This window comes from Rhopalosiphum padi, chromosome 2 (assembly GCF_020882245.1).
Source record: "Rhopalosiphum padi isolate XX-2018 chromosome 2, ASM2088224v1, whole genome shotgun sequence".
Lineage (NCBI taxonomy): Eukaryota > Metazoa > Arthropoda > Insecta > Hemiptera > Aphididae > Rhopalosiphum > Rhopalosiphum padi.
Genome location: NC_083598.1, coordinates 43,152,869 through 43,224,957, shown reverse-complemented (window position 1 = coordinate 43,224,957; position 72,089 = coordinate 43,152,869). Strand labels below are relative to the sequence as shown.

The 72,089-nt window shown below is 26.8% G+C and overlaps 1 protein-coding gene and 1 long non-coding RNA gene across 3 annotated transcripts; one reads left to right on the top strand and one right to left on the bottom strand.

The window, feature by feature from the left end:
* Window positions 1-24,620: 24,620 nt before the first annotated feature.
* LOC132921931 (uncharacterized) lies at window positions 24,621-28,156 on the bottom strand. The gene is made up of 4 exons (XR_009660971.1): window positions 28,144-28,156; window positions 27,354-27,383; window positions 24,933-24,968; window positions 24,621-24,655 (listed from the first exon to the last, which is right to left on the bottom strand). It is a non-coding gene; the product is annotated as an uncharacterized LOC132921931 (long non-coding RNA).
* Window positions 28,157-43,469: 15,313 nt separating this feature from the next.
* Window positions 43,470-64,080, top strand: LOC132923082 (uncharacterized). Of its 2 annotated transcripts, none has more exons than XM_060986891.1 (4): window positions 43,470-43,634; window positions 43,739-43,771; window positions 45,072-45,101; window positions 63,681-64,080. In XM_060986891.1, the coding sequence occupies exons 1-4, from the start codon at window positions 43,493-43,495 to the stop codon at window positions 63,818-63,820; spliced, it is 345 nt and encodes a 114-aa protein (XP_060842874.1). In that variant the 5' UTR covers window positions 43,470-43,492; the 3' UTR covers window positions 63,821-64,080. The 2 variants fall into 2 exon arrangements, with proteins under 2 accessions (XP_060842874.1, XP_060842873.1); XM_060986890.1 differs by lacking the exon at window positions 63,681-64,080 and adding an exon at window positions 50,516-51,679.
* The last annotated feature ends 8,009 nt before the right edge of the window (window positions 64,081-72,089 follow it).

Here is a 72,089-nt window from a genome sequence, read left to right as displayed (position 1 = left end):
GTAAGTGTTCAAGTATGTTTACCAAACAGATAGTATATTCGTAAAACCCCCGTTTCCCTGCGTGTTATCGTCATTGTCGACATATTATGCGCAGAGCTACGGCGGGTTACGTTCCGCAGAAATGACAAGTCGCGCGTACGTCTTATCTAGCGAGCATATGGCACAGTTCCAGTGACTCGTCAGAGTTCCGCGTTACGGGTGTATCGCTCTCGATTGAGCTGCCCGTCTCGTGTGCCGCTGTAATGATCTGACAACGCGTGCGATTCGATTCTGATCCGATTATTCGGTGGCTGTGACGTCGTTGAATGACATACGAATCTGTTCGAAACATTGTACACATTACGAAAACGTAAATTTTTTTTTTGTTGGTATTATTTGTAAAATTGTAACGTATATAATTGTTTATTATACAAGATCTTTTTTTAGTAATACATATATCCGCGTTCATTTATATATTGTGTATTTGTGTCTTAGATTTACGCATATTACACAACCGGAAATTCGTGAAATGAAATTGTATGCTACATATAATGTCATTTTAATTTATATGTGAGAGTATACTCCATTTATTGTTTTATGTCAAGTTTGCAAGTATATTATAAAAACACTTCAGTTAAAATTTTTGGCTCAAAAATCGTAGGTTTCTTTATTCATTCAATATTCATTAGGTATGATAATTGTACTTCATTACATTAAATTTACCTTTAATAAACCCAAAACAATTTTGATTTTGCGCATTACCTCGTTTTACGATATTCTTTTTAAAAACAGAAACAACGCAAAAAACTGTTAATTTTGTATTCAATTTTATAGGTACCTATATTTAAACAATTAAAATAATAACGAATAAAAAAAATAACATTGATATATATTATGTTGTGGAAAACCGATGAGATTTTGTTTAAATTATACGGCCACTGGTCACATTGATATATTATATTCTCATTGGCTGAAAATTTGTCACAAGCACGTTTAATTATACGTGCGTTTTGATTTTGACATACATCAGGTACAGCGAACGGATGTATCATGTATATAGTTTGCGACGACGGCGAATGCACGTGTAAATTATACTGCGGACAGGACTCAGCCGCCGCACAGGTCCTGACTCCTGAATACTGATACCGTGTAACCAGTGGCGGCTCGTGGGGTTCGTTGAAGGTGGGGCACAAATATTTCCTTCTTTTTCCACTATGAGAACTTTGAACTTACCATCAATTCCTGTTGATTTTTTAAATGAAATAAAAATTTCACACTTAACAGAATTATTAGAATGAACAAATAATAATTAATTGTTATCTTATCATGTTTTCAAAACCGGCGACGGTCGACAATAACAATACGAAGGCAATAGAACCGACAAAATATTATAAATCGTAATAGAAATAGAATTCGGGCACAATCCGATTGTGCCCGGCAATGCCGTATTAATTCGTGTCGAAAAGTGGGGGAAATCTAGTACTGTTGATCGGATTATCCGGGCACAACTTCGTTGTGCCCGTCGCCCAATGCGTATATATAGTATACACGTACCGTATCTAGGAGCACCCGTATTTGATAAAACATTGTTTTCGATAATATTCAAACTACCAAGTACCAACTTATATCATGATGAAAGAAAAACTTATTCAATATTAATTTTAATAATTGAATATACATTTTTCTTCTTTCTTCTCAATTTTTTAGGTGGGGCACGTGCCCGTGTGCCCTATAGCACGAGCCGCCACTGCATGTAACCCATCATCGTCCTTATCAGGTATTAGGTCGCCGCCGATCTCGCGCACCTGCACCGGCTGCACCATACCCGGAAACAGCAGCTGAGTCAACACTGCTGACATTTTTATTCCAAACGACTCACCCCGTACCGTCTTTGCCATCAACACGTCCTCGCTATCGCAGTCATCACTATCGGGTCCGAGTCGTGGACTAGTGGTCCCCGCGCGTACCAATAGCCGCTGTATGGTCCGTCACGTTGCGATAGCGATACCCATCGCGGTAATCCAAACATATAGGACAACCAACAAGAAACGGAAATCCAAACGGCTTCGAGCGGACATCGCGCCACCAAATCTTTTAGTGTACTTATGTGTGACCAATAAAATAATAATCATTACGATTATTATACGATTGCACGTCACACATGTGCGTCGTTACATTCCAAACGTCGATAACGATTGTGAGCTGCGTGTCATACTACTCATACTGTACAGTAATCGCCGTCAGCTTATTATAATGATTTCATTTTTGTCTTATATTTGCAGATTTCTCTATCGGCAGTGATAGATCTGTTCCGTACGCGAATTGTTGAAACTTGAAGTGCATCACGACGGTAGCTCGTACGCATAGTCAATACGAACATAATTTTATATTCGGTTCTTCCCATCATCATATTATATTTTGCGTAGAATATATAAATAAATGATGCGAGATATATGTGTACAATCATAGACATCATGCACACGGCGGGGCTCGGCCGGAGGTAGGAGGACCGACAATTTTTAGGGACCCGGCACTACAGCAGTACAATCGGAATAATCGGATGGATATTGTCATACATTTAATTATAGTAATAGCCACCGCGATAGCGTCGCGGTCATCCAAACACAGGACAACCAAAAATAAACGGAAATCCAAACGGTTTCGAGCGTATAGGTACATCGCGCCACCGATCTATTATTGTGCTTATGTGTGATCAATAAAATATTAATCATAACGATTATTACGACTGCACATCACATGTCATGTGAGTCGTTACATTTCAAACGTCGATAACGATTGTAATTTGTAAGCCACGTGTCATGATTTACAATAATCTGAATAATCGTTAGTATATTATAATGATTTCATTTTTGTCTTATATGCAGATTTCTTTATCGGCGGTGTCGCGGTGATGTATCTGTTCCCTAAACGAATTGTTGAAGTGCATCGCGAGGTTTGCTCATACGCATAGTCAAAAGGAACATTTTTATATTCGGTCCATCCCAATCATCCCTTGTAGAATATAAATAAACGATGCGAGATATATCTGTACAATCATAGACATGCACACAGTGGGGCTCGACCGGAGGAATCTAAGTAAAAATGTACGTGGTAAAATTGTCCAAAATTAACTAAGTAAAACACCTCGTTTAAAAATATTTTCAACATTCATTATAATAATATAAAAAAAAATTAATAATTCTTTCGTTATTGCTGTATATTTAAAAATGTCCAAAAAAACCAGATAATTAACACACACATAATGCATAATTAAAATTTATAAATGTCAATGATATATGCATTTTAAGAAGTTTTCAATACTTTTTTCGTTATTATTATACTCCTCACAAATTTTTTTTTTAAATTTTCCTTGCGTATTAATATATACATTTTTTTTTGCCGGAGGTTATCCAATATCTCCGCCCAATTTTAACTTCATCGACTCCTAATATTCAAATCGCATCTTTTCTATGAGTAACCAAAGATTTGGATGTGAACGATTTACTAATTTATAATTTATTTACTATATTATTATTTATATTAGAGCATTTTTCTAAAATTATATTAAAATCATTCTCATACGTCTTTTGATTCTTGTTTTTTAACAAACAAAAAATAGCTGTAATAAAAATTCCTCTGACCTGTACGCAAATTGACATGGATAACTAATGTGTTACAGGGTGTTCCCATTTTATTATATTACGATCATTAATTTTTAGATTTTGGAAAATTTTACAATGGACATTCTTGGTTTCGGACATTTTTTTCCGGAAATTTTTACTGTGGACATTTTTGTATAATACCCGGCTGGAGATAGGAAGACCGGACACTGCCAAAACTTACATAGGAGTTTTTTTTAAAACAGTGGTTTTTAGTGACCCTTGGCCCTACGTATCAAATATTTGGATTTTCGTGATTTTATTGATATAAAAAGATAGTCCAACGGTCCTTGTTGAACGCTACAACGTTTTTACGGTAAATAGAAATTTTGTATACTGTTATTATAGTTTGACTTGCATACAGCGGTCACTTTGTACGTTTAAAATTAATTGCTAAATATCGATAACGGACACTGTACGATATGAATAAACCAGAAAATATATTTTAGAAGATAAGTTTAAATTAAATTACTTTAAACTGTAGATGGTGAATTGTGAACGTAACTACATAGTTACTAATACATATTAGTCATGAAGTTTGGTAACACAGTAGAGCATATCCTATATACTATATTGAACCAAAACCATACATCAATTTGGGCCCGTGTGTTTAAAAATTAAATGGCCCTCTGTTCTCTTTTCAAAATTTTTATCATTGGGCCCACTATTATGGATTGGTGCCCTGGGCCTGTGTGTTTAAAACACGCAACGACCCAAGTTGTGCACTAATACTAAACTATATCCAAAAATTATTAAGTATGATTATGATTATACCATTTTAAAATTATTCGTTGGCAGTGACTATTGTACAGGTAAAGTTACTATAATCCTGTATGGACCGGTTACGAGTACGGGATACCGTTGGGCGTCAGTCGTTTCCGCCAAAACGAAAAAGGTTTGATTTTCATTTCCGCCAAATCTATTTCTACCTATATTATTGAGCTGGAGTTTGAGAACCCCTAGTCTGTCTGTAGTGCTATCGACCATCGATGTACATGTACCATGTAGATAAGCCAAGGTATATTGAAGATATCATAAAGAGATAATTTATTTTAAACGTAGAAATACCTACATAATATTACAAATAAATATAAATCGATTTAATCTATATCAGGTGTAGATATTTCAGCAGTGTCTGTGTTATCGGGATCGGAGTTCTGTGATCGGATCTGTGGTAACAACGACGAAATTAGGAGTCTACATGAATCGTGAATAATATACGTCTATTAATTATTGAATAATATATTGGAATATTATATGGAATTCATAACGAGTAAACGTGGTAAAAAAATGATTGTGATTGATGGGTTCAAATTTAATTTTTCGTACAAATCTATTAGTAAGTCAATTTTTCAAAGTTAATTTTTGGGGGTCAATGAGAACCACCTCCTCGTGATAGCCCCTGGGTAACTCTAAATGGTTCTCAAACTATAATTTAGACAGGTAGGTAGAAATAGATTTGGCGGAAATGAAAATCAAACCTTTTTCGTTTTGGCGGAAACGACGACCACCCATACGGTTTTGCGATCACGAACGGGTAAAATTATATGGGTTTCTCATAAGAAACTGGGTAAAATTGGCGAGTAGTGTGGGTAAGACACTGTTGCTGTGTTAAGTGGGTTTCAGGTATGGAATTTACATCTTTTTGTGGAATACCCGTTTTTACTCCCTGAATCAATAATGTGACTGAATTAGAATAGTGAAATTATGAATTATACGTTTCGATATTATTATAATATCAGCCATTTAAAAACATTAATAACCAAAAATGTGCAAGTATAAGTTTTTTTTTTAATTTTTTTTTTTGTGGGTTACACAATCTATTTAAATGAAGTACAATATGCGTGAATGATATAAAGAGTAAATACTAAATACACATTGAAGATTTAAGTCGGAGAAGCCACCCACTGGTGACACTCCTACTTGGGGCGTTATATTACATGTGTAGGGGATTAATTGGATAGAAAGTCAAGTTAAATAATTACAATGTATAAAATAAATAGATTTCCCCCATTCTGTTTTTGTTTTTATATTCCATTTAATAATAGAATTATAACATAAATCTAAATGTACATAAACATATTTTATTATCCATTGCAATTTTTTACGACAATGTTTCTTAATTAATGTAACATTTAACTTTTGATTAATTGTAAACATGCATTATTTATAGTACTTGTACTGAATAATATAGATAAAGATACTAAAAAATAAATTAAAATTATTTATTTAAAAAAAATTAACTGTAAACTTAACTATTTTATTAAATAAAACATTTTTTTTAAAGAAGATTTGGTTTACACACACATAACAGTCATTTTTTCTGAGCATCTTTGAAAATCTTTCCATAAAATTGTTTTCGTGTGTCATTTGCATCACTATTAAAAGCAACACAGTATGCGTTCAACTGTCCCATATTATAATTTAAATAATCTGCAAAGTTATTAGATTGGTTATTAAATTGGTTGATTAATCACCAACAGGATTATTTATGTAATGATAACTACCCTTTTCAATTTACAATTAATATGAAAACAAGATGTTACCGCAAACCCGAAGGAGAACCCTGATCCGAAGTATTTGTATATAAAGGCTGTTTTATAAGGAATGCAGTTTTGTATTTTATGAGAAATACATTATAAATGATACATATTGTTTCACTACGATACGATTTAAGGTTTAAATGCGAAACACAATAACGATCTCCATTCACTTTGCCTACATTTCCATGTCCATTTTCAAAAAAGGTTGGGCCAATCGCCCCACCTATCCCAAAAGTCGCACCAAATAGTTACTTGCTGTAGATGCATTTTAATGGCATCAAAATACACAATGATAAAGTATTGTCCAATTCCGATGGTAGGGGACACAAAAATAATAACTACTTTTATAACTTCAAAACCAATAGATAACAGAAATTATACCCAACAACAAATAATTGCCCAAAATTTAAAAAACTGCGTTCTTTATAAAACACTCTGTACTTAATTAATATTTAGTTAATTAGTTAATATAAATACAAATTATAACAGAACTCAGTTATTATTTTGCAACAAATAACATGATTATAATATAATATATATTACAATAGGTAATATTTTAGTATTTAAATAGTTAATATTGCGACACAATAATACATACTATGATAATGATTTCGATAATGGGTGGCCAACGCTGTAAAATGTTATAATTAATTTATATAAGTAGTGTTGGAATAAATAACTAAAAAATATCAAGAAAATTGATAGATGGGATAATAGCATAGGCCCAGGGATGACGTCAAGGGGGCAAGGGTGGGCAACTCCCCCGCATGGTCGCATAGACCTATTAACTATGTGGCGCAGATGGTCAGAATACTCAGACTGATTATATTGTATTATTATAATTTATTTATCAGATATCTTAGGAACACCATTGATCAGTCAATAAAACAATACCTAGAACTAAAAAAAATGCTTGCTGAGCATTTATCTGAATCCAAAGAAAAAATTTAAATAATATAAGTTATTACTATAGATCAAGGTACTCAATTCGAATCACAGACTTTTAATAAAACTAATAAACTTCTGGGGATAAAGTAGATCGGAACAGCAGCATACCATCCTCAACCTAATGGATAAGTGGAACGGTTGCATAGACAGCTGAAATCAGCAATCAAGTATTATGACTCACAGGATTGGGTATACATTATACCCAGTGTACTACTTGGTACACGCTATTGCGTGAAAAAAGATATAACCACCACATCTGCAGAGTTAGATAGTGTATGGTTGCATATTATGATTACCAGGGGAGATCATTACACCCATCAATATCCATGAGGATCAGGGAATATATGCTTCCATATGCTGCCAAACTACGTTGTTGGTTTGATGAAATAAGACCAACATATTCGTATACAAGGATCTAAGCAATAGTAAATATTCTTTGCTTAGAAAAGATCATGTTAAAAAACCACTTGAAAGACCGTAAAAGGGCCATTTAAAGTCTTGGATTGAATTGACAAAACTATAACATTAAACATTAGGCACGGAGAGAGGGAAGTTTCAATTGATAGGGTGAAACCAGCCTACGCTGAAGCACCAGCCCAGCAGCCCCTTAACCAAAGTCATATGTCACAAACATTACCAATCCAACAGCGATTAAACCAAAACCAGCTTCCACGAGGAGGAACGGCTGAGAAAGTAAATACACCACCTGACCAGGAACTACCCGAAGTAGCCGACCAGTACTGCCACTGAGATTCAGTTTCTGACCCTCACTGAAGAGGGAGTATGTGATACAGATAGTCACACTGATTAAATTGTATTATCATTATTTTATTTAACTGTTACGTTATTAGGATATGTTTATTAATTAAGTTTTTAAAAAATTATAAAATATATCTGACAAAGTGATAATAAAAACTTGTGCTCAGTACAAACGTATTACTCGTATTAGCAAGAAGTTTTAAAATAAAATAAATTTAAAAGTTAAATTCAACTTGTAGAGTATTTGTATTATTTATTATATTCCTCTACAACTAGTTAAAATAATTAATAGTCAATAGATCCATGGATAATATTATAATAGTAATAAAATATTATATAGCTAAAAATGAGATAATAACATATTTATATAGAAAAATATAGTTAATTACTATTTTTTTTACACTTATTTATATTCTTATTATATAGGTTTTTATGAGCTATTTATAAACATTATAATTTTTTAATTTTTCAAATCATTTCAATAAAAATGTTTATCAAAATACTGTTAGATAGTCAAAAGGCTTGAAAATGTAATTTAATATCCCACAATAATTGTTATTAAAAGTATATAAAAATATTTAGTAGAAAACGCAACTAAATAATTATAAATAAATTGACACACATTTAAATTAAGAACATACGTACCCTTAATAATGTTAACTAAAAATAAAATTAATAAATTGTTATTTTGATGTGATATAATTTGTATCTGATCCTATCGTATAATCAAGTATAGAAGAAAATATACACACAAGCGTTTAAATTGTCTGTTATAAAGCAATTTTAAATCAAAAGAAATAATAGATGATTAAATATTGATAATGCTTTTCAAATTGTGGTTCATATTTATATGAGGCCATTACATCAATGTCGTTATAATATCTCTTCTCAAACATGCGTATGCTTCAAAAATTCAAGGTGCAATTTTGATTTTATGTAGTTATACATCGTACTCGTAAAATGAACCAAGAATAAAGGTTTAAAATTTCATAGAATAATCGTAAATTAAATATATTTGCAATGTCAATGAACCCGGACCATACTATGTTAAGTACCGTGTAGAAATTTCTCAACGGTTGGTTTCAAGAACCAAATATAAACTATGTTCTGCATAACAAATTATAAATTATAAATAGACCCTTTTTAAACCTTAATAAATTGCTACTTGTGTGAGGTCAACCTGTTTTTTGATGTGAATATATCAACCGAGTGACGGGTATATGATAATTATAGTCGTACCTAATGCTTTATTGAACAGTTTATGGTTCTCAGTAAGTGAACATTTAAAAAAAATGATGATCATTATAAAAGTTATGAGACAAATTGCATACATTGAGTTAAAACGTTCCATACATCAAATTAAATATATATATAAAATGCACTTACTGAAATAATCTGGAATAAAATGATAAACATACTAATTAATAATGAATCTATTTATCAATATTATTAGGATATCGATGATCTAACATTATCTTTATTATTTAGCAATATGTAGACGAACCTAAACTAATCTAATCAACCTACAGTAGAGCATTTTTGTTTTCTTTACCTCCTCGTTGAACACCAGACAGGATGTTAGGAAAATAAGTTCTTATTCCACAAACTCTTTACTCTTTACCTTCTATTAGATAAGTATTGGTCAAAACATGATATTAAAGGCTCATTAAAACCTGCGGGTTTTAAGACGTTAAGTAAAACTTTTAGATTCACTCTATCGAAGGTTAATATATAAAATGGAAAACGTAGGTTTTGAGTCAAGACCTAGAAACTCGTAGACTTTACAACCATAATTTCAAGAAAACCGATAATATTGCATTTTGCAACTGAGTACATATTTAAAAATCTATTCGAATGGTTTCAGGGCTAAAAAATAAATTACATAAACAACACAGTTTCGCACAAGGCATTTAAAATATTATAAGATTCTTTTGGACACAACAAACTGTGTCATAACATAAATGTAGTTATAAAACATACGTTTGGACTTGAAGTAGCTTTATGTTAAATAACTAATAAGCATATAACTTAAACATCTATATTGTTTTTTTTTTATTGGTCTTGCAATTTATACAATTTCTGCTTCGACTACTAGGTCATTAGCATATCACTATACATATAAATTAATTATACTTAACAGAAAAAGAAAAAAAAAAGTACAAGAGAAATAGTTAGAATTAATTAGTTGATTTATACATTGAGAGGTTGGCTAAAGTAGTTTGAGTAACTTGGTTGTTTTGAAGAATTCAATGGTGTTGGTTTCATTGTCGGGATTTGGGCCTAGGCTTGTTCCAATTTGATGGCTTATGTTGAGATCCTTTCTTTGATTGATGTACGTTCTAATCTATATTGTTATGTTATACAAATGTTTGTATTTTTTGCACACATTGATATTTATATAATAGGACTCATGTTTATATATTAAAAAAATATATAAAAGTATGTTGCGCAACATGCCTTCAAAATTGGGAAACTTTTATTCAACTAGCAATGAGCATTCGAAATATTTTACCTTTGTTACTTTAACGATGTGCAAATGTTTAACTCCAATACTGGTAAACTACAGAGTATAGAATATATTATAACTACGAACCATTCGTATTAATCATAAAGATACCGCATTCCTATCTTGACTAAACTTTCTGACCAACATAAAAGAGAGATAAATAATGATACTGGTTCGCATAGAATCTTCTGAACGTCAAATAAACTAAAATTACATGAGAAGTATTCCCGATGTTACGATTATATATGTTACCAGTTATATTGATTGAGAGAATTTTATACAATACCCCATTCATAAGTTTAAAATCAAAGCTACAAACTTATTGTTTATTAGAAAATAAGACTCTTTACGTACCTCTTAGAACTTTAATAATATGAAAAAAAAAATTTTATTATTATAAAATATTCATAATTACCTTACTACAGGATAAATTATTTAATATTATAATAAAAGAATCCAGTTCTATCATTATTACATCAGAATTTCTAAATGTTCAGTAATTTAGCAGAAGAACTACTTAAATTTCAAACTATCATACCATCTTTTAGAGTAAATAAAAAAAATGTTATAAACCACATTATTTTTTTCAATTGGTTAGAAATTGTTTGGTCTTTACAATTTGATATTGCAACATTTATAATATTGAACCATCAAATAAGTAGGTACCTATTACATTTTTACGCAATTAATTTAATTTGAAATAACTGTTTCGTAATCTCTAATTTATTTTATGATGTAGATGGAACATATTGGTTTTAAATGTTTTAATACTGTAGTTTAGAAGCATCATTTGGTTAACTAATTAAATATTAATTTGAAAAATATAATACTTACTTAATTTTTTTTCTACAAAAAAATAGTTATTATAATTTTTAATTGCGAGTGATAAAGTAATATAAATAAAAATACAATAAATATATTTTATTAATTATCGTGATTTCAAAATTGTTAATAGGAGTTCATTTTATACATTTAGTGACTTATAGGTTTTGATTAAACTGTTAGTTTTAATTTCTAGATAATGGATACATTTTTTAAATAAACTAGCAATCATCAAGTTGCTTTTATAGATATATTAACACGTATGAATTTACCCTGTGGCCTGTGTCAAAAGATAATTATCAGTAATTGTGCTATCATCTGACCGCTCCTGCAGCCAAACTTGGCTTTGACGCCAGTTTCCCCTACCTTGCTAGCTGACGTTTCCTGAAGACAACGTACAAACTACAAACATTTTGACTAATATTCCTAATACTAATATTATTATATATAATTTGGGGACCGCACCCCAAGTTCTGATTGTTGGTGAGAAATATACGGTTTTGGATCACAATTGGTCGAATGACTGATTATTTTTTTTTTGAGACAGAGTTTAAAGCTACTGTTATTAGAGCTGAACAATAAAAAAAACTTTTTTAGAATATAGAATTATTTTTACTATTCCTAAAAATAAAATAACACGCATATTCTTTAAAATTTTCTTTTGAAAATCAAAAATTGTAGACCATATTTCACACAATATATCATATTATTATATACAAAATAAAAAAATAACACGTACCATCTAGACCTGTGAATAATCAATTTTAATTAATTTTTAAATACGTACATGCTACATTCTTTATTTAATATTATACTAAGTGATTCTTTTATCGAACAATACTCATTATTTCAAAATTTTTTAAGGATTTTGTAGAATATATTTTTTTTACTTAATTTCCAGTTGAATTAAAAAACAACATCTCTAAAAATGATAATTTTTAAGTTTTAACTTCTTTGAATGACGTTATACATTTTTAATTTCACATTCTGAAGTAAAATTTTTTAGGAGTATTAATACATTAATATATAAATATATATTTCTTTAAGAAATATAATATAAGTTAAACTGGATTTAATACATATTTCTTTTTTAAAACAAGGATTTAAAATTTAAAAATTTTTAGCGTACCTATATATTTTAGGTTTTTTCTACTACACATACTAGAATTTTCAAGATTTATTTGTTTTAATGCATATTTTATAATTTTTTGATTTAATTTGAAATGCTTCAAAAAATATTGTGCTTCAGAATTTAAAATAAATATGTTGTCATTAAAAAAAAGTAATGTAATATAATGTATTAATGAAAAATATAATTTTTTTTCAAAAATATGATGTTTTCTTCTATTGGAAATTATTTTAAAAAAATGTTTTCAATAATGAAATTTCATACAAATAAAATTAGAAAATAATAATAATATTTACTTACAAATACTGCCATTCCCTAAAAAAAAGCAATTACAGTTGTTAATAATGGATGCAGTCTTGTAAAATATTTGAATACTATTGTATTTAAATACTTATTGTAGAAGTATTTTTATGGTATTTAAAAGTATTTTAAATTAATATATTTAAATATTATAAATTCGGTTTCATTAATTTTTTTCACAAAAATGCTTGAAATTAAAAAAAATCCACATCTTATTTTATAAAAGAATTTTATAAGATTGGAATGTTTTTAAGTATAATGTCAATCTAATAATTTTATCAACATTACCTGCAATTTCTATATGTAAATGAAAAAGTGTACATTAATTTACTTCTAAATAGACTGACATAGTGACATTTTATAGTATATTATGTGAAATTGTTTAATTTTATGGTAAACACAGTTATAAAATAGGTACCTATACTGATACAACGATATTCAATATACATTTATATCATAAAGTATAAAATTGTAAATAAATACTTGTTTTTCATATTATTTATTGTGTGTTTAAATAGATTTTATATAATGTGAAATATACTTCAATTTAAAAGTTTTGCTAATTTTTAGTAGAAAATTGAATCAAGTCGTTACATTAGCCATATATGCTATTTATAAACAAATAAACTGTTAGATTTTGATTTAAGTAATTATTTTTTATAAATATTTACGTCAATAAAAATATGTTCTAACAGTCAATAATTTGAAAATGTATAAAAGTCCTCTTTTAAATTGTTTAAATTGCGATTAAAAAACAAACTTAAGTATAAATCTAAAATTATTTTTGATGATTGTAATAACCCATTAGTTTTATATTGTAGTTCAGAATCAAATAGTTCTATTTAAATCAAATAATTTCATGATTGATTACAACAAAATATTTATTGCCGAGAACTGGTACTGGGTAGATATTCCCATTTTGGGCTACTGTTTTGTTAATTTTGATCACAAATTTTACCAGCTATATTCAATGTTATACTAAAAATATATAACCATAGAAGCATACATTAGCCATTACGAAAAAAAAAATGAAAAAAACACATTAATCAAAATTCTCGCCTCAAAATATATAATTGTAACCATATGTCTCATGCAAAATACCTTAATTATTGGTCGATCGCGATCGACGTTCGTCGCGATAAAATAAGATAAGGCGAGTGCACTCGCACCCGACCAAGTCCAGACCCATCGTCTGGTCAGTCTGCGCATCGGTGTCGTCCGAAACACTTAATCTTATTTTATCGCGACGAACGTGTATACTGCATTTGCCATTTAGTAAAATATAAATTCCTTAATAATTAATACTTAATAGTATATTGTAATTGTTTTTATTTACACGTAATCTTTTTCTATTCGTAACAATTATATTATTTATATACAATATAAAGAAATAATACGTACTTGATTCATAGTCTGTAAACAATAATTTTTTTTCTTAATTTTGAAATATTAAAAAATTATAATGTTAAAGTTAAATAATAGTTATTTAAATATTTAAACCACGAAAAAAATTTAAAAAAATAGTTATTTAATGATTTTTGAGATTTACATTGTGTTGTTAGCCTTATAATATTAATGTAAATTTACCTTTTATCAAATTTAAAGGCAAGAATATTATGTCATCTTTCGTCGTTTTTTTACAAACAATTTTTCAAGCGAGTTATCTGAGTTAATTTGTTTTAATATTTAAAATATTATTATATCATTTATAACCTGGGTTGGGCAGTATCAAAGATACAATTGTATCTAGTATTATGATGTATAATTATAAAGTATCAGATATCATGCATCATGATATATTTTATACTAGAATCATGCATCTTATTTTTCCAAAAAATACAAGATATGTACTATTATTGTAAACATTTGTACTGAATAGTACCAAAAAAATTGAAATCGAATTGCAGGTCACTCAAAACCTAAAATAAATGTAAAAATTGTGGCAAGTTGTTTTTTTGAATTATAATATAATAAATAATGTTTTGTACCATAATAATAATAATATTTTTATAAAAAAATAGTCCAGGTGTAATCGAGCTGAAATTAACGATAACTATAGAAATAAACTACCATACGATCTTATAAATTATAATTTAAAAAACATAAAAATAAATTTAAGTGTCCGTATCCTATATGACCGTATGTCCTATCTACAGTTATACAGATAAGCACTAAACTGGTATTTTCATCTATGAAATATGTCAGTGCCCGATTATTATTCAAGAAAACACGATATAGTCATATTTCTACTTTTATTTGATACCATTACTCATTAGCATTGCTATTTTATATGTCATTTAATTTAAATCTTAATTCTATATTTTAGTTATTTTACACAGCAAATTCAAATATTTACCAGTTTTTAGAAGTTTTCAAAAATGTACAAATTTATACATATTATATTAATAAGCAAATCAGAAATAATGAAAAAAAAATTACATTTTACTAAAAGAAAAATTTATAAATACAATCTGAATGAAAAAAGTACAGGAATATAATTACTTGATTCTATTTCGTAAAATTAATATCTTATAAATTATTACCAATACTAATGTGGTTATTTTATACAATATTTTGTTTTTATTTATATTATACATTGTATAATATATAATGTATATTTGTATATTTGAATTAAATATATAAAAGTATTAAGGACATAACTAGTGTAGTAGCTGAAAAGTCACGGACCTAACTATTGTCTATTACTATTTACTAGTATAGCAATTTTTAATTCGGGACCCAACTCGGTTGCAGCCTTTAATAAGATACATGATTCTAGTATAAAATGTATCATGATACAAGATAAAATTGTATCTTTGATACTGCCCAACCCTGATTATATCTTTACTAAATTCAACATTCATATTGTAACAACATAGGTAAAATATCTTGTATCTAGATACATTAAATATGTGTATCATGATAATTTTTTTGATAATTTTGACCAATCCTGATTACAACTCACTTAAGAATTTTAAAATGGCAATAAACAGTGAATAGACCTACGAGAGATAAATTATAAAGATATTAGTGATACTACCTTTAAGTTTAATCATTGGTTAATTCTCTCTAATATTAAAGCTAACAACTCAAAAACATTTCATGTAATAGCAAATTAGCTATATTAATGTTGTACGTTTGTAAGACAGGAACGATTCATGTAGGTTTAGTACTACAAATGAAATAATAATGGATGTAACATTTATCAAACTATATTAAAATAATTACTTTATATTTAATATTAATACTACATAATAAACATTGAAAATGTCGTATATTTTTGGCGATGATCCAAAAACTCACACAAAAAGAAACAATACTTATTTATTGAGAAGGTGATGAAGGTCGATGTTGACAAAGGGTGTACAAAAGCAGAACTTTCAAAAATTACAATCAGCTACATCGTAAAAGCAATAACGAATAAATAATATACAATATATACGACGTTTATTGATTTATATAAAAATTGTGAAGACAAGGAAATTTCATACAAATAAAATTAAAATACTAATAACATCTACGTACCACGTATCACATCTAAAAAAATATAATTAATAACATTACCAATTAGTTATGCCTAATTAATAACTATTGAAATGTATTAAAATATATGAATAATCAGAATTTCAAAATATTCGGTAATTCCTTAGGAGAGTTACATACATTTCAAACTATAATATCTTCTTATAGTTTTTACAGTGAAAAATAATTATGTCAGCTTGAAATAAAAAAGTTCTACTGTATAACCATTTAGTTCTTAAATTATTTTTTTTCGTTTAAACTTTAATTAGAACTTTTTTAATTGCGTGGAAGTAAAATTTGGTAATACAATAATTGTTAATATTGTATTATGAAATTAGAATTACATTTTTACTCAATCAAAATAAGATATTATAACTTTTTGGTAATCTCTAGTTTATTTTACCATGTAGAAAATATCAATAAATATTAATTTAAAAATTATAATAATTACATACATATTTCATCTAAAAAAAAAAAAAATTATTCTAATTGTTGGTGGTAAAGTAGGTAATATAAAAAATAAACATAAACTTATAATGTATTATGAATTATCATGATTTAAAAAAGCCAGTAGGACATAATTTTTAAAATTTAATTTATAAATAATAGATACATTTATAATAAACTGGGATCAACTAGTTGTTATTAAACAAATATTATGAAGAATGATTATGAAGTACAAACTGTAAACTATAACCTATTTTCTATTCAAAAGCACATCCAAAATTAAAAATCGAAGAATTTTATCTACTATTTATTATGTAAAAACACACACACACACACACAGCATTGTAAAATCAATTACATTCATTGATCCACTCTGAAACTAAAATTTAATACAGGAGCCTATATGTATTTTAATAAATTAATAATAGGTATTGCACATTTGCATTATCGAATTAGTATTATATTATTTTACTCAATAAATATAAGATATTAATTTTCGGTAATCTCTAATTTATTTTAACATATAGTTAATAGATAGAACCTATTTGTTTTAACATTGTACTTTCGAACCAATCAGTTTTCGGTTCCAAAAAAAAAAATTTAATAACACATAATTCATAAGAATTCTGGATTCAGGATCTAAAATTCTTGGCCATGTTTCACACTAAATACCATAATTATATACAAAATAAATAAATAAATAATACGTACTGTTATTATCTGCGGACAATAATTGTTAAGTAATTTTTTAATGTGTACACATTATATACTGTATAATAATATATACTTTATAGACTTATAGTATATATACACACAAAATAGCCCTACGGTTGCTCGGGCTGGAATCAGCTGAGCCAATGATTGCCTCTTTTGTTTTCACCTTGGATAAATTAGACTAGATTCTAGAGTACAAGTATAGAGAAATCTAAAAGAAATCTAGATAGACTCTAATTTATTTTGCATAAAATCTATGAAATTTTTAGTTGTACTAAGTATAATTCGTTAATTTATTGTTTTCGTATTAAATAAACAACCTTTTTTAATTTGAAAAGTTTTTCTACGTATGACTTTTATACATACGACATACGTCCTAACTATCCAAACAACTCTATAATATACATCAGGAGAAACAAAAATTATAAAAACAGTAAATCAGGAGGTCATTTGTGGGAGGTCAGGGTGTGCGGTTGCACCCCTTACTTTTAAAATAGTTCTTATTAGCCTGCAGCCTGATGAAATAATGCACGGTTATTAATATGAATAAAATAAAATTATACCTATTTTAAATATTTTAATTTTTAAATTGACATTTATCAATATTGGTATACTGTCAATCATGATTAAAAAATGTTATTACATTAATTATAAACAAATATTGTGCTATACAATTTTTATTTTTTTTAGTTTTTAAATTGATTTTTACTATTTGTGTTGATGCATTGATTCAGTCCATAATGTATGGAAATAATTGGAAGCAAACTAATGTATATATACATAGTATATGGCCTGGTGAAATTTTCAAAATACCTCGCACACCCGAAAAAATCCGAAATATGACGTTCCTGCAGTAATTAAATGAACATTAAAAATATTTACCAATTCTTTCTATAAAAAATATGTAAATAATATCATAGTATTAATACAATTTTAATATTACACAATATTATTAATATTAAATTTATAAATAATATTCATGGTGAAAACCTAAATTCTTAGGTTTTCATATTGATAATATTATCTTTATTATTATGTTTATTTAAGAGTATTATTAAAAAATACTATCCTTTTTGTTTTGCGTATTTCAAGCCTTCAAGGGGCAAATGTAAACTGGGTCCGCGATTACCTTTTTTGTTGTAAACTCGGCTCGGAAATTTTAGGTAATAAAAAAGGTTGGTTGTAATCTCGGCCCCATAATATTTACCAATAAAATATAATAAGTACGACATAATTTAATCTGAAAATAATAAATAACAACTAATGCCTGTGAATCATTTCATGTGCACATAAAAAGTAAAAATTCATCTACTTGCATGATCCAAGACTAAAAATGTTAATTCAAGTTTCAATTCCATTCACCCCAATATATATTCCCTCATTGCGAAATTAAAAGAAATACAAACAGAAACGTACATTAAAATCAACAGCCTAGATGCACCATTTAAATTTCAGAATACAAAAACTAAAAAAAAAAGGAGAACTCTTAGAAAGAACACTTACAAAATATAAAAATAAGGAAATATCAGTAAGTTAATACGTTAAGCACATGGCTTTTTACTTAAAAAAATAGATTTATACATTATATTTTTACACTTTTTACTCTTACAAATTTACATAAATACATTATACAGTTATATAACGATTTTCATACTTTGAATAATAATACGAAAATGAAAATAATGTTTGGAGGATAATGAGAATCGCCTCCTCGTGGTGTCCTCTGGGTAATGCTAAATGGTTCTTAAAAATATTATAAGAAAATTATATAAAAACATTTTTATCCGGGCCGAGTTTACACCTAAATAATTTTACATTATCAATAATTTTTTTTATATTCCAAAAAATATGAAAATTTAAATAAAATGTTTGGAGACTTTTTAAATAACTAAAGAATTTATAGGTATTTTTCTTGAGTAATATATTCTTTAATATTTCTGAACTCTTGATATCTAATTATGTAAAAATTAACATTGTAGCTATTCGCTAATGCACGAAATAATTAACGTCACAAAACAAACTTATAACCTCGAACAGAATAAAATAAAACAAAACAAAAATGTACATACTCAGTGCATCTGGAAAAAGAACAATTAATGTATAATATATAAAACTAATTTAAACGATTTGATATAATATTTTGGTGGTAATAATATTTTAATCTCAACAAAATTAAAAGAAAATTATAATGACACAAGCGCAGCATATTTGATTTTTTTTATCTATTGGAGATAATAAAAATTTATAAAATATATTATGAGACACGTATATCACCACACAAAAATATAGAATATAATTGCGTGACACGCAATACAAATAAAAACCAATAAATTACGTACCTGTAGTGTCATCTAAAACATAATATAGGTTTAAATAATTAATTTTCATAGTTAATAAAATTAATTAGGATAAACCTTTTGTAAGTATATGAATACTATTGAAATTTAACTTACTGTATGCTTCTACAAAAATTAGTTAAAATATTATTTTGTTAATAATATAATGTCAATATATATAATTTATCATATTATATTTTATTATACATTTATTATAAGCTATAGATGTTTGTATTGTATGATAATGATAAGACGCACCTCGCACCGAAAATTCTGTAAACAATCAAATGTGCCGGTACTTAACAATCCAGCCTCTCCCACATGGATGGTTTATGGGATGCTGCTGGGAAATCAACATAAACACTTTTATACCGAATTATTCAAGACAGGGTTCTGACGCAGGAAGAACTCAAATACCGTACTACATCGAGTCGAGTTTTCTAGAAATTTCGACACTCAATTCTCACCCTCTTAATGCCATGTCTTCCGACCCGAATGATTTCAAAGCCACAGTTTACCATAATAGTCGTACAGTCTACTATAATCGCATACCGAACAATAGGGATTGAGATGTATAAAAAAAAAAAAACAAATCTTTTGCTATATAATTATGTTTAATAGAAGAGACATTTATATATTTAATTATTTAGAGCAGTCTTGTATTGTGTACATTTTTATTTCAATTCAAGAAACTACATATCGACATAAACTACTTATTGCGCAAGTATAGAACATGTACACTGTTGAAAACATAAGATGAAATTATACACAGAGAACACGTTTTCTGAACCAAAACACGTTAAATCAATTATGACAGCAGATGCATTTAATATTAAAAATATGATCTCCACGATAAATACTTCTGGTCCAAAGAAGACGTTGTGGACATTGTGCTAAAGAAAGTCGTGCTGAGAAGACCAATCAGAAGGTAGCTGATGTATTTACCCGCTGCCTGCAGGTAGCAGGTTCCTTTCCGGTTGAGTAATTATAGGCAAAACTGGATCTAATTAGGCAAAACGGTTAACTGCTGGAAAAACCATCATCCTGCATTCCTACAGATCTTTGAGAATTGTTAATATTGTACTTATGTTAACTGTTAGAAAGTTTTCGGAGATGCGTGGCAGGTAGGTACCAGACGGAAACTGAGTAACTCACAGATAAATAATTTGGATTTATGAAACGTAAATCTACACTAGAAGTAATTGAATTTAATGGCGAATGGGCCAGAATGTCGATTATAAAAAGTGCAAGATATGGTGAAACTTTCACTACCGACATTTTCCTTTATCACTATCACAGATTAAAGACTGTCTTTTTTCAAACAGGCATGAATGCATGATTAAAAATATGTGAGTGTTTTAATGAAGTATCGATACATAAATCGCCATTGTATCGTTACATTATCGTCATATAAAAATATAATACATTTATTTTAATATGAAGTATAATCGTCGTATTTCGTAACTCATCACGGCGTATTAATTTGTTTGGTTTTATGTACAAATCATTTTCTACACTACCTATATAATACATCTGATGATTTCTCTTGTCATTGTTCAACTATTATACTCCTATTGACTATGAGTATTGGATATTTTTATAATTTTGTTTAATTTATTAACAAGAGTCAAGAGCAAAGCATTTTTTATTAGTTAGTAGGTACCTACATCTATAAAATTTGAATCTTTAATATACGATATTCACTAAATTTATAACTATATAGATATTGAAACATCGTTTTTTTCGCTGTGTTTCACGAATATTAGAAGTTTCCAAATCCATATTAAAGAGTATACTGCACATACGTTAAACTGGAAAAGTGACATACGTATACAATGTGTGTATATGTACGTCTAACACATCACGGTCACCACAGTATTGAACCATATCTGTTGTTTAAGCCGGGAACAATAACACAATTATAAGTTATAACATAAGAACAACTATTAGAACTTGCAAGCTTGTATAGTTAATGTAAAATATAGAAAAAGTTCTGGCTCAACAATGGATAATTGAATATTTAAGAAAACTGAAAAGATTTGACTCAACAGAATAAATGTATAATAATAAAATAATAAATTAAATACTTAACAATATAAAAATAACTCACTGTTGTTCCATTGCTCTTCTGTCCAGCTGTATCCACTACCTATACATTCAATAAAATTCACAAACAATAAATATACAATTACAATGAAATTCACAAACAATAAATAAACAATTACAATGAAATAAATCAATAATAAGATGAGACAAATTGCGACGCCGAATAAATATAATAATAATATGATATATAAACGTTGCGATTCGCACACACGTATGTAAAATAGAAATAACCAGTAAAATATGACTATTAGCACCCACGCAATAAAATAAAAAAAAAGGAATAAATAAAAAAAACGACGGCGATTTGTGTATTAACAACAATTAAACCGACTTTTTAATAGTGCTTACGCAGTACGCCAGTACAACACAAAATCACAGCAGCCGTTGTTAAATTAATATTGTGTCTGTGCGCAAACGATCTGTTTTCAGGTAAGAGCGGACTTAATTGTTCAAGTATAGAGAAATCTAGACAGATTTTGATTTATTTTGCATAAAATCTATGCAAGTTTAGCTGTAAGTACTAAGTATTATTCATTAATTAATTGTATTGTAATACGTATTAAATAAACAATCTTTTCTTAATTTGAAAAGCTTTTCTGCGTATGACTTATATACAAATACGCCCTAACTATCCAAACAACGCTACAATATAGGTTCACCAGGAGAAACAAAAATTATGAAAACTTCAATAAATCAAAATATAAAACTATTAAATAGGTAATTACCTTGGTAGTCTATAAAAATAAATATATAAAGTTTCTAATTAGTAATTAATAAAACAATTTTAGTATAATTGTTATTTTTTACAAGTGATTTTATTTTGTTTTTAAAACTAAGCTGATATTCCGACATTCCGTTTTCTGTTTTTTTATCAGTATTTCCTGCAGTTTTCAATGTTTTATACCTACTCAACAGTAGAAATCATTATTTGCGTGTAGGTGAGAATATCATTCATGGAATATCTATATTATATGATCACAAAATGACTAAAATCACGAATCACGACTTACAAACACACTAATTATATAAAACTATAATATTGAGTAGGTTGGATGACAACTTAAAATTCAATTAATATAAACTTGTCAATTATACAATGTATCAGAAAAAACAAATACTTACCAAAATATTTATCTATAAATTAAAATAGTCTTATATTATTATTTATTATAAGGTAAAAAATTCTTGATAAATGTGAAAATAAATTACCTAGTTCATAAAAGTATAAAATTATTACATTTTATTTATTTTTGTCGAATTCAAAAATATGGTCTTGAACCGAACTCAGACATTTGGACATATTATGTAGAACCGAATACGAACCAAGTTGGTATTCTTAATATTTTTATACAGATATAGAGATCACTATATGGTATCTTGTAATATATTTTCAAAAATGTCGATCCATTGAAAATTTCTTTATCAAAATGTATACAAAAAAAATGCTAAAAACAATTACAAATTTAGCTTGCCTATAAATATACCAAAGAGTCTTTTAAAAAGTTTGTTAATTTTATCATATAATAAAAATAATATTAAAAAGTCATTTGGAGAAAATTTCAAATATCAATAATTATTCGTTTTTAAGTTATATAAAAAAAAACCAACATTTTTGAAAAGAAGTATTTATAAATACGGGTGAATATCTAATAATGATGTAAAAATTTGAAATTCAAATACCCTTGAAAATTAATTTGACTATCTCATAGATTTTTATTTTATACATTTTGAGAAACGTATAAAGAACATTATTATATTTCATTTTAAAATCTTAGCTCTTAGCTATAAACAAAAAATTTGTATTTATTTTTACAAAATAACTTGTATTTTCTAGATTTTCACGAATTTCGTAAAATTTTTAAATTAATTTAAATGCTTATAAAAAGTATTGTGACTAATCTTTATTGAAATTTTTTGATTCAAGAAATTAATCACTTATTATAAATCTTGTACAAAATTTTCAAGCATTTTTCACCCATTATACATTTTTAATTTTTATTGACATTTATAAAAAAAATAAATCAAAATGTTCAATTGTCTATAAATTGCTCAAAAAGAGTCAAAATATTTTGAAAAATATACCATTAATATAAAATTATAATGTAATAACTTAGTTAAAATTTAAAGTTTTTATATATAGCTATTCGTTTTTGAGTTAAGACAAAATAAAGACAAAATTAGTCAAAATCTGGTTTAGCGTTAGAATTCTCGTTTTTCCTGATTATATGAAAAAAATACTAATTGTTTTGACCTCTTTAATGTACAAACTAAATCTAATTTGCTATCCAAAACCATCTATATTTTTGATAATCTAAGAATTCTATCAACTACTTATCGTGTATACATACAAAAAAACATACATAATTGTAAAATAACAATAATACAACTAATAACAATAAATAAGCATAAAACATCAGTAAATTTTAAATGTATACAATATCATTATTTTTTACAGTTGATTTATATAACCTAAACATGCGTAATCTACTTTATTATATTTAATTAATAAAACTTAATTAAAAAAAAAAATCGCTGTAAATACGTACTTATACTTTCTAAATAATAAATATATAAAATATATATGTAAAAACTTATTTTTTTGTGATTACTATTGATACAATAGTGGTTAGGGGTTCAAATTTTTATCAAAATAACATGTAATAAAATAATGTTTTTTTAATTCATGTATTATAAAAATGTTTTAACCCCCTACCCCCTTCAAAGTTGCTTTATTTTTAAAGACGTTTAAAACTTAAATAATATGATAACCACTTAGGTGTTATAGATTAATTAAAGAAATATAGGTATGATCCACCAAAAATTGTATTTAGTTATTTACAAATAATTACTTAAATAATCGGGGTTAGGTTCATCAACAGGATTATCTGTAAATTTATTAAATTAATGTAAAACAAATATCACTTAATTTAACTTGTTTAACGTATTGATATGGCTGTATAAATTACTAAGGACAAAAACATAATTAAAAAAGCTATATGCCTATATCTGATGAAAATTCTAAAACATGATCCCTAGTACTAGACATTTAAAACTTAAATAATATGACAAACAATTAGGTATTATACATAAACTAAAGAAATATAGGTATGATCCACCATAGATAATGTTAAAAATAGTATTTAGTTATTTCCAAATAATTACTTATATATTGCATGTAGTAATCTCCTTTAGGATTATCTGTAAATTTATTATATTAATGTAAAACAAAACATCAGTAAATTTAACTTGTTAACGTAACTGTATTATTTTAAACCAGCAACCTATAAACTTAGTACATGTAGATATGAACTATTGACAGAGGTACTAGAATTCGGAATTTTATATTTTTAATTTTTAATAATAATAAACTACTGTAAGTAACATAATTTTTACAACTTATATAAAGTGTCTGAGAATAAAATACTGTAGCAGTTTGAAGAATAGCAATCAATAATATATTATTTATTGGTTTTTTAACTTGTTACATTAGTGTGTCGAATTTTGTATGGATTGTGGATGCGAAGTTTCATAAAATAATGTTTTATTCCAATATTTCGTAAAAAATACGTTCTTAAAATGACTTCTATAGAGATAGTAATAATAGTATAACTTGTCGTCAGTGGGACAACCTGGGGGGTAGCCCGCTGACTATGATTTAGCCCCCCAAAAATATCCTTTATTGATTTTAAATTATACCCGTAAAATGGCATTTTGTCAATTAGAAAAAAAAAAATAAATATAGTCAAAACATTGTTTCGGTCAACTAAAGTTCCACAAGAAGGAGTGGGGATATTTGAGTTCTCAAAATCAGGAGCTTCGTATATTGTATATAAGGCATATCTCGTCGCGTAACATCATTAGCCATGGTTAATGTCAAAAGTGTATTATTATTATTATTATCATTATCATTATTATTGATACCACTGTACTTTGATTATTATTATATTTTGATATGGCTGTATGAATTACTAAGGTTTAAAAAACATACTTAAAAAAGCTATATCTCATGAAAATTCTAAAACAAAATCCCTAGTAATCTATCGTTAACAAACTAACGACCTAACGTAGCGTGGTATCCCTTGCTATAGCAGTAGATCGCTAGACGCCAAACCAGATCTTAAGTGACAAATGGCAATCACTCATCACTGAAACTAAATTCTTCTGACTAAATCACTACTCACTAAATAGATATGAACTTATTAGTGCAAACCACCTTAACGGAATAAAGCATGGCGGATCTACATTTATCTCCGACAAAATTGACCATTCTATCTTACCACCCTTCAATTATCTAAGTCCTTATCGAGTTAGCTGTTTAGCACGTCCTTAAAATCATTTTACTGGCAGATGCGGATGACATAGAAATTCTAGAGAATCTCAAGGTCAAATATCTTAAGTACACTTAAATAAATTAATAGAAGGTAGTGAAACAATTATCATGTCCAGACAGATAATGAACAAACAGAATAATATAGGTCAATAAACCTTTGAACAAGTAGATAACTTTAAATACCTGGGAGTAAATATAAACGCTGCCAATAATAATATATATAATGAATAATGAAATAAATATCAGGATATCGTGAGCAAATCAGGGCTATTTAGCCATATACATGCATGATGCATGAATATAATGTTCAAGTCAAGATTATTATCAGAAAAATCCAAAGTAAATCTCCATACTACGCGTATATTCGTCCTATCGCTGTTTATGGATGTGAAACATGGTCAACGACGAAAATTGACGAAGAAAAACTAGAAAAATAAAAACGAGTATCTCCACTGCAGATACATTGGACATGTATATTGTATAATATATTAATATGTCTTATAGCTACTGTCCTACTGACTAATTTATCAATATTGGAAAACGTGTAAAGAATAAAAAACGAGTTTCGCAGTCAACGTGTATTTAATTATTGTTAATTATATTGTATTTTCGAACAATACAATTTAAGATATTTAATGGTTAGTAGTTACAGATAATAAAGTACGGTGGGTACTGAAAAATGGTGAAAATATAATATACTCTCGTGTTTCAAGCTGCTTAACGTGTCTGTAAAATACTCCGTCGATGCAAGTTTAATTGCGTGAAGTAGAAATTGGGAGATCATTGCTTAATTCCAATGTAATTACGTACGGTAGTACACATAAATCTGATAAATTCAAATTCAAGTCTCAGCCAATCTAACCACCTAACGTTATGATTTTAAGTTTAACATGTCGGATGCAAATGAACTAATCTAGTAATTTATCATAGACAAATCTCATAGACTTGATCACCAGGAAAAAACGCACACAACTTACTGAAGAACGATAAAAATTAACAATACGGTACAGTTATAATTCTGTGTATTATATTTTTGAAGCTACTAGGTACATAAAATTATTGTTATACATATTTCATAATATACACATCATCATTATAAACTATACAAATTTATAATAAATAAACATTTAATACTAAAATATTTTTTATATTAAGATCATTAAAGTCAATGCTTGTAATTATTATGTCAAATATTCTTCAAAGAAGGATATAAGTACAATAAAATTATTACCCTATAATTTATAAACACTTACTTGTAAATCTAGCCATATGTAATAGAAAATCTGTGAAATTTTAAAATAATTCATATTCAATTATTATATAAAACTATGTTTGATTAGCATAAAAAATTGTCTAATTTAACGGTTCAAAAATATTAAATGAACTAATCTCGTTTTATTGATAATTAGGAAGTGCCTAGCTTACTATTGACTGAATATTTAGTGAGTGTTTTTACAGTATAATAACGATTGGTCTAACAAACTGTTACAAGGTTTCAAATATAAAATTAAAAAACTATATACCAAATATATAAGTAATCTACTATTTTTATTTAAAATGACACACACAAAACATTTCGCTGTAAAATTGATACAATCTCTGCTCAAAATCTAATATGGAATACATTATGTTATGTATTTAGCCAGTACTTAATTTAAATTATTTTGTTAAAATTATTATTTTTATTAGTTTCAAACGATTTAAATTTATATGAAGTAATATTAGAGTAGAATAGTAGATGTCAATAAATTACACACACATTTCAACATATTTTCTTAGTAGTTATAACAATTTATGAATACGAGGAATTCATTTCAAAATCAAAAAAAAAACGTCAATCAACAACAGAACTAAAATTAATAATTTTGTACATTTATCATTTAGGGTTAGTCTGCAGTAATCTCAACCATCGTCTAAGAATACCTAAACTAACCTAATATCCCTAACGACTAACTATATAACAACCTTTTAATACTTAAGTACTTAAAATTAAAACTATACCAAGTTCTCATTTATATACTAATAATAAGTTAAAAATATTACATTTTAAATCGGCTGAAAAAAAAATATTTAGTAACAGTATTAATTATAACATAATTATTTTTACATTAAGTCTAATATACATTAAAATTTAATTGATTGTATTAAATAAGATGTAACAATAATGTTCGACCTGCTAATCCGATGTGGAAAAAAATATTAAAATTACAGTTTATAGGTAACATTAATTGTATGTTGCTTGTCTAAAGCCGAGTACAATTTTAATATGTCATAAATATTTTCTATGTTATGAACGATTTATAATAACTTATTTAATATTTATATACAAAAGCTATATTTATTGAGTTTATAAACAGATTTTATACAACAGATTTAATATTATTTCTATCATAATTTACGATTTATTTTTTCATAAATAATACAATTTTTTAAAAAACCTTCAGGCTTAACATTTTTGTTACCTATATATTAATATTGTGTACAAATTAAAAGTAAGAAACGGTGTAAGTTATGTTTCTCTTTAGTAAATAGTAATAAAAATATAAAATATCAATTGGTTTTAGTTTCTTGATAATTTATAACAAAATCTACAAACAATTTCATATGATTATCAATACAATAACAATAAAATAAAAATGTTTATACATAAATAAATTTTACCATACCAGCATCATCTTTGTTAAAATAATCTCCAAGACCTAAAAAAAACATAAAATGTAAAAAATATTATAGGTTACGTATGAATATCAATACAATAATAATAAAAAAATTAATTAAAAAATAATAAATATAACTATACCATTAAATTCTTTTAAGTATTCATCAAATGCAGTTGCTGGAATAATCAAAATTGGAAGTACTATGATTGTAATAGTTATAAAATAATGTTTAAAAGTATTCATTTTAGTCATTTGATATATATGAAAACTAAAAATTATGTGAACGTTGAATAATGAAATGGATAATAATAATACTTTTTAACTACTACAATATTGAATTTTGAATACGCAAATTTATACCCAGCGCAGTTCAAATTACATGACTGTATTTAACACGCGTGTAAACATAACAATATTCAAAATTAGGTTAAGAAAACAGATATAAATGTATAAATATTAATGCATAGATATAAGTATTAAATATAAATAGTATATGACTATTTTATTTTATATTTATCAATTACATCACATTGTCGATTTCGAAACACAATGTTTAATCACAGTAAAAGTAAGTGTTAAATATTATATAATAATTAATAATTATAAATAAATAAATATATTATTATTTATACGTCTATGATTAAACCGTAGTCCACAAAAAGCATTGTCAACATTTAACAGCAGATGAACGATTTTGGAATAGGTAGTAGTAATAATACCGTCTATGATATTTTATACATGATGGGTACAGACATGGCCAGGGAGGGCTTCCGTCTTCAGCCTAAAAACAAACAACCCCTTACCTGTCCCTTCCCCAGGCCCATAACAACGGGGGGCAAGGGGGGCGTTGCCCCCTTAAATCCAGTCGTTACCCCTCCAAAAAATTGTTTTTATATTATTTAATATTTTAATATTTTAATTCGTGGTATCAATTATCATTTTTAAATATTGATAATACTTTCATTAATTCAGTATTTTTATAATTTTGAATATTTATACAAAAATAAAATACCGATACCGATAAGATAATAATATAATATTATAGAGCGCACCAACGTACAGTGTATTTTTTAATAGATAATTAATATTATTTCTATGTTATTATATTTAGATATCTTGTGGTTAGAAATTTAGAATATAATATTATATTAGTTATTTTATTGACGTTTTTTCTTATTATACACTGTAAAGTAAAGACGTCAATTGACGTTTTTCTGTTATCTCTGTTTTTAACGAATGTTTATGAAAACTGTATTGATATTATCAATATGACAATATCATAGATATAGGTGTCCGCAAGGATTTACCCATTGCGATATCTCCTGAAATAATGGAGATATCATAATTCTGGTTTTTTAATAAGATTCACAGGAACAAGAACTACAAGTATTTAATGTTTTAATTTATTTTTATGTTCTGGTAAAAATATTAAAAAATGTATTTTTTTATTTAATTATTTAAAAAAAAATTGAAGATAGCCATTTTGTAGAGTTTTTTTTTCTGAAAATATTGACGTTTTAACATTTTAATTTCATCAATTTCCTGATTTTTAATATTTTTTCTAGTTTCAAAAAAAACTGTGAATTATTTAATAGGATAGTGCCATAGTGGTATCATTGTATCAAACATGTGGCCCGCCGCCCGCGTGCTCGTATGGCTGGCGAACGGGTTTCAGTGTGGCTCACAATAAACGTCATATTTTATTTTCTTCAACATTGTTAAATTTTTAAATAAAGTTAATAACTACCTATTGTACAAAATATCAATATGTACATTTTTGTTATACCTAGTATTAAATATTATAATTATAATAAATAGATAAAATAAATGTATTTTGTTTACTTTGAGTTTGCATTTAGTAAAAAAAGGTGTTTTGTCCGCCAACGTATAAATACGTAATAGTTAATATTTTATGGCTTGTTGGTAATTTGAGTATGGCATAGTCCACAATTTAAATATCTAATTTAATGTTTTGATATTATTGTCTTGTCCCATTTTTTGGCAAGACATAAACATAATATTATTAATTTATTGTTGGTCTACAAAATAATGTAATATTTTGATAAAAATGATCACTACATAAATTCTAAAATCACATCATTTTGTACTCATGTCTATCATATTAATTTATAAAGTAAAAAATGCAGTGTTTGGTAGTAACATAACGTCCGTTACTCCGTTATTCGTTACTGTAACGTAGTTACAACTTTCAGTAACGTTATGATGACTTCGTTACTATTATTTTTTTGTAACGACAAGAGTAACGACATTAATTATTCAGAAATAATTTACTAGAAGAACGCGTTGCATTATAAATTTAAATATTTAATTATATATTTTTTTTTTGTATATCGTGGTGCTATGAAGGCCGAAGCGGCACTTTGCAGGTAGTACTTCCCCTCGTATCAGTATCAGAAAATTTAATTATATTTAAAACTCAAGTAGGTATAATTACACGTATGTGTAATTACAACATTTTCCCAGTAAAAATATTAATTAATAATATAATATCCATGTATAAATAAACTACAATTTTCAGTTTCAATTTTCGAGGAAAACTGAATATAACATTGATAAACAGTTTGCAGGAGTAGAGATAGCAATATTAGCAATTGCTATATCTTATTTATTTTTAGATAATGTCTGTTAAATTATACAACATAAGGTCGTCTTCGGATTACCGCTGTTATTGTTGATTAAGTGAAAACTTAATAAGGTAACATAAGAGTAACGTTAAAATAACGTCATTGTAACTCAATTACTTTAGTACTTGAGATTGAGTAACTAACAAGTAATCTAGTTAAAAAAGTAATTTACCTAACACTTACTATTTTACTAAAATGTATGGTACTTGTTGATACTTGTGATACTACGTAGTACGAATACGAATTTTACTTTTTGGAAGAAGGAACATAGGGAAATTATTATATACAATAAATATTTTAGAAGGTCATAGCTGAATATATTTTGAGGAGGTTAACATTTTTTTTTTTTTACAATACATGTATATATGTATATTACAATTGTGAGTGTTCAAACACTTTGTTTTGTGACTATTTTGCAAAACACAGTAAATTTATCTAATAATGTAAATTTAATGTACTAAAATAAATAATAATCTAAATACATAAACATATAATAAATGGCTTATCTAATTAAAAAAAAAAAAAACAAAAACTGTTCAATTTTAAGAACAGGTTGAAATGGTTAATGTGTTTTTGAATATAGGATATACATATATTACTTTATTTAAAAAAAAACTTATATTAATAACAAATTACTAAAATGTTTACTAACAAATAAGTAATTATAAAATTGTTTATGATTATATTATTATAGCAAGAACTTCAACTGAGTTAAAAAACCAACGAGAAGGTGTTAAATGAAATGATAAACCATAAAGTTGATAAAAGCGAGTTTAGCTCAAAGCGAGTTTCACTCAGAGCGAGGTACACTCAGAGCGAGGCACACCCGAAGCTAGTATTATTAGAAAACGATACAAGATTATACCACAGAATAAAATTAAATCAAGGCGCATTTTATGATAAATACACCTTGTCAAGTTATTAAAATTTTAAGATAATAATGATATTATGGAATATGGACTATGACCAACCCATAGAGTAATATTACTCTATTATTGGCTGTAGCCCATTTGCGCCCAAGAGCAGCCCATTTGCGCCCAAAATAAAAAACTTAACACCCTGATTTATAGCCCAAATGCGCTCATTTTGCATGCAACGTTGCCGTTGTTGTTTAAAAATATACAATTCTATGTAAAATCAAAATTAAAAAAAAGTAATAATTTTAAAAATAATGTTAAATACTAAACAGTATACATATTATTTATACATATATATTATTTATATTGCATCAAAAATGTATTATTTTGTCAAAAATAATCAAAATTAATAATATAGGTACATTAGTCAATAATAAGAATGTTAATAACACAAAAAATAATTAAATTATAATAATATTAAAATAAACATACAGTTATTATAAATTGATTCCCCGAAATGTATAAGAAATTTTTTTAAGTATTCTATTTTATTTAAGTGTTTTCCTCTGTACTCATTCCACGCTTCATAAGTATGTTGTATTTTTTCTATTTCCTTTTTACGTCGTGGTTTTATTTTACCCTTATTGATTTCATTTATTTTTAGATATGATTCTACTTGTATAAGTTTTAAATTTTCAATTACACTAGTCAATGGAGGATGAGGTGAATAAAATTGGGAGTTAAAGTGCTTGTGAAATGATTCAGCGCAATTTGTGGTGCGAGGTACGTCGAGGATTAGCTTGGGAAACGATCAAATATTATTTTAGATTTTATAGTTACACGCCAATATACTCAATAAATGGCAACGTTGCACGATTTTCACCTGATCTGAATCGGGCGCATATGGGCTATGATTTGGGGCGCAAATGGGCTACGATAAATGGGTTCGGGCGCAAATGGGTTGCGCCGTCTATTATTAAATATATTATTATTATGTATTAAATAATCCAAAATTATTCTCTAAACTAAAAAAAATATAAAAATTATGATGTTATTGAAAATAAAATTTTGAAATATTTCAGAACCTATTATATATATTATATATTTGAACCTTTCAGAAAAATAAACTACAAAATACCTTTTTTCAATTTTTACTTGGTATTTACATTTAAATTTTATTTTAATTTTCCTATGTTCTTTCTAAAAAGTATGATTTGTATTCGTACAACGTAGTATCACAAGTGTTAAGTACCATACATTTTACTACTTAAAATTAATATGAAAGATATGAGTACAAAATGATGTGATTTTAGAGTTTATGTAGTGATCATTTTTATCAAAATATTACATTATTTTGTAGACCAACAATAAATTAATAATATTATGTTTATGTCTTGCCAAAAAATGGGACAAGACAATAATATCAAAACATTAAATTAGATATTTAAATTGTGGACTATGCCATACTCAAATTACCAACAAGCCATAAAATATTAACTATTACGTATTTATACGTTGGCGGACAAAACACCTTTTTTTACTAAATGCAAACTCAAAGTAAACAAAATACATTTATTTTATCTATTTATTATAATTATAATATTTAATACTAGGTATAACAAAAATGTACATATTGATATTTTGTACAATAGGTAGTTATTAACTTTATTTAAAAATTTAACAATGTTGAAGAAAATAAAATATGACGTTTATTGTGAGCCACACTGAAACCCGTTCGCCAGCCATACGAGCACGCGGGCGGCGGGCCACATGTTTGATACAATGATACCACTATGGCACTATCCTATTAAATAATTCACAGTTTTTTTTGAAACTAGAAAAAATATTAAAAATCAGGAAATTGATGAAATTAAAATGTTAAAACGTCAATATTTTCAGAAAAAAAAACTCTACAAAATGGCTATCTTCAATTTTTTTTTAAATAATTAAATAAAAAAATACATTTTTTAATATTTTTACTAGAACATAAAAATAAATTAAAACATTAAATATTTGTAGTTCTTGTTCCTGAATAATTGAGTATAACTATAGTCAACCAATTAATCTATATATAACATAGTTACTAAAATATTAATATGGGTAAAAGTGATTTTATTCTTAGGTAGATCTTTAATTAATCCATTGTTAAACAATAGTACAGTTAGTTCAATTTTAGTAACTGTTTCAGATAATATATCAGAAAGTATAGTTGATGAACCCTGTGATTTGACCTTAAGACCTAGTAAATTAAATATTTAAATACTTTTTTTTATATTTTCACTAATTTTAACCCTAATATTAATGAAGTTATTAAAAAACCAAATTAAAAACAAATTATGAAATATTACTTACAAATAGTTTCTTCCACCACATACTCCACAATACACAGCTTCACTTAAAAAAAAATGCAAGAGAAAGATATTTGAATCTCCAATTAAAAGTAGACTAAAAAAATGTTATATATCTGTGATTTAGGGTAATTATGATGTGTATTGTTTTTGTCTACGCAGTACTACACTGTGATATATATAATATAATTACGTTGTTGTTTTTTACATCGGATAAGACTGAAGCTGTCGATCTACCTGCCAAAACATTTAATTTCCTTTGTCACAAATATATTTCATAACAATAAATAATAATATTAATACCGTCTTTACTATTGTAACACAAATATCTAACACGTCAAATGATGTGTTTACTGCTAAAATACCAATATTTTTATAAAAACAATTCACTCTCTGGGTAATCGATACCAAATAAAATCCACTCGTGACTCGTCAACAGGTTAATAATATTTTATCAATGCATTATATTTTTCAATCATTTGAGACGTTGGTAGGTATATTTCTACTTTATCGGGTACTTTAAATTTTCAAATTATTTAAAAATTGTCGCTGATCATTATTTCCGGAGTTAATTTTTTGCATTTTTTTTTTATTATGTTAACATTTAAGATAAAAATGTTTGATTTAAATGTCCGAGCGAGTGAGTGATCTAGGCATTATTTATTATTTAAGTAGATTATACGCATACGCGCAATTTAGAGAGACTAGGGTGGAGCTTAACTTAAAATGCATTTAAAAAAATTTGAATGTTGAGTTAAATGTTTAAATATGTTGAGTGCACAGTTACATGCCAAATTAATTTGTTTTTTTTTTTATGAACTTTAATTTGTATATCATATTTGGTTTTTGAAGAATGTTTAGTGAGTACCCAATTAAATTTTCATATGTGATACTATTACTCTAAAAATTATCATAAGCCAATGTCATAATTCCAAGTGAATTATATGACATTTATAATTATTCTAAAAAATGTATATACCTACCTAATATTTAAATAATATAATGATATTATTAATAACACTTTTTTTGTTATAAATTTATAATAATTTTTCGACTAAAACTGGTGATATATATTATATAAGCATTAAGCATATTATACTATTATTATATCCCTTAACTGGTAACCCGAGGTCCAAGAATACCCCAGTAAAAAATTTTTTTGATGGGAACACTTACGTATGTTATTAGTTAGTTTCTAACCTACTTGTAATCCTCAATCATGTGTATAATAATTGTGTTTGTGTTCTGTGAATGTGATATAAGTATAATATAATGAGTTATCATGGCAACCATTATATTATTACCCCATGATACTATATGTGTATGGTTTATTTTTTTTATAACATTAACGTCATAAACGTTTGTTTTTTTTTTTAGTTCGAAATGTCCTTATAAAATGAAGCTGATATTGAAATATAAGTGTTTTGCATAATTCGCTCAATAAAGACTTAATTATAAAGTAGTAATAGTAGATAAGCTATATTAAAAAATGGTATGTACCACTTAATTATTAAAGTATTTCTCGAATCTAGTCAAATGAAGACTAAAAATATTTATTTCTTTTGTTTAAAGTTATTAATTAATGCATTTTATGTTTATGATTAATTATAAAACAATTTCAATGTTAAAAAAAAATGTTGGTTATTAAAAGTCCTCAAAATATTGCGGGGTTCGATAAAACACCACGTATGAATAAAAAAGCAATACCAATTATATATCTCTTATTATATATTTAGGTACAATGTATATTGAATATTGAGTGTAATATAAAACATTGTTATGATTATAATAATTTTATTTATACGAGTCATAATATTTAAAATTTTTATTTTGAAGGAATAGGAAAACAATTCTTTGTATCTAATATTCTAATGAAAAGAAAAGATGTCAGCCAAAATCTGTGAACTTCTTTTTTCTAGAAATTAAGAAAAAGGTGTAATAATTAATGGCCCAGATCAACATTATAGTCTAGTAAAAACAAAAGAAGAATTTTAGGAAGAAAATGTACAATGCCGATTCTTAAATTTGACATATTGAATGTCGAAATCGGCTTACAGCTTCAAATTTTGGTCACATTTGTAAACTTAGGCCAACAACGTCGTGCTTGAATACTTTTTATAATATTATAAATAGGGATAGGCCAATACCACTTTCTACCGATAACCAATATTCTGATATAATAATATAATATGTTACCGATAAAAAACCGATAAACTAGAAAACCAAAATTGTCTGTATAAATCATGACCCGATATTATATTTATTTGTATGTATCTACCTTAGTCCTAATGTGCTTTTTGTTTGTACATTGTACACATATCACATATGTACAAACAAAAAACACCTTAGGACTTACGTAGGTACATACATATAAATATAGGGCACGATACGATTGCGTGCGGTCCTTATCAGCGGTATAGGCGGTATAGCGTTTTAGGCGTACGATTGCACGCGCTATATTATTTTTACTTTTAAGCAACGTTGCCAAATAAATGGCAAAATAAATAATAAATAATCCGTTTACCATTCCAAAAGCATAATCAAACAAAAATCGAAGGAAGAATTACAGAGAATTGAAAATATGAAAATTAAAAACAAACATTATACGGATAAATATAATAAAACATCAGAAATTTACTTAAGTATTTGGCCATAGTTGGAAATAGGTATCGGAGCTTTAAAATTTAATTTAAATATTATATTAAATATAATTTGTCCACTTTTTTGAATTATTAACTTTTAGATTCTGAAAAATGTAATTTTATAGTATGATTAAATATTTATTTATTCAGTTGCGACCCATAAAAAACATTTCGTGACCCACAGGTTGGAAAACACTGCAGGTCTATCTGAACCATTTACCGGAAGACACTATGTATTTCAAAAGAAGTATTAGCAAATACAAAAGAAGGATTATAGGAAGAAAATGTACAATGCCAATTCTCAAATTTGACATATTGAATGTCGGAATCGGCGTACAGCTTCAAATTTTAGTCACATTTGTAAACTTCAGCTGACGTATACGTCGTGCAAGAATACTGTTTATAATATCATATATAAATACTATTATACGCAACCCAACATAATCCCCCAAAACAGTTTATTGTAACTAATAAAACTCAATTTGTAATTATTTGTAACCAATATTTTAGAATTTGTAACTACATCATTTTTGAGTACCTACTGATCGATTTCCCTGAGGGGGGCTGCACCCCTACACAACGAAATCCTCCAAAACAGCTTGTAACTTATTAAACCCAATTTGTAACAATTCATATACTATGTCAACAAAAAATAATCATTATTTGTTATCTTCTGTTATGGGCACTATATTAATATATTATGATCTACTTAACCTATTAGTCACGTTAAATTTTAAAAGGAGGATTATAGGAAGAAAATTTACAATGCCAATTCTCAAATTTGACATATTGAACGTCGGAATCGGCGTACTGCTTCAAATTTTAGTCACATTTGTAAACTTCGGCCTACTACGTCGTGCAAGAATATTGTTTATAATATTATGCATTAAAATAGTAGGGATAGGCCAATATACCACTTTCTACCGATAGCCGATACTCCGATACAATAATATAATATGTTAACGATGAGAAACCGATACTTTAAAACCAAAATTGTCTGTAAAAATCATAAACTGATATTATATTTTATTTGTAGGTACCTACATAAGCCCTAAGGTGTTTTTTGTTTGCACATGTGGGCAAAGTACGATTTCGCGCGGTTCTTATCGGCGGTAACTATATAGGCGTACGATTGCACGCGCTATATTATTATTACTTATAAGCAACGTTGTCAAATATATAGGTTTGAGGTAAATCTGTTTACCATTTCTAAAAGAATAATCAAACCAAAACCGAAGGAAGAATTACAGAGACTTGAAAATTTGAAAATTGAACATTAACATTTTATACGTATAAATAATAAAACACCAAAAAATGTACTTATGTATTTGGCCATAGTTGGAAATAGGTGTCGGGGCTTTAAAATTTAATTTAAATACTATAGTAAATATAATTTGTCCACTTTTTTGAATCATTAACTTTAAGATTCTGAACGGAGTGATGAATGTATTGATTTTACAATGATATGTATTTTTATTGTTTTTTATTTTTGTATCTGTCATCGTGTTTTGGAGTAGAAATAATGATTTCAGCCCCTCTAAAAAAGAAATTTCATTTAGTTGATACTTTGGGAGGGTCAAAAGTAAAAATTTTCAGTAGTTTTCAAAAGCGTTAGGAAAAACCCTGAAAAAGTAACGGAAAATAGAAATTTTTACGCATAATACGTTTTGACAAAATCGGTTTTTTTATTTTGCTGTAACTCAAAAATCAATCATTGAAAATACTTGATATTTTTACTAAATATTTGTATTAGCGTTATCTATTTACGATTACATTTTCAAAATATTTGACTTTTTTTAAGCTATTAAAGACAATAAAAATTGTCGATTTTTCTAAGTTTTTTTTTTTTTGAAAAACCTATAAAAAAAATTTAAAATGTAATACTAGGTTTATTACAAGTGCTTTTCATAATTCACTTAATAAAGATTTAATTGTAAAGTATATAAGCTATATTAAAACTGGTGTGTTTGTAAACCACTTGTTTTTTGTTTTTCTCGAATCTAGTTAAAGGAAGGCTAAAAATATTTATTTCATTTGTTTAAAGTTATTAATTAAGGCATTGTATGTGTATGATTAATTATAAAACAATTTAAAGTTAAATAAAATGTTGGTTATTAAAAGTCCTCAAAATATTGCAGGTTTCGATAAAACAGCACGACACCACATACGTATGAATAAAAAAGTAATATTATTTAAGGGATATGTATAGGTACGATATGCATTGATTTGTATAATATAAAACTTTTTTATAATAATTGTATGTATCCGAATCATTTACAAATTATTTATAATTTTTTTTTTTGAAAGAATAGCAAAACAATTCCTTGTATCAGTTTTAGATAATATTCTAGTGAAAAGAAAAGATATCAGCCAAAATCTATAAACATCTTTTTTTCTGGAAATTCAGAAAAAAGGTTTAATTATGACACGGATCTACATTATAATATAGTTTAGTGATTCACAACCTTTTTGTAATGGTGGCCCTCAAATTTTCCCCTTGTTAATTACGCCACCCACCACCACAAAAAGAAATATGATTTTATAATATGATTATATATTTATTTATTCAGTCGAGACCCATAAAAAACATTTCGTGACCCATAGGTTAGGAAACACTGGTCTATCTGAACCATTTACCGTAAGACAATATTTCAAAAGAAGTACTAGCAAAAAAAAAGGAGGATTATAGGAAGAAAATTTACAATGCCAATTCTCAAATTTGACATATTGAACATCAAAATCGGCGTACACCTTCAAATTTTAGTCACATTTGTAAACTTCGGGCTACTACGTCATGCAAGAATATTGTTTAAAATATTATGCATTAAAATAGTAGGGATAGGCCAATATACCACTTTCTACCGATAGCCGATACTCCGATACAATAATATAATATGTTAACGATAAAAAACCGATACTTTAAAACCAAAATTGTCTGTATAAATCATAAACCGATATTATATTTTATTTGTAGGTACCTACATAAGCCATAAGGTGTTTTTTGTTTGTACATATGGGCAAAGTACGATTTCGCGCAGTTCTTATCGGCGGTAACTTTATAGGCGTACGATTGTACGCGCTATATTATTATTACTTACATTTTATATTTTATACGTATAAATAATAAAACACCAAAAAATGTACTTATGTATTTGGCCATAATTGGAAATAGGTGTCGGGGCTTTAATATTTAATTTAAATACTATATTAAATATAATTTGTCCACTTTTTTAAATCATTAACTTTAAGATTCTGAACGGAGTGATGAATGTATTGGTTTTACAATGATATGTATTTTTTTTTTTTTTGTATCTGTCATCGTGTTTTGGAGTAGAAATAATGCTTTCAGCCCCTCTAAAAAGGAAATTTCATTTAGTTGATACTTTGGGAGGGTCAAAAGTAAAAATTTTCAATAGTTTTCAAAAGCGTTAGGAAAAACCCTGAAAAAGTATCGGAAAATAGAAATGTTTACGCATAATACGTTTTTAACAAAATCGGTTTTTTTATTTTGCTGTAACTCAAAAATCAATCATTGAAAATACTTGATATTTTTACTAAATATTTGTATTAGCGTTATCTATTTACGATTACATTTTCAAAATATTTGACTTTTTTTAAGCTATTAAAGACAATAAAAATTATCTATTTTTCTAAGTTTTTTTTTTTTGAAAAACCTATAAAAAAAAATTAAAATGTAATACTAGGTTTATTATAAGTTGTACTTATTATTGTAGTAATTAAAAAATCAAAAATCGTTATTCACAATTTTTGTTTATAAGCATTTAAAATTCAAATGTTTACGAAATGTGTCAAAATTGCGAAGATTTGCAATATTAATTTTGAAGTTGAAAATTTATAATTAAGCTGCCGTGTCATACTGTACAGCTAATAGTTATCGTTAGTTAATTATAATGATTTCATGTTATCATATATTTGCAGATTTCTCTATCGGCGGTGATAGATCTGTTCCGTACACGAATTGTTGAAGTGCATCACGACGTTAGCTCGTACGCATAGTCAACAGGAACATAATTTTATATTCGGTCCATCCTATCATCATATATTTTGCGTAGAATATATAAATAAACGATGCGAGATATATGTGTACAATCATAGACATCATGCACACGGCGGGGCTCGGCCGGAGGTAGGAGGACCGGACATTTCTAGGGACACGGCAGTACAATATCGGATGATATTGTCATACATTTAATTACAGTAAAAAAATTTAGAAAATAATTATTTTTTATGTGGTTTATTACGAAAAACTTATAAATGTTGAACGTAATCCTACTGGTTCTTCTTTGTCGAGTACTTTACAATTTTTTCGTTTATAAAATTTTCTTTTTCGGAAAATTGTTGAGCATTTGACTGATTTTTGTTTACGAGTGACTAATTAGTCAAAACTTATTATTTCTTATTTTTATATATGTATGTACTTAAAATAATTTGAGAATTTCGATAATTCTATTGAAATATCATACTAATTTAGATATGAAAATGTAATGTATTATCTATGATATTTTAATTTTTTTAAGACAATATCATCAGTTCGATAGCTTATAAATAATGTTATATAAACTACAAGCTGTACCCGTGCACTTCGCTGCCGTACAAAACGCATCCATATTAAGTTTGGTTGCCTAATGCAAACATTTAGCATGAGGATAAAAACTATTTTTGGTTATCTGATATAGTGTATAAAACACTGATATTTCCGACATATCAACTTTACATAAATGTCATAAATTGTTGAATTTTTTTAATCGATTAACCGATTATGTAGATTATTCGTTAAAATAATCTGTTATTTGAATAATCGATTAAAAAATCCCACAGCCCTAATAAACATAATATAAAGAGGTAATATATTGAGGTCATTAATCGGAATAAAAACTATCCTATCTACGAAGAAAAAATTACACACTTGATCATAATTCCATCAAATTTGACCTAAATATGCATCCTTTCATTTGATCCGCCACGCGACGGCTGCACTATTAATATTGATGAGTGAATTACTTTTTCAAAATCGCAAATATTATTTTAGGTGCGAATCATTGATATTATTTATTAGATATTAAAATTAGAGATGTATAAATGCTTTAATATAAGTATTTATATTTTTAGTAGAAAGTAAAAAAAAATACACCACACAAGTACACAAGTATACAAACACACCAGTTTTAATATAGCTTATCTACTTTACAATTAAATTTTTATTGAGTGAATTATGAAAAACACTTGTATTTCAATATCAGCTTCATTTTAAAAGGAAATTTTGAACTAAAAAATACAAACGTTTATGACATTTATGTCCTTACTCCTGTTTCCTTATACTATTATTAGACGGAATAGGGTCGTATAGATGTAGTTCCGGCGTTTAAAGTATAAACCTAACAGCGCTGGTAGGTAGTACATCGTACATGGGCTATAGCTAATACTATATTTTATGTTTTTAATGACCACTACCCAGGATTATAATTTATAAACACAAACATTTTTTTTTCAAATTTAGTATTTAAATATAAAATAAAAATACTAAAAAAAGATATTCACAATACGTATTCGAGTATATTTTTTAAAATGTATTTAGAATAGTATACAAATACAAAAAAAGTATTCAAATACTTTTAATCGAATAAATTTATTCGAATACTATACAAGACTGGGTTTACACATAGACGTAAAAAATAATAATATATTTATTTGTTTATAATTATTATATATTTTAACACTTATTATTACTACCATTAAACATTGTGTTTGGGAATCGACAATGTGATGTAATTGATATATATATAAAATAAAATAGTCATATACTATTTATATATAGTACTTATAACTTATAAGTACTATATATAAATAATAATTTAGCTCATTTTATACATTGATTGACCTAAATAATTGATAGTGGCTTGCGCTTAAGTGGCCTGCTCTATACGTCATGTGTAATAAAAAAAAATTAATATGACTCAACTGTGTTAAAAGAACTAATATATTCTTAAATAAAACGTGACTAATATGTTAAGTAGATCATAATATATTAAAATAGTGTCTAAAACAGAAGATGACAAATAATGATTATTTTTTGTTGACATAGTATATTTGTTGTTACATATTGTTTGTAAATTGTTTGTTCTTTATTATTGCAAGGTGGGATAGAACGGAATAAGTTATAAAAGAACTTAAGAAGTATGATTATTATCCATTTCATTATTTTACGTTCACATAATTTTTATGCTTCGTATGCATCATCAAATGACAAAAATGAATATTTTTAAACATTATTTTGTAACTATTACAATCATAGTTCTTCCAATTTTGATTATTCCAGCAACATCTAATCCAACATATGATGATTATTTATCAGACTTCGATAGTATGTTTTTTTTATTATTAATTAATTTATTTTTATTTTTTAAATTATTATTGTATTGCTGTTCATACGTAACATATCATTTCTTACATTTTATGTTTTTTTAGTTTACCCAGGAAATTTTAACAAAGATGATGCTGGTATGGTAAAATTTATTTATGAATAAAAATTGTTTATTTAATGGTTATTGCATTGATAATGATATGTAACAGCTTGTAAATTTGTTATAAATTATCCAAAAACCAAAACCATTTATTGTTATTTTGTAACTATTTACTAGAGAGAAACATAACTTACACTGTTTCTTACTTTTAATTTATACACAATAATAATATGTAGTCATTTAGGTAACAAAAATGTTAAGCTTGAAGGTTTTTTAAAAAATTGTATTGTTTATGAAAAAGTAAATCATAAATTATGATAGAAAAAATATAATAAATCTGTTGTATAAAATATTTTTATAAACTCATTAAATATAGCTGTTGGGCATGAATATTAAATAAGTTATTACAAATCGTTTATAACATAGAAAATGTTTTTGACACAATACAATTTTATCTGGCTTTAGACAAGCAACATACATTTAATGTTACTTATAATCTGTAATTTTAATATTTTTTCCACATCGGATTAAAATAAAATTAATATAATTATTTAAAATATGAAAAATGTATGCAAAATTATCCGAAAGAAGGTCGAATAATATTGTTATATCTTATTTAATAAAATAAATTCAATTTTAAAATATATTAGACTTTATGTAAAAACAATTATGTCATAAATAATACTGATACTAAATATTTTTTTTCAGCCGATTTAAAATGTAATATTTTTAACTTATTATTAATATATAAATGGAAACTTGGCATATTTTTAATATTAAGTATTAAAAGGTTGTAATATAGTTAGCCGTTAGTTATAATAGGTTAATAGTTAAGGTTTGTGTGTGTGTAATTTATAGATATTTACTCTATTATTACTTTAAATAATAAATAAATCGTTCGAAACTAATAAAAAAAAATCAATATTTTTAACAAAATAATTTAAATTAAGTACCGTCTAAATCGTAAATACATAACATAAAGTATTTCATTTTAGATTCAAAGCAGAGATTGTATTGATTTTACAGTGAAATGTTTTTTTTTGTGTGCTCGTGTCTTTTTAAACAAAAATAGTTATTAGGTACCTATATATAATAGGTATATAGTTTTTTTAATTTTATATTTGAAACCTTGTAACAGTTTGTTAGACCAATAACGTACTATAAAAACAATCACTAAATATTCAGTCAATATATAGTGAGCTAGGCATTTCATAATTATCGTTAAAACGTTATTAGTTCGTTTAATATTTTTGAACCGTTCAATTATACAATTTGTTATGCTAATCAAACTTAGTTTTATATAATAATTGAGTATGAATTATTTTAAAATTTTACAGATATTCTATTACATATGGCTGGATTTATAGGTAAGTAATTATAATTATAGGGTAGAATTTTATTGTATTTATATCCTTCTTTGAAGAATATGTGACATAATTACAAGCATTGACTTCAATGATCTCAATATAAAAACTATTTTAGTTTTAAATATTTAGTTATTATAAATTTGTACGACACGGAGACCGTTATCGTGGCGTCATGAACCACCTGCAGGTTTAAAACGATGAAGTTTATGTAATATATATAACAATAATATTATGTAGGTATTTAAAGTTATTTACTCGTACAAAGGTATATTGACCTATATATTCTATTTGTTCATTATCTGTCAGTGGGGCGCATGTAAACTCTGCTACAATTCCCTTTTTTTTACTGTAAATTCCACCAGAAAAAAACCAGATAAAATTGGGTTCATGTAAACACTGCTAGTGAAGAAAATCAAGTAGTAGTATAAAATAATACAATATAATATTATTAAAAAAAAATTCTAATATAATGTATTATCATATCCTTCACATTAAATATTTAAATCATAGTAATAAAATCATAATAAATAATCGTTATACCTAATCATGGCCCTCACAAGAGGGGGGGGAAGCTGATGGACCTCGAGTACATGGGCCTGGCTTTTTTAAAGGCCCGCGGGCCCGTTGAAATGTATTTATAATTTTTATAAAGTTTTATAAAGGGCTGGACAAACATTTAGTACAGGGGACCGATATTGTATGTGGGGGCCCTATACCTATAAAATAATCCAAAAATTTATAGTTAATAGTTATGCCTTATATGTATACATAAATGATGTGATACAATTTGTAAATATTCAGTCTTCTATTATTCCATTAGTGTACCTATTTATAAGCATCCTGTAACTCTGCCATTTTTTTTCGATTTCGAATTTTTTTGATGTGGCGGAGTTTACATAATATTCCCATTTCAGGGAAGAAAAAACAACTGACGGAGTTCACAATTGCCCGTCAGTGGTATCAATATTTGAAAATAAAAATAATGATAATGATAATAATGATAATAATAATAATAATAATAATAATAATAATAATACACTTTTGACATTAACCATGGCTAATGATGTTACGCAACGAGATGTATCTTATATACAATATACGAAGCTCCTGATTTTGAGGACTCAAATTCCCCCACCCCACATCCTTTTTGTGGCACATAAAACATATCAAAGCGATTCATCCAGGTTCTGAACGGACAGTCCGCTTAACTACGATCAACGTAAATGGGAACATTTTATGTTGTCAGTCTCTTCTCTTATATAGTGTGGTTCAGTTTTTCTTACCACCGATTTCGGTCTAGTTTCTGTCAAGAGACCAGCTTCGAGTCTTCGCGTCAAAGGTTAGGTTCATTTGTTATGTAATATGTCATTTTTCGTTCATCTTGTATTAATCATAAATACTTAATACTAGGCTTCATTTTTGTATTTGTTTATTCCCGGATATAAATAAAATATCACTTGTAAAGATGCATATTAAGTGTATAGCATATATAGGTACCTTATTATTTATTAATTTTAGACATTTACTACTTAACACGCACGTATCAGACTGTTTTGACTAACATTTGTTTTTTTTGTTAAAAGAGCAACATGCCAACATTATGTTTTCTAGATACTTTAAACCTACAATAATATATATGTTTTGTATGACGACAAGTTATACTATTATTACTATTTCTATAAAAGTCATCTTAAGAAAGTCTTTTTACAAAACATTGAAATAAAAAATTATTTTATGAAACCTTGCACTAACAACCCATACGAAATTTGACACACTAATGTAACAACTAACAAGTTAAAAAAACCAATAAATAATGTAATATTAATTGCTATTCTTCAAACGGCTACAGTATTTTATCCTCAGCAATTTTATATAAGTAAAAATTATATATGTTCCGTACGGTAGTTTATTATTATTAAAAGTTGTAAATATAAAATTCTAGTACCTCTGTCCAAAGGTTCATATCTACATGTACTAAGTTTATAAGTTGCTGCTTTAAAATAATATTAGGGAATAGTTCTGTTCTAAGAGAACATCGACTGATGTTTTGTTTTACATTAATATAATAAATTTACAGGCCATAGTGTCAACGATTATGCTAACGTGAATTTTTCAAGTAAGTATTTTGAAATAACAAAATACATTTTCTAACATTATATATGTCTAAGCTAGAAAGCAATTTCACTCCTCACTTTGACATAAATAACACTGACCACACATTCTACGGGACCTAACCTTTTCGTTGCGAGGGTGAACTTTCACAAATCCTTTCAACTATTTTACAAAATTTACTTAACGTGGGACTACATTCAGGGATATAATATGATACATGGCCTATGGTGTAGATATGTGTGATTGCACGGTAAGCCTCGACCTTGAGCATTCACTACATAATTAAACATTTTAGTGTTTAAAATGAGGGCCTTTAAAACTAAAGTGCAATGTAGATATTTTTGAGGCAGTCTGATACTAATTACATTAAACGAGCCTAAACACTCTAAATACTCTATAATACCATCACGAATGTATCTTAGTAGCATATCCCAGTAGGTCAGGTGTACATTTTTATAATAGGTACATGAATTAAAAATACATTATTTTATTACATGTTATTTTGATAAAAATTTGAACCCCTAACCCCCCTTCCCCTTTCTTGTATCAATAGTAATCACAAAAAAATAAGTTTTTACATATATATTTTATATATTTATTTTTTAGAAAATATAAGTACGTATTTACAGCGATTTTTTTTTTAAATTAAGTTTTATTAATTAATAAAGTAGATTTTGCATGATTGGGTTACATAAATCGACTTTAAAAAAGAATGATATTGTATAAATTTAAAATTTACTGAGATTTTATGCTTATTTATTATTACTAGTTGTATTATTGTTATTTTACAATTATGTATGTTTTTTTGTATGTATACACGATAAGTAGTTGATAGAATTCTTTAATTATCAAAATTATATATGGTTTTAGATAGCAAATTGGATTTAGTTAATACTTCTTTCCAAAAACTTTTGATATTTTTGGTATAACTTAAAAACGAATACTTTTAGATACTTAAAATTTTCTCAAAATGATTATACTATAATATTATTTTTATTATATGATAAAATTAACAAATTTTTTAAAAGACTTTTTGGTCTATTTATAGACAAGCTAAATTTGTAATTGTTTTTAGCATTTTTTTTTATACATTTTGATAAAGAAATATTCAATGGATCAACATTTTTGAAAATTCATTACAAGATCCCATATAGTGATCCTTATAACACCTGTATAAAATTTTTAAGAATACTTGGTTCGTATTCGGTTCTAACATAATATGTCCAATTTTTCTGTTTGAGTCCATATTTTTGATTTCGACAAAAATAAATAAAATTTTATAATTTTATACTTTTATGAACTAGGTAATTTATTTTCACTTTTGTCAAGAATTTTTTACCTTAAAATAAATAATAATATACGACTATTTTATTTTATAGACGAATTTTTTGGTAAGTATTTGTTTTTTTCTGATACATTGTATAATCGACAAGTTTATATTTATTGAATTTTAGGTTGTCACCCGACCCACTCAATATTATCTTATATATAAAAATCTCGTGTCACAGTGTTTGTGTGGGATGATCTCTGATACTACTGGACGGATCTTGATGACATTTTTTATTTTGTGTGTAATTTGTAATCCTAATAATTAAATAGGATAGTTTTTTATCTCAATTAAGGCCCACTATATTTTTGCATTGCATTAATTGTGAAAAAGAAAGTTATAGAATTTTCTAGAAAGATCCACAGTGTTCAAGTATAGGGAGTGACGTCGTATAAAATGGTCCCTAAAGCTTCGTTATAGAAATTTCAATCTTCAAAGGTATAAAAGAGGAAGTTCGGTACGACGTATTCAGTATTATTCAGTGAAGTGTAAGTGTAGTGAAGTTTCTATTGAAGACCTTGAAACATTTAACTGAAATAATTACAAAGTGTTATTTCTTATCCGTCACATTTGGAATTAGAACTTCGTGATTTTGGCTACCCCCCTCCATTTTCCATTGTGTTTAGCAGTATCCCGTACGAAATTTTACTACAAAGGGGCGCCTTTGGAGGTAGACGTTCACTACGCGGCCAATGCCGTGCGAGACAGCTAGTAGTTTTATATAATTAGTGTGTTTGTATGTTGTGATTCGTGATTTTGATCATTTGGTAATCATATATTTATAATATAGATATTATATGAAAACTGTATCCCGTTTAGACGCAAATAATGATTTCTACCGTTGAGTAGGTATAAAACATTTATAACTGCAGGAGATAAAAAAAAATAGAAAATCGGAATGTCGGCTTAGTTTTAAAAACAAAATAAAATCACTTGTAAAAAATAACAGTTATACTAAAATCGTTTTATTAATTATAAAATTTATATTTTTGTTTTTATAGATGTCCAAGGTAAATACCTATTTAATATATCTATATTTTGATTTATTGAAGTTTACATAATTGTTGTTTCACCTGGTGTTCCTATATTGTAGCGTTGTTTGGATAGTTAGAGTATATTTATATATAACTCATACGTTTTTCAAATTAAGAAAAGATTGTTTATTTAATACGTAAAACGATAAATTAATGAATTATACTTAGTATAGCTTAACTTTCATAGATTTTATGCAAAATAAATTAGAATCTGTCTAGATTTCTCTATACTTGAATAACGTAATCCGTTGTTAACCTGAAAACAGATTGTTTACGTACAACTACGAAATGGCGGATTAGGGGTGGACACAGGGGCACGTGCCCTCCTTTCAATTTTCTATCGACAATTTTATGTCGATTATGTCGTTTTAAATTTTTCGTACCTACCTAACTTTTGGAACAGTTTTAGCGGTATACTATGGTGAAACACAAAAGTTTAAATTAATATAATAAATCATTGGTGACGGAGGAACAGCTGGTCTCACACATTAGCATGATAATCACTTTTAATATTGTTTTATTTTTTATAACTATTAATATTGAATGTGTCTTGTGAGTTAATAAAATACATCATATAAATATATAGTAGAATAAACAGACCGTTACCTAACCGCGCCGGTTACACGAATATTAATTTATCAACGGCCGTAATGATTTTGTATTGTACCACGTAAGCATTGTTAAAAAGGCAACTATAATAATTGTTGTTAATACATAAAAGAATCGTCGTATTTTTATTTTTTATATTATATTACGTGGGTGCTAATTGCCATATTTTACTGATTATTTCTATTTTAGATATGTGTGCCGTGTGCGCGAATCGCAACGTCATATCATATTATTATTATATCTATTCGGCGTCACAATTTGTCTTGTCTTATTATTGATTTATTTCATTGTAATTGTATATGTATTGTGTGTGAATTTCATTGAATTTCTAGCGGGTGTTTCCTGTAGACCTGATGACTATACCAGCAGTGAGTTTTTTTTATATTATTATTTAATTTATTATTATACTATTATACATTTATTCTGTTTAGTCAAATCTTTTCTTAAATATTTAATTATCATTGTTGAGCCAGAAGGGTTAACTTCTTCTATATTTTGCATTAACTATCCAAGCTTGAAAGCTCTAAAAGCTGTTCTTATATTATAACTTATAATTGTGTTATTGTTCCCGGCTAGTATGATTCAGTACTATGGTGAGTGGTGACCATGGTATGTTGCGCGTACCTACACACATTGTCGACGGATGTCACTATGTCAGTATAACGTTTGTTCAGTAAACTGTTTAATATGAATTTGGAGACTTCTAATATTTGTGAAACACAAGGAGGAAAACTATGTTTCAATATATATAGTTATAAATTTAGTGAATATCATTATTATAAAAAGTGAATATTTAAATTTTATATTTACTAAGAAATAAAAAATAATTTGTGAGTGTCCTTGACTCTTGTTAATAAATTTAAAAAAATTATAAAAGTATTAAACACACATGGTCAACAAGAGTTTAATAATTGAACAATGACAAAAGAAATCATCAGATGTACCGTTAAAGGTAGTGCAGAAAATGATTTGTAGTATTTGTACATAATACCAAACAAATTAATACGCTGTGATGAGTTACGAAATACGACGATTATACTTCATATTAAAATAAATGTATTATATTTTTATATGACGATACTGTAACGATACAATGGCGATTTATGCATCAATACTTATACTATATTAAAACACACACGCTCACACAATTGTAATCATGCATTCATGCCATTTGAAAACGAAAGTCCTTAACCTGTGAAAGTGATAATGGAAAATGTAGATAGTAAAAGTTTCACTATGGAACCATATCTTGCAATTTTTATAATCGACATTCTGGCTCATTCACCATCAAATGCAATGACTTACGTTTCATAAATCCAAATTATTTGTCTGTGAGTTACTCAATTTCCGTCAGTTACCTACCTCTGATATGATGTTATTAACAAAATAATATTTTAACTAATTTTTGTAGAAAAATACAGTAAGTTAAATTTCAATAGCATTGTTATACTTATTTATAAGGTTTATCTTAATTAATTATATTAAATTATTAACTATGAAAATAAATTATTTATACCGATCGTGTTTTAGCTGACATATTGAGTACGTAATTTATTGGTTTTTATTTTTATTGCGTATTATTTTTATGTGGTGATATGTTTCTCATAATTTATTTTATAAATTTTTGTTAGATATCACCATTAAATAAATAAAAAATCAACGAATATGCTGTGCTTGTGCCATTATAATTTTCCCACCATAATACTATATCAAATCATTTAAATTAATTTTATTCATCCATTAATTGTTCTTTTTCCAGAAACACTGAGTATGTAAATTTTTGTTTAGTTTTATTTTATTCTGTTCGAGGTTAAAAATTTGTTTTGTGACGTTAATTATTTCATATATTAGCGATTAGCAGGGTTGGGGTTACTTTATTTATTGTACCTGGTTCAATTTACAAGTTACTCTAAAACTGTGTAACCAATTACAAGATAATAGATACTTTTATGTTGTGTTACTGAATACAAGTTACATTGATAAATAAAATATGTTTTATTTATTCATATATTATAATAAAATTAACACATTTTAAAAGCTTAATGTATCAAGCATAGACAACCTACTTATATAATAAATCACAATAAAAAAACATGTTTATATAACAGTCTTTAAACATTTGTAAATTGTCTAACGTAACAGTTATAAAATTAGTAGTTAGGCTTTTTATGAAATAAGTGCATGCAACATAGGTATAGTAAAAATAATATAAAAAAGTAATATTTATAGTAATTAAATTATTGACTAATTCAATGATATTTATATAATATAATGATAGGTAATACAGTTTGAAAGCATGAAATTAAATTTAAATAAAATAATTGTATTAATTATGTTTTACTAAAATTAATAAGATTAATTTTCTTTAAAAAAAACTAATTTTTTCAAAATTTTGGTCAGATAAATTTATTATAGTAGTAGCCAGTAGTAGAACATGAATGAATCCAATAAATGAAAATTACCTTTCAACTGGAGTAGAAGAATAGAGATTTGTATTAAATTATACAAATAGTTTTTTACTGTGGCATAATTATTTAAAATTGGAAATGATTTATTTTTATCATTAAACAATTGTCGTTATAAACATCTTGTTCTGTGTTATAAATATTAAATACAGTCAATTACGGCCAAAGATATATAAACATATACCTAATAATATGTTTATATACCTGTGATTACAGTACCAAAATGTTTTTTTAATTTAAATTTTCTAATATGATAATCATACAGTGATAAATATTAAATATAAATATTATATACAATGCAAATTTTAATTGTAACCTAAATTTTAATATAAACTTACAGGAAGATGTGTAACTAGATACAATAGTTAAAAATTACAAAAATAACCGAGTTAAATTACTTAGTTATATGTAACAATTATATGCCCAATCCTGGCGATTAGCAAAAATAGCAACAATGTTAATTTTACATAATTATTAATTAGACATTGGAGTTCAGAAATATTAGAGAGCACATTACTCAAGAAGAATACCTATAAGTTCTTTAAATATTTAAAAAGTCCCCAAACATTTTGTTTAAATTTATTTATTGAAAAATTGAATAATATGCATAGATACACCCGTAAAACTTGAAATACGCAAAACAAAAAGATAGAATTTTTTAATAATACTCTTGAATGCACATAATAATAAAGACAATATTATAAATAGGCAAACATAACATTCAGGTCTTCATGATGAATATTATTTATATATATTAATAATATGATATTATTATATACATATTTTTTATAGGAAGAATTGGTAAATATTTTAAATGTTTATTTATTTACTTTACTGAATTTTTGTTTCTCCTGGTGTATATCATAGCGTTGTTTGGATAGTTAGGACGTATTTATATAAGTCATACGCAGAAAAACTTTTTAATTTTAAAAAAGGTTGTAAAATTTAAAATTTCGTAGATTTTATGCAAAATAAATGACAGTCTATCTAAATTTCTTCTACATTTCTCTATATTTATTATCTAGAATCTAGAATAATTTGTCCAATGTGAAACAAAAGAGACAATCTCTGTGGAAACTGGTTCCAGCTCGACTGTTCGAGCAGCCCTAGGACTATTGTGTATATAAATATATATAAAGTTTATATTATTATACAGTATATAAAGTGTACACTTTAAAAAGTAACTTAACAATTATTGTCCGCAGATGAGATTGGTACGTATTATTTATTTATTTATTTTGTATATATTATAATTATGATATTTCGTGTGAAACATGGCCTAGAATTTTAGATCCTGAGTGGAGAATTCTTATGAATTATGTATTAATACATTTTTTTTTGGAACCAAAAACTGATTGGGTCTTAAATACAATTTTTAAACAAATAGGTTCTACCTATAAACTATAATCTATATGTTAAAATAAATTAGAGATTACCAAAAAGTAATATCTTATATTTATTCAGTAAAATAATATATTACTAATTCGAAAATGCAAATGTGCAATACCTATTATTAGTTTATTAAAATGCAAATGGACTCTAATAGTTTGTACTTCATTTTCATTCTTCATAATATAGGTTTAATAACAACTGGTTGATCCCAGTTTATTTTAAATATATCCATTATTTAGAAATTAAATTTTAAAAATTATGTCCTACTGGCTTTTTTAAATCACGATAATTCATAATACATTATAAGTTTTATTTTTATTTTTTATATTACTTTATCACCAACAATTAGAATATTTTTTTTTCTTTTTTAGATATAAGTATGTAATTATTATAATTTTTAAATTGATATTTATTGATATTTTCTACATGGTAAAATAAATGAGAGATTTCCGAAAAGTTAAAATATCTTATTTTGATTGAGTAAAAAATGTAATTCTAATTTCAAAATACAATATTATTAATTATTGTATCACCAAATTTTACTTCCACGCAATTAAAAAAGTTCTAATCAAACAAAAAAAAAATAATTAAACAACCAAATGGTTATACAGTAGAACTTTTTTATTTCAAACTGACATAATTTTTTTTCACTTTAAAAACTATAAGAAGATATTATAGTTTGAGGTTTATGTAACTCTCTTAAGGAATTTCCGAATATTTTGAAATTCTGATTATTCATAAATTTTAATACATTTCAATAGTTATTAATTAGGCATAACTAATTGGTAACGTTATTAATTACATTTTTTTAGATGTGTTACGTGGTACGTAGATGTTATTATTATTTTAATTTTATTTGTATGAAATTTCAAATTCGCATTAACAAAATGTATAATGTGCTATATAAACCAAAAACTTGTAAAAACGATTTTTTTACACCGAACCAATTAATTCATTTTTAAATTTAACTGTTTAGTACCCTTATAATTGTCATCATTGTTATAGCGATATCATTTTATTTTTAATGTCTCACATCATTGCTTCTGGCAAAGTGTCAATAATGCTAACTTTGCGTTGGACCGGTATCGCTGATAACTTATAAAATATCATGAACAGTTAAATTGTGCTTTTAGGACACAAATTAATTACTCTATGGTCTGAGACACTACGGCGTTGTTGTTGTCCTTTTCTTCACAATTTTTATATAAATCATAAAACGTCGTATAATATATTATTATTCAATCGTTATCGCTTGTATGATGTAACTGATTGTAATATTTGAAAGCTCTGCTTTTGTGCGCCCTTCGTCAACATCGACCTTCATCACCTTCTGAATAAATTAGTATTATTTCTTTTTGTGAAAGTTGGTGGATCATCGCCAAAAATATACGACATTTTCAATATTAATGATTTAGTATTGATATTATGATTAAAATTATATATCATTATATCAAGATACTACATACAATTGTATCTAATGAAAAATTGTTTGTAAAAAAACGACGAAAGATGATTTAATATTCTTGCCTTAAAGTTTAATAATAGGTAAATTTATAATAATATTAAAGCTAATAACACAAAATAAATATCTAAAAATCATTTCTACGCAGGCCGCCAGACCATAACTAGTTTTTAATTTTTTTCGGTTTAAATATGTAAATATCTATTATTTAACTCTTACAAAAATAATTTTTACATATTTCAAAATGAATAAAAAAATTATTATTTACAGCCTTTGAAAACAGTACGTATTATTTCTTTATTTTGTATATAATTAAGGTATTTCGCGTAAAACATATGGCTACAATTATTGATTTTGAGGCGAGAATTTTGATTAATGTGTTTTTTTCATTTTTTTTTTTTCGTAATGGCTAATGTATGCTTCTATGGATATATATTTTTGGTATAACATTGATTTAGCTGGTAAAATCTGTGATCAAAATTAACAAAACAGCAGTCCAAAATGGGAATATTTACCCAGTACCAGTTCTCAGCAATAAATAGTTTATTGTAATCAATCATGAAATTATTTGATTTAAATAGAACTATTTGATTCTAAACTACAATATAAAACTAATGGGTTATTACAATCATCAAAAATAATTTTAGATTTATGCTTAAGTTTGTTTTTTAATCGCAATATAAACAATTTAAAAGGGAACTTTTTTAAATTTTCAAATTATTGACTGTTAGAACATTTTTTTATTGACGTAAATATTTATAAAAAATAATTACTTAAATCAAAACTTAACAGTTTATTTGTTTAAAAATAGCTTGAAAATATCTTATATATTTAGAAAATGATAACATGCATTAACATTTAGTAAAACGTATAAAGAATGATTATTCGTTATTAATTACAATAAAATAATAAAATCAATTTTATCAAAAACTTGTTTAGTTTAAAAATCCTTGTCTTTTCATAAGTTTTTTCCATTCCCTAAGAGAACTATCGGATATTAATTACTCTTAATCCCTAATAATTTACCGACTTGATTCAATTTTCTACTAGAAATTAGCACAGCCTTTTAAATTGAAGTATTTTTCACATTATATAAAATCTATTTTAAACACAATAATATGAAAAACAAGTATTTATTTTAAATTTTATACTTGATGATGTATAATATATTAATATGTATATTGAATATCGTTATATCAGTATAGGTACCTATTTTATAACAGTACATACCATAAATTTTAACAATTTCATATAATATACTATAAAATGTCAGTGTATTTAGAGGTAAATTAATGTATACTTTTTTCATTTAAATATAGGTGTTACAAGTAATGTTGATAAAATTATTAGATTGGCATTATTCTTAAAAAAATTTAATCTTATAAAATTCTTTTATAAAATAAGATGTTGATTTTTTTTAATTTAAATATGGTATTTAAATATAATTTAAAATACTTTTAAAAAGTACTCAGAAAGTCAGATTATTTAAAAAAAATACTCACGAAAATTGTATTTTAAATACCATAAAAATACTTCTACACGTATTTAAATACAATAGTATTCAAATATTTACAAGACTGCATCCATTATTAACAATAGTAATTGCTATTTTTTAGCGAATGAACTAATTGGTAAGTAAATATTATTATTATTTTCTAATTTTATTTGTATGAAATTTTGTTATTGAAAACATTTTTTTAAAATTATTTCCAATAAAAGAAAACATCATATTTTTGTAAACAAATTATATTTTTTATCATTACATTATAGTATATTACTTTTTTACATTCTGAAGCTAAATATTTTTCGAAATATTTAACATTAAATTAAAAAATGATAAATTATGCATTAAAACAATAAAATCTTTAAAATATGAGTATGTAGAAAAAACCTAAAATATACATTAAAATTTTTGAAATTTGAAATCCTTGTTTTAAAAAAGAAATATCAATCGAATCTAGTTTCTTTTATCTATTTCTTAAACAAATATATATTTATATATTAATGTATGAATACTCCTGATAATATTTTGCATTATTGCAAATTAATCATTGAAATTAAAAATATGTAACGTCATTCAAAAAAGTTGAAAGTTAAAAATTATAATTTTTAGACATGTTGTTTTAATTCAACTGGATATTATGTAAAAATAATATTTTCTACAAAGTCCTTAAATCATTTTGAAATAATGAGTGTTATTCGATAAAAGAATCATATAGTATAATATTAAATATAGTATATTATGATATGTACGTATTTAAAAATTAATTAAAAAATGATTGTCCACAGGTGATCTTGGTACGTGTTATTTTTTTATTTTGTATAATATATATAATAATGGTATATTGAGGGAAATATGGCCAACAATTTTTGATTTTTAAAAGAGAATTTAAAAAAAAAGTGTTTTTGTTTTTAGGAATAGTAAAAATCCTAACATTCTCAAATCTACAATACAGTAGACCAATCCATCAGTTTTTTTTTTATTATTCAACTCTGATAACCGATAAAAGTAGCTCTAAATTCTGTCTCAAAAAAAATAATCAGTCATACGACCAATTGTGATCCAATACCGCGTATTTCCTAAAAACAACCAGTAATTTTGGGGGAGGAGGGTGACGGTCCCCAAATTATATATAATAATATTAGTAGAAGGAATATTACTCCAATGTAAATGCTCATACGTTCTATCGGGAAACGTCAGCTAGCAAGGTGGACGAAATTTGTCCTCAAAGCTAAGTATGGCCAAAGGAATTGTCAGACAGTAGCACGAAAACTGATAATTATTTTTTTAGGCTGGGTAAAGTCATTCATGTTAATAAATTTGTAAAACCAACTGGACGATGCCAGTTTAAATTAAAAATGTATCCATTATCTAGAAATTAAATTGAATGGTTCAATCAAAACCTATAAGTCACTAAATTTATGAAATGAACTCCTATTGGCTATTTTGAAATCACAATAATTAATAAAACATATTTTTTAAAACGTATTATTTTTTAATATTTTTTTATCACTCGCAATTATAATGATTCTTTTTTTGCAGTTAAAATTGGAAGTAAGTATTATATTTTTCAAATTGACATATAATTAGTTAACCATATGATGCTTTGTAAATACAGTTATTATTTTATTGTAATATAAATAGAACTTTTTGGTTTCAAATTACAGTATTAAAACATTTAAAAGCAATATGTTCTATCTATATCGTAAAATAAATTAGAGGTTACCAAACAGTTATTTCATATTAAATTAATTGTGTAAAAATGTAATAGGTACTGTAGGTGATGGTTCAATATTATAAATGTTGTAATACCAAACTGTAAAGACCAAACAATTTCTAACCAATTGAAAAAAATAATATAACAACCAAGTGGTTTATGACATTTTTTTATTTACTCTAAAAGATGGTATTATAAAGTTTAAAGTTTAAGTAGTTCTCCTGCAGAATTATTGAACATTTAAAAATTCTGATATTTCGTAAATTCTGTTAATAACGATAGACCTCGATTTTGTATACTAATATTAAATCATTTATCCTGTAGAAAGGTAACTATGTATATTTTATAATAATGAAATTATTTTTTTTTTTCATATTATTAAAGTTATGAGAGGTACGTAAAGAGTATTATTTTCTAATAGACAATTAAAATTAAGTTTGTAGCTTTGATTTAAAACTGATGAATGTGGTATTGTATAAAAATTTCTCAGTCAATAAGTATAACTGGTAACATATACTTAATCGTAACATTGGGAATACTACTCATGTAATTTTAGTTTATTTAAGTATTTAACGTTCAGAAGATTCTATGCGAATCAAAAACGTTATTTAGGAATGCCATAATTATATGATAAAACGAATGGTTCGCATTTATAAGAAAGTTATTCTATACTTTGTAGTTTATCAGTATTGGAATTTAACATTTGCACATTAAAGTAACAACGGTAAAATATTTCGAATGCTCATTGCTAGTTGAATAAAAGTTTCCCAATTTTGTAGGCATTTTGCGCATCATACTTTTATACATTTATTTAATATATAAATACGAGCCCTATTATATAAATATTAAATATCAATCATATGAGCAAATAATACAAACATTTGTTTAATAGAACAGTATAGATGTTTAAAATCAATGATTATTAGTTATTTAACATTAAGCTATTTCGCGTCCAAATATATGTTTTATAACTACAATTATGTAATGAAACAATTTGATGTGTCCAAAAGAATCTTATAATATTTTAAATGCTTTGTGCGGAACTGCGGAACTGTGTTGTTTATTTAATTTATTTTTTAGCCCTGAATTCATTCGAATAGATTATAAAATATGTACTCAAATTACAAAATGCAATATGACCGGTTTTCTTGAAATTATGGTTGTAAAGTCTACGAGTTTCTATGTCTTGACTCAAAACCTAAGTTTTTACTTTATAATATAATATTAACCTTTTATAAGGTGAATCAAAAAGTTTTACTTAACGTCTTATAACACGAAGGTTTTAAGGAGCCATTAATATCATGTTTTGATCATTACTTATCTAATTAAAGGTAAAGAGTAAAGGGTTTTTGGAATAAGATCTTGTTTTCCTGACATCCTTTCTGGTGTTCAACGAGGAGGTAAAAAAAACAAAAATTCTCTACTGTAGGTTGGTTATATTAGTTTAGGTTAGTAGACTACTACATATTGCTAAATTTAAATAAAGACAATGTTAGATAATTTATATTCTAATAATATTGTGAGATAGTATTATAGAGTATATTGTATAATCCTAATTATTAATTAGTATGTTAATCATTTTATTCCAGAATATTTCAGTAAGTGCATTTTATATAGAAAAATATATTTAATTTAATGTATGGAACGTTATAACTCAATGTATAAAATTTGAGTCTCATAACTTTTATAATGATAATCATTCTTTTAAATTTTCACTTACTGAGAACCATATGTATAAAACTGTTTTATAAGACATTGGGTACGATTATATAATTATTATCACATACTCGGTTGATATATTTATATACAAAATTCAAACATCAAAAAGACTCCACACACGTAGCAATCAAGGTTCAAAAAATGATCTATTTATAATTTACTAGCTGAAAAACCGGCGTTGCCCGGGAAAAAGTTATCTCAGGTGAAATCGAGATTTTTTTACATTATATTAGTAATAGCTAACTCGGCAAACGTATATGTATTTTTTAATTGTTTAATAATGTTTGTTATTTCTTCTAAGTGGTTACTAGGTTCCTAAAAAGATGTATAATTAATTTTTTTTATAATATTAACCATCCCCAATTTCGACCCCTTACAACCCTTTTTAGTATTAAAAAGTAGCATATGTCCTTTCTCCGTGTCTAAACTATCTTTGTACCAAATTAAATCGGTTCAATAGTTTCGGAGTATATTCAATACAAACAATCAAATCTTTCCTCTCTATAATATTAGTATAAATTAGTATAGATAATTTGTGATGCAGAACATAGTTTATATTTGGTTCTTGAAACCAAACGTTGAGAGATTTCTACAAGGTACTTAACATGGTATGGTCCGGGTTTATTGACATTGCAAACATATTTAATTTACGGTTCTTCTATGGAATTTTTAACCTTTATTTTTGGTTCATTTCACGGGTACGATGTATAACTATAAATATCAAAAGTTCACCTTGGATTTTTGAAGCATTCATATAGGACTCATATAAATATGAAACGCAATTTGAAAAGTATTATCAATAATTTAAGCAAACCTATATTATTTCTTTTGATTTAAAATAAATTTCTAACAGACAATTTTAAATGCGTGTGTGTATATATATTATATATATACTTTTATTTTATTTTATACTCGATATGGTAAGATCAAATACAAATTATATCACATTAAAATAAGTAACAATTTATCAATTTTATTTTTTAGTTGAAATTCTTAATCGTACGTATGTTCTTAATTTAATTGTGTGTAAAATATATTTATGACTATTTAAGTGCGTTTTCTACTAAATATTTAAATATAGATACTATTAATATAACTTTTTGTACAATATTGAATTAAATTTTCAGCCATTTTGATTAACAGTATTTTGATAAACATTTTTATTGAAATTATACTAAATAAATTGAAAAATTATAATGTCAATAAATAACTGAATAACCTAAACAATAAAAATACAAATAAGTGTAGAAAAATAGTAATTTACTATATTTTTCTATATAAATATTTTATTATCTCATTTTTATCATTTTATCTAAATAATATTTTATTACTATTATCCATCGATCTATTAATTAGTTTAATTAGTTGTAGAGGAATATAATAAGTATTATAAATATTCTGAAAGTTGAATTTAACTTTTAAATTTGTTTTATTTTAAAACTTCTTGCTAATACGTTTGTACAGAACACAAGTTTGCACAATCACTTTATGCATATTTTATAATTTTTTAAAAACTTAATTAATAAACATAACCCAATAACACGTAACAGTTATAACAACATAAATTATAATAATAGTTAATACAATATAATTAGTCTGACCATCTGTGCCACATAGTTATTAGGTCTACGCGGGGCAGTCATCTACCCATGCCCCTTTGACGTCATCCCTGGGCCTAGGCTATTATCCCATCTATCAATTTTTTTGATATTTTTTAGTTATTTACTTCTACACTACTTATATAAAACAATTATAACATTTTACAGAATTTGCAGTCCATTACCTAGCTAATTATCAATGTATGTATTATTTTGTACCAATATTAACTATAAATAATAAAACATTACTAATGTAATATATATTATAAGCATGTTATTTGTTGCAAAATAATAACTGAGTTGTGTTATAATTTGTATTTATATTAACTAATTATGAATTAAGTACAAAGTGTTTTATAAAGAACGCATTTTTGAAATTCGGGGTAATTATTTGTTGTTGGGTGGGTGACATTGTTCTTATAATTTCTGCTAACTATTGGTTTTGAAGTTATTAAAGTGGTTATTATTTTCGTGTCCACCATCGGACACCATCGGAATTGGACAATACATTGTCATTGTGTATTTTGAATCAATGGATCATACTAAAACTAAACGAAGAGCATTCGTTAATTGTATTTTAACGAGGTAGCGTTCTGACGATGTGAAAAAAATCAAATGCATCTAGCGATTAGCGAGTAACTGTTTGGTGTGGCATTTGAGATAGGTGGGATGATTGGGCCAACCTTTTTTGAATATGAACGTGGAGTCATGGAAATGTAAGAAAAGAGAATGGAGATCGTTTTCGTGTTTCACAATTAAATCTTAACTCGTAGTGAAACAATATGTATCATTTATAATGCGTATTTCTAATAAAATTAAATACTGCGTTCCTTATGAAACAGCCTTTATATACAAATAATTCGGATCAGGGTTCTTCTCCGGGTTTTGCGGTAATACCTTTTATTTTAATTGTTAATAAATGAGTTTTAAGTGTAGTAACACCCGAAGAGGGTACATGGCTGTTGTTATTTTTATTTATGTATATAATTTACCTCTTGTGTACATAATTCATTGCACACACATATTATATTTATATCACGCACACACTCTAGTCTACTACCTTCTCATTTATATGTATGTGCACTTATACATGCATACACATATAAGATATAAATTATATGTGGATTTAGTTATATGACAAATTAATTTACCTACCCAATTATAACTGGAATCTTATCATTAGTTACTGAAACAAGGAACAGTAAACAGGTTTAATATTAATTAAGGAAACACTCAATGTACTTAACAGTCGTTAACACGTTTAAAAGAAGATTTTTTTATTATTTGAAAAATACAATTATGAATTTATAACCTTACACCACTCCTTACATATGATCCTCACCGGACACACACGCAGTGAGTGTGAAGTTGTACGTATCCGGCAGATGGTTTTTAAGTACGGTCCAAGTGGAGCTAGATGTTACCTGCTACTTACTTTAATTTGTGTTAAGGACATAACATTATTATTTATTATTTACTGATCACTAATGACTATATTATAATGTGTGAATGTGTATACCTACCCTAAGATTCTGATGTTGACTCCTTTCCAGTCATTGACTGAAAAGGGTGGTTATCCTAACACATATAATCCTATTGGTAATCAATCAACCAATCTAATAACTAATCTAATAACTTTGCAGATTATGTCAACCCTAATATTGATCTATTGACGACATACTGTGGTGCTCTGAATATCTATGAAAATAATACTCGTAAAACATATTATCGTAAGATTTTCACTGATGCTCAACAGAAATTATTAGAAAGAAATATTAATTAATAAATAATGCATGTTTACAATCAATCAAAAGTTAAATATAACAATCAAATACATTAATTAAGAAATATTTTTGTAACAAATTGCAATGAACCATAAAATATGTATATGTACGTTTAGATTTATGTTATAATTATATCATTAAATGGGATAAAAAAACAAAAGCAGAATGAAGGAATCTATTTATTTTATACATTGTAATTTTTGTCACTTGAAACATAAAAAATATGCATATAATAAAAAAATAAATACAATAATTATAATTTTTGTACTTAATCACGTCTAAAATTACGCTATTTAATTACGCTATATATTATTCTCTTTGTACCAGGTGAGCTATTATTATGAATACAATTTTTATTATTTATATATAATAATAGCTGTCCTACCCGGCGTTGCTCGGGCAAAAGTGACCTCTGGTTAGGTACGACTCTAATCGGTGTCGTGGTTGCGTGTGTATATACTTGATTCAGGCCCGATTCGCCGACACCCAATTCGCCGACTACTCGTTTCGCTGACGCGAAAACCGGTTACCGGTAAAAATGAAAAAAGTTTCAATTCCCCGACAAAACGTAGTTTCATAAAATACAAAAATAATTTTTATGTAGAAATCTAGAATATTACAATCTACCATCAAAATGTTGATAAAACTATACTATGATATTATTGGCATTTGTCAGTTGACAGTATAAGTAATCATTGCATCGTCAGTTTGTTATATAGTAATATTAAATTTAAAATGTCGTGGCTTATAATAACTTCTGAGCGAGATGGCCAACTTTTAGTTTTGGATAATTTTATACATCGTATTGATAGAACAAGAGGTTCTAACCACTATTATAAATGTATTGATAATTGTGGAGGTCGAGCAATACACAGAGAAGATTCCAATATTGCTATAATGTCAAAAACGCATAACCATCCGACGCATGGAATCCAATTGGCTGAACGTGGTTTTCGAAATAAGCTTAAAGTGAGTTTGTTTTAATTTATACAATTTTATTCACGAGTTTTATACCATTTTTTAAAATGAGTTTTGAATACGTGTTTTATAACTTAAAAATAATTTATTTGAAGGACGAAGTGATAACAAATCCCACAAAAGCTATATGCAATAATGTTTCATTTTCATTTAGAAAACGGAAGCTTAAAATGTTAATTGTTAATTTATAGTATTAATAGTTGACTTGAACAATGTTCGTGATTTATACAAATAATTTAAAGCAATAAAAAATAATATAGTTTATTTAGTAAGTATAATTCATCACAATATAGTGTGTCGGCAAAATGGTGTGTCGGCGAATTGATTTGTCGGCCAATCGGTACGTCACGATATATTTATATACATATATATTTATATATATAGTTTTGTGCCGTACGGCAGTTGCCCATACTTGGCCGCCCAAACTTCCCCTTCTATGTCACCGCCGACACGACGTTGATGGCAATGCCGTGCAGGTACGGTGTTAAAATATATATTAATATACCAATACCATCCCCTATTTCAACCCCTTACAGCCCTTTTTTAGTATTAAAATGTAGTATATGTCCTTTCTCGGTGTCTAAACTATCTATGTATAAAATTTTATTTAAATCGGTTCAGTAGTTTCGGAGCTTATTCAATACAAATAAACAATCAAATCTTTCCTCTTTATAATATTAGTATAGATTATTATTATTTACATATTTAGCTCCCCTATTTGATGGACTGGCATTTAAATCATGTATAATATATAATTATTATAATATAATAATATACCTATTAATATGTGAGGGCAACTGGTACCTATATTTTTAAATTGATAAAAACATTCGTTAAGGGTAACTGGTCAGCACCCATCTGGGTGTATAGTGTTAGTCTTATCGTCGCCGACAACGGAAACGGTACGTGTCGAGAATGCAAGGACAACTGGCAACTTTTGATGTTGTGTAACTCATCAGTTCTGGTGGCCAGCAAAACCTTACAGCGAAACTTTGTTGATGCCCCATAGGTGATGTGTTGATCAATCCAACTTTAAATCGACACCAGCTGAATACCAAAACCTTCACCGTGTTTTTTCGATGAACGGAGAGCAATGTTGGTGCTCTGGAAATTAAAGGGTCAATTTCTTAGTTTCGTTTGGCCGAAATCAGTTCATTTTAACATTCTTGACAATTGATGGGAATGGGACTCCGTTTATATAACGTTCATAACGTTTATTTGACCATTGGTAAACTTGTACATTTTATTATTTTGTTAAATTTGTGTTTAAATAATATACAAGTTGACACATTACAATAATAAGTGATAAGTGAAAATTTAAGAAAAACCTGGACATTATTGTTAAAGAACTTGTTTTTTGTTTCACGAATAACATTGACTTGTAAAATATATTGAAAATATAATAACAATTATTTAACTCGTCCCCGAAATGTAGCTTTTTTAAAGACAATTGTATTAATATAATTTTATATTTATTCTTAAACATTTTGATAACTATTATTATATGAATTTCTTATGATATTAGTAATTTCCATTGCGTAAGACACTGGCATCACGTACTGGCCAGTTTGAATATAGAATTATATAGTATCGTAAAATTGCATAGTTGGTCCACAAACTGATGTACACGTAATAGAATGATTGTCATGTCTACCAACAAACACAGCTAGGTTCATTATTTACCAATAATGGTGCATGAATTTTAATTAATTTTTCATCAACACGACCTACGACTAAAGTTATTGAAACTATAAGGTATACTATAGAAACATTGAGCACCAGTTACCATATTATTAGATCATCGTACCAATTGTGCAAAAAGTACCTCATTTATAGCTTTTTTCACATTTCTTATTACACGACAAACAGTAGCTTTTAATACACCACACATGTCACCAATAGCTTGATACTGAGTACCACTACCCAAAAAACGCAAGCATAAATGTAGTTGTTGAATAAGGATAATGCATGATTTCTGTTTGTATGATTAGTTAGAAGATGCCCTATACGGCTGACAATATGCTCCAACTTCATATAATAATAGTTCTTAAAATGTTTAAGAATAAATATAAAATTATATTAATAACAATTTTCACAAAAAAAAATATACTTCGGGGACGAGTTAAATTGTTATCATATTTTCAATATATTGTAAAAGGTATTGTTGTTTATGAAACAAAAAACAAGTTTTTTAGTAATAATTTCCAGGTTTTTTTAACTTGTCAGTTGTCACTTATCACTTATTGTCATGTTTCAACTTGTATATTATATAAAACACACATTTTTAAAATAATGAAATTTACAAGTTTACTAATGATCAAATAAACGTTATGAACGTTATATAAACGGAGTCCCATTCCCATCAGTTGTCAAGAATGTTTCAATAAACTGATTTCGGCCAAACGAAACTAAGAAATGGACCATTTGATTTCCAGAGCCCAACATTGCTCTCCGTCTATCGACAAAAACAAGGCGAAGGCTCGGTTCTTAGGACGACCAGAATGATGCGCCTGACCCGTAACCCATCCTGTGTCCGAGTATTCCTCGTACGAAACTGCTCCACAGCGGCAAGCGTGTCCCAAGGCATTACCATGGCATTCATATCATGACTGGGAACCGTCTGGGTGGTCTGATTGAGGAGTGGATAGATAGGTAAGTTAAATTCATTCAGTGCTGCCGTCATTCTTGATACTCATCACGTGTTTCGAACGACCGCTGTTCCGAGGCACGCTTCCTGTGGCAGTTTAGTTTTTGGCCTATCGGGATTCCTTAAATCAGTTTAAATTGATTCTTATACTCTTATATCCGATAACTACCTTAAAAATTCGTATTCAGCTGATGTCGCTTTAAAGTCGGCTTGATCAACACATCGCCTATAGGGCATCAGCGAAGTTTCGTCGTAAAGCAGCCGATCCAAATCGCAAATGGTATTTTGCGATCGTAGAAAAATTATTACTATATAATATATCTGTGTCGGAGACGTCTCAACAAGATATCCTGAATGTGACGGTATATTATATTTATTAATTATATATAATTATATTGTAGTGACATAATAGTACATCACTGACATCGTGACACGGAGAGTGTAGTAATAACATTATATCAGGGGTGGCCAACTTTAATATAGACTGGCGATCGACCTCGAAGTCTTTCTGTTGTAGCAATCGACCAAAAAAAAAAAAGGTTGTATTACATAATATATTATATACATGCCTATTACCACTTCTTTTATTACTTTTTATTTAAAATATTAGATTACGTGGTACATACACTGTATACCTGTGGCTAAACGATAGTTAATCGATATCAGTGTATAATCTCGTTTTTCATAGTTATTTATTGCCTTTTTCTAAATCTAATTTTTATATTCGTGGGATATACATAAATATACACAAATTTATAAAAAAAAAATATTTTATTTGTTTTTTGAAAAAAATTCAAAAATTCAAGAAAACGCAAAAGGGTGTCGCGATCGAATCGAATCTGGCCCCCAGGATTTATTTTTGAACTCTCAAACTTCATACGCATTGTTAGTTGAGTTCCCGAAACAGTTAACGCGCAAAAAAACACGAAATAATCGATATTTTTTTTATTTTATTGGCTTTCATCACTTTAATTTTGACGATTTCGCGTCTTGTTTAGTAAGTAGATCGTACGGGAATTTCAAAATGTATATTGAAAAATATGTTGCTCAGCGCATAAATGTAGTTAAATTGTCTGTACAATGCGCCATACAAGCCGAGTGATGCGATGCACATGTATTATTATTATATTATTATTTATTTGATTATTTTAGTTTTAAATACAATTATTTTAAAATTCGCTATTTTTATTTTCGCTATTATCAATTTTCGATTTTTAAATTTGTGGATAATTTTTTCGCTATTTTGGCTTAGACCCGTATTTAGTACGTAAATTTTTCTTAAAATATTATCTATAGCTATATATATTAGATCCGGCGGATCAGCTGACCAGTCTGCAATCCGTAAAAAATGTTTACATCATTTTGTAAGTAATATTTATTTATTTCAGTTGTTCTATTATTATAGACTAAAATCCCTAGAGTATTTTAATTTTGATAGTTCTGCTACAATAATAGCTGTCTGCCAAATCTAAATATTTACTATACAATTTTACAATATCATAAACATTTATATTTATTACCTAATGATTTATATTTTATATAATATATTATTGTTTACGTATACCTATTATTATATAATAATATTTATAAATTATGTATAGTTTTAGAATTAGAAAAGTGATGAATTTAAATAATAGTAACCGGAAGAACGATATTATCTTTTACGTAACGTAATAACTTTTTTTTTCAAATAGCATATTTTTTTCTATAAATAATATTTTACAAATAAAACACTAGTATGCATTTAAATATGTTGATTAATGATCATATGTTAACTTATAATCGATCATTTTTGGTTATTAATGATTTAAAATAGCTGCTATTATTATAATATCAACACGTACAAATGTATAATTCATAATTCTAATTCCGTTACATTATTAATTCGGGGAGTAAAAACGGGTAATCCGTAATAGTATATTGTGTGGCAAGGGCGGGAAGTGAGCCACACATACTGTTTTTAGTCACGCCACTGCGTTCATGGAAAAGGTTATGCAGGTAACGCACTTATCTAGGAACAGTGCAAATTAAATATTTAACTGTTTAAATGTTTATGCGTCATGCAAGGAGGTTATACTATGAATATAAGATGTAACCAAAAGTTTATGTTTTATAAAGACCATGGTATACATTTTAGTTTATGGTTGTGCAGGGGATACGTGCTCGGCACTTTTGGGGATTTCCTCTTTTCCGCCCGCTGGACGGAAAAAGGTTGCTTTCCAGTGCTTCAACCGTGGTCGAAAACCAAACTTTCGGTGCAGGCGTGACAAAAAAAATATTACCTTATTTCATAACTAGAACCCACTTACACAGCGATAGCGCTTTACCAACACTACTTGTAAATTTTAATCAGTTTCTGATGAGAACAAATTTTATTCGATTTTGGACTCAAAACCCATAACTCGAAAACAATGTGATCCAGTTTGATATCCCATACTCGTCTCATACTCGCAACCACTTACTACCGGTTCTGAATGCAAAACTAATAAGCCACTATATTTCTACCCGAGTTTGAACGCAAAATCCATAATTTATAAACGATTTGTTCCACTTTTGTACCTCAAACCCCCTAGCCCACAAACTATTCTACCCGATTACAGACATAAGACTCACAAACAAATGCATCCACTTCAGACGCGAAGCCCCCAAACAATATTGCACTCGATTTTAAACGCTAAACCCGTAACGCCGTAACCCATGACATTTTTGGCTACACATGAATTGCGTCCCAAAATAAAAAATTTGGTAAGTGGGTACACAAATTGCGTCCGACTATCTAAACGACTACATTAATTGCGTCTTGCGTCCGTTATATAAAATTTCGGGGACACACTGGTTGCCTCCCGAAGTCAAAAAGGTCAATAATTTGTATACTAGTTGCCTCCCAACGTACTCTAAATTTTATTGTAATCGAAAAGGGTCTAGTACTAGTTGCCTCACAATAACCAACGCATGTGAATCTTTTCATAGCAAATTTAATAGCTATTTTGGGTCTCCGCATCCAAAAATATTTAAATTTATTGAAGTTTTAAAATTAATTCAGACCTAAACTGTAATATTAAGACAAAGTTCTAATAAGCCTAAACCACAGTACAAATTACAAATTAGAAACAAAATCATTTTTATTGATACTCAGTTGAATAAAAAAAAATATCAAATTTTGAGTACCTTCAAATATTGGCTAATAAATATAAACCTAAACAATGTTATAGCAAATAATTTTTTATACAAATATTTTACAGATAATTTTATGTATATTAGTATATTACCTATATTTTTTTAATTGTCTACCACATGTTTTGTATTAACATACCTATACTTATTATTTTATATTAATTATGTGCAATTTTTTAATCGTACTATAATATAGTAACTATACATTTGTAACTATATACTTAATGAGTAATGACTTAAAATGATTTAATATAAAACAATTTATAATTATTACCTATAAGTTATAACAAAATATATTATATAATAATTTTTTTATTGATTAATTATAGTATTGTTTTTAATATAATTGTGTACCTATATTATCTAATATTTTTTTTTAAATAATTACAATAACAATTTCTAAATATCTATATATTATGTTACTATAATAATTTATGAACCACTACTTAAGTCTATATGGGAGGCAATCAGTGTGTAAATTCTTGGAAGGCAAATCGTATATAATTTTTAACTACCAGATCATCGGAGGCAACTAGTGTAGATTAACCATTTTATTTACGATACGGGTGGGAGGCAATTGGTATAATTTGGGAGGCAACTAGTGTGCTCCGAAAATTTATATTTTCTAATTGGTTGATTTAAAATTTGTGGATGGAACTTTTAAAAGTTGCCCAAAATTGTTTAGACAATATTTTACAACCCATGGTTTGAAAAATAATAATTTATATACCACTGGTATTTTTTTTTACTTCATAGTAAAAATATAGATACTTATATACTAATGCATTTACATATCTCTAATTTTAATTTCTAATAAATAATCTCAATTTTTCACCTAAAATAATATTTGCCGATTTTTATCCAAATGTGCAATTTATTTAAAAAATACTATGCACAGTGCACACTTGCCGTTTCTACAAATACGCCTGAAAGAATGTTTTTTAGCCTTAAAAGAATTAAAATATATCTTCAAAACAGTATGTTAGAACTCAGAGGTTAGTAATTTTAATACCTGTGCACCTGTGCTTACCTACTGCTAAAATACATTACAAAATACATTTTCATAATATCTAATAAGAAAAATGTTTTAATTTTGTTTGTAGAAAAGACTTAATGGTCTGTCAATGTTGGCAAATCACAATGACATTACATTTTCAAATGAAGAGGTCATTGATGAACTTGCTAAAAAGCCCAGAAATCTGGACATAATATTGTAAAATATTAAAACAATTTATAAAATATTTATAAATTTATAGTATTATGTAATATAGAATGATTATATTGATATGCGTGTTAAGTTATTAAATTATACAAAATGTATATAAGGGGGGTGCGGCCGTGTGGGGGCAAAGTTCCCCACAAGTTCACTATACAAATTTATTTTGATCCATTCTCAATTATTCCACTGGCCTAGCTGTAGGTATAGGTATTTAACAGTGCCATGTCTAACGGTGGGCAATTGCCCTCGG

What these genes read in the sequence shown, in the direction of transcription:
- LOC132923082 (XM_060986890.1), top strand. Translation starts at nt 43,493, where the DNA reads ATGCTTCGTATGCATCATCAAATGACAAAAATGAATATTTTTAAACAT. An exon ending in TTATTTATCAGACTTCGATA is followed by an intron (nt 43,635 to 43,738) that starts GTATGTTTTTTT and finishes ATGTTTTTTTAG; the next exon opens with TTTACCCAGGAAATTTTAAC. An exon ending in TTTTAACAAAGATGATGCTG is followed by an intron (nt 43,772 to 45,071) that starts GTATGGTAAAAT and finishes AAAATTTTACAG; the next exon opens with ATATTCTATTACATATGGCT.